This window comes from Schistocerca piceifrons, chromosome 2, assembly GCF_021461385.2.
Source record: "Schistocerca piceifrons isolate TAMUIC-IGC-003096 chromosome 2, iqSchPice1.1, whole genome shotgun sequence".
NCBI classification, from domain to species: domain Eukaryota; kingdom Metazoa; phylum Arthropoda; class Insecta; order Orthoptera; family Acrididae; genus Schistocerca; species Schistocerca piceifrons.
Window position 1 is genome coordinate 94,361,716 of NC_060139.1, and position 72,089 is coordinate 94,433,804.

Genomic DNA, 72,089 nt, shown 5'->3' on the forward strand with positions numbered 1-72,089 from the left:
TGGGAAGCAATGCCCGATGTGTTTGTATGTTGGCAACTCTATATAGCGCTCTGCATTAATAACTCTGATAGCGCTATGCGCACTCTGTGAGAGACTCTGTGACTGGTCGGACTAGCAGTTGGGAGTTAACAGTCAGCGGTGGTGGCTTTTGGAGGTGAACAGCCGGCAGTGATGGAAGTTGGGAGTGAGTAGTCAGCAGTGATGGAGGTTGGAGGTTAATAATTAGCAGTGTTGGACGTTTGCAGTATTAGCCCGAGCGGACCATCTGGACGTGTCGGACTTTGAATATTATTTATTATTACATAATTTTTGGAACTGGATGTCACGGACAATTATATATTTTTTGAACTGGATGTCACATTATTAAGGTAAAAATACACTGCTTGCTTTGCAACAAAATCTTTCCTTGGCTAACCAATGCCTATCAGTAGTTAGAGTCTTCAGTAGTTTGATTCATTTATTTAGCTGCCAGTATTGGTGCTTGCGGCATTGCTGTAGTTCGTATAATGAAGATTTTTGTGAGGTAAGTGCCGTATGAAATGTATAGGTTCTTGTTAGAATCTCTACTAATTCAGGGCCATTCTTTTGTACTAATTATCTGAAGACAGGTTATCAATTTTAAGGCAGTCAGACTGAGTTGCGCTAGGAGATTGTGGGTAGTGTTGAAACGATAAAGAATAAGAAAAGAGAAAGTAGGCTTAGTTGCGTTCAATTTCACTCAGAAATATAAGCATAAAAGTTAAATAAAGAAGTTTCACCTTCCCAGTTATTTCAGTCTAAGTTTGTAAGCAAAAATTTTACTAAGAAGTTTCACCTAGAGTAGCCAAAATGTTTGTCTATACTTAGGCTCAGTGACGTCACAATCCACACCCCAAATGGTATCACCATCATGATGTAACAAGCTCTCCCTCCTTTGTTTGACATCGTCGTGCCCCTCCTCTCCCCTCTACAACCCCTCTTCGTCCATCCCATCTCCACCAAATAGAGCCTAGTATTTTACCTGAAAATTGGGGTACTAACTACCTTCCTCAGCACCTTTAAAGCTTCCCCAGCAATTTCGGCATCCGAACATATTCACCTTTTTTATGCTGAGAGAGAAGGAAAGATTGACAGCGTTGAAGACAGGGAAAAGTAATAAATACTGGAAGATAGCAGGCAGTAGTTGAGGTACAGAAACAGCGAAGGTGGCAATGACAGTGTGAGAGAAAGAGAGGGACACAGTAGCTGTGGAACATAGCGCACAGTGACAGAACAGATCCAGGGAAGGAGTGAATGAGGCAGTGCCAGTGGGAGAGGAATAAAGAAATGGAAAAAGTGGAAAAGGATGCGAATTCAGAATGAAGGAAACTCTGGTTGCAACATAGGAGACACTGACTGTTAGGGATACGATGAGTTGGGTTGAATCAGTGAGTGAGAATGTACAAGTGGTAGTGGATGGGGATGAGAGAGTCTAGATAGAATGAGGCAGCTGGTACCTCACTTTTAAATCTGTCATTTAAACAGGAGCACATCCTCTTTTTTTCTTTATTCTCTGATGAGAGCATTTTTCAGCTGTATCAAGAATGACCAAAGGATGACATGGAGAAAAAGAAAATCTCAATGTCAAAGTTAACATCAGTTATAATAAAACTCTCGAACGACCCGAGGTGTACGGTAATTACACGCCGCTTTTGAAATGGATGATAACAGAGGCTCACATTTTGCTTTTGAAGGAGCTGTGAATAAAAAAGCAAATTAGACGCAATAGATATTACAAAGTTGAAAATATATGTTTGTTCATCCACCCATCCTGAAGACAACTATTCAGTTGGTATCATCTTAAAAGAATACTGTGTAAAAGTTTGAATTATACTACAATATTCAATCACTGTATTACGGAGAGAGGGGTCTAAGGTGTGTTACTAGAGACAGAGCAGACTGGTGTATACCCATTTACTCCACTTGAGCATTGTGTATTGTTGAAAGGTTTGGAGAATTCGAAGTGAATTACGGGTTTGTTACAAGAAATGGATAAATCCCAAATCCGGGAATTAGGATGGCGAATATTCCCATGGCCTTCCTGCAGGAGACGATGCCCCAAGAAAGCGTGGCGTGTCGGAAAAGTACAGAAGTTGCTTCTTACGACCCTTTGAGAGTCTATAATAATTTACAGTCTGACATTAATGCAAATATGAATGCAGCAGCGATTCCAGAAAAATGAAGTGACCCAATGACACAACAATAACTTGAATATCCTTAAGACAACGGAAGGTAACAGCTTAAATTGAAAATATTTTCACGATGGGCCTCTGAATTAACAACATTTAAATACTCCCTGCCTTTTCAACATACGATATCTCAGATGACATGTAGCACTATAGTTGTCATCTATAGCTATCATCATTGAAAGTTATCTATCAGTATCTATATCATTTCTTGATTTTTCAAGGTTTTTTATCTTTTCGTTATGGAAATGTTTCTCAGAAATGCATATCCTCCAGAATTATACAGCAAATGATCAATGCACAAAATTAGTTCAAGTGGCTCTGAGCACTATGGGACTTAACATCGGAGGTCATCAGTGCCCTACAATGTAGAACTACTTAAACCTAACTAACCCCAAGGTCATCACACACATCCATGCCCGAGGCAGGATTCAAACCTGCGACCGTAGCAGTCGCGCGGTTCTGGACTGAAGCGCCTAGAACCGCTCGGCTACCGTGGCCGGCTCAATGCACAAATACATTTTGGCATACGTATTACCTTATTTAAATGTCGTGCGCAAGTGCGATTAAAAAACTCTGCTACTTTAAAAGTGGTCATTTGTGTTCGCGCATACCATAATGAAAAAGAGAACCAATAGACGCTTCTGCCAAGAAGGCGTAAATAACTTTTTAAACAACATCTAACGCCATTCTGCTGTCATTTATCATGAGCACACTTGTACAAGTATGCTGGCTTATTTATTTATGAACCAGCTATTACTTATATTTAATGTAATTGATCAGAGTGTAACCAAATGTGTATGACATTTTTGTTTTGTTGCAATGTAGTTGTAATACATTAATTTTGTCCGGAAAGTGGTCATGTTGATGCAAATCATCTCCGTATAACTTAAGAACGATGCATTTTAAGTGGAAACAGCCTTCAGCCAATTTAACAGCAGACAATAGTGGAATACTACGGGAATCAATAGGAGACTGGGTCTCTTCAAGTGAAGAGCTTGAGGTAGTGATTCTGGACACTTGGCACTGAGTGCTGGAAGATAGCAGAGCTGCTTATAGTAACGTGCAGTCGTATACGTGATTGATTCTTGATGGTGAAAAGCCACCACAATACTTCAAGTTTTGAAGGGGCTAACTCATGAAAGATCTGAATGTGCTCCAGATTACGACTCTACCTTTTGCCTCTTGTATTGTGGAACGTATGAGTTACTATGCTTGGTATCAATGTGTTAATTAGTGACTCATCATGTTGAGCTCTGAACTTTTTTGAGCTGTGCATTGTGATTTAGTTTTCACATAACTTTGACGACTATTTAGTTTTGGAATTTTGCTACCATTCTCGTAACTTCAGTGCATTTGATAAGAGTCTTTTCTGTCTGCATTTTAACTGAATATCGTAGGATCGCTACCCGTTTATTTGAGACGTCCTTTCTCGAATAAACATATTTCAGCATAATCCTCTGATATCTACATCAATCACAGGCGTTAGAATAGAGGCTTTAGTATTAAACTCTCCTTCTAATGTTTTATGGCCCCACTGGCCCACTTCAGTCAATCATTTGCTGGTCATTTTCTTCAATTGACTTTGTTTCCGGATTTGGCAGTATCTTTTCATTTTTTCTGATCTTTTTTGGCGTTCCTCATCCGTAAATACACTTTTTATCGTTTGTCATTTGTCTATTTTGTTTTAAATGTTCCTTTTAAGTTTTTCAGTTTTTTTTAAACTCTCTGTTTTGTTTTGCAAATCGCCTTGAGTTAATTCTAGCTCTTTCAGATCCTCCCCGTTTTGCTTTATCCATACCAATTTTTACTCCATGTTCCAAAATTTTTCTACAGTTTGTCTTGGCAATCTGATTTTTGGAGTCTTCATTATGTGACCAAAATAATGAGGTCCTTTTTCCGTATAGTTTCTGTGACGGGCTCCAGTCCATTGTACATCACTTCATTTGGCAGTATTCACCACTGCCCATGTTTTCATATTTCTTATTTATGCATGTTCCAACTACTTCTCCCTCTATTGTTAGCATTTTGTCAGTGCTGTTATTGTGGGTGACTCTCCATAGGGATTCACTTCCTTTTGGCACCTGTGGCTGAACCACTGTCTTGTAAATTTTTGATTTATTTTTTATTGAAAGGCATTGTATTGTACGTAGCCCATTAAATTTTTTAGCTTTTATCATTACTTTCGACAGCAGCCATACAACAGAAGTAGACAGAACGTTAAGTATTTGCGCCAACAGCGTTAACGTATGTGAGCTCGCTTGAGGAAGTGACCACAACATATGTTAACATTTTGTCGGATAGAGTGGTAGAGGGTGAGAAAGAGGTGCTTAAGAATAGAGTACATTTTGAATGTGTACTAATTAAAGAAGCTATACAGCATGAACATAAGTTTAAAAACTTGAGGGCAGAATTAACTTCTTTAGCAGCAAGTCAGGCTATTACTGTACTATGTGGTCCATGGGTTAATTCAAGAACGACGAAGTGTTCTGGAAATGATGGAAATTACCATCCAGCTGATTTTCTTGCTGCAAGCACAGATAGTTTTGTGAGAGGAATTTCACAAGAGACAAAAATTAAATTTGCGAAGAGACATCTTGATGGTAATGCATACTCATGGACTTACGTAATGTGTGCTTCAGTTACCACCTGTGAAATGTTTGGGATTTGTTTCCAGAACAAACTTTGGAGTGAAGTGAACCAAACACAACTTCAGAATGAGTTCCTAAATGCGTCAAATTTTAGACACTGAACTGGGTCGACGCGGGACTATGGCGTGCGTGAACTGCGTCAATTAACGCATGTAAATTGTCCGCTGGGAGAGTAGACGAAGACTCTCAAGAGACGACTACCGGAATTTTTTCAACGGGATCTTGCCCAAAGTAACAAATTCCGTTGACAGGTTTTTAGAGTTTATTAAGAAACTGCCACTGAAATTCAAGCCACATAAATGGAACAGTAGATAGGGAAATGGGAACCAGAATGGGAACTTTAATAATCATCAAAATGCTTAATTTTCAATGGGGAAATGGAAATGAGAAATCTCACCACGGAAGTTGAAACCGGGGTCGCATATTTGAGAGGCAGGAGTCTCATAAATTGCGACGCCAGATTACGATGTTGGGACATTAGATACCGCCGTCTCTCAGGGCCGGCAGTGGAGAAATAAACCGGCGTTGAAAAGGACACATTATATCAAAAATTTTGTCGTTGTCGAAAAAGGTTATAAGAACTAAGAATGAAATGGGGGATATTTTTAAGCAGCGTAACCATAAATAGGGCGCAAGAAATGTAGCAAAATATGTTGAGAGATTCGATAATGAAGATATGAGGCTGAAAAATTTATTTTATGAGAGGGAAGTGATTGATGGAATGAATGTTTCTTTGGTGGAATATTCTCTGATCGGAAGAGAGATGGAACGTGTCGGGTATGGATGGAATGTATGACGAAACGTTAATAAGGCACTAGGCTGTAGCAACAATTACAGCCATGTACGTGAAAGTAATGTAGATGATTTTCTATTGGAGGAATTAAATGAAACTATCTTTGAAGGCGGCGAAGCTGCAGTCTTATCATTTGGAGATGAAGTTGGTAGGTTATCGACGGAAGTGTGTGAAGGCATTTGTGAAGGCGGCGTAGCAATAGTCTCGTCAGCTAGTAATGAATTTTATTATGTATCGGCGAATGTTGTTGATTTAATGTTAAAGGCAGATAAGTATGATATTTTAGGTGCTGATGTTGCGAAGATAGAAGCTACTGATTTAAATACCTCGGTGGAAGGAGTCTGTGCACTTATTTCTGTTCGTGCAAGTGAACCGATGACTCTTAACGAAAACCTGACTTTTTCGTGGATGTTGGAGGATTAATGTGGAAATGGATTACACGGTATGTTAAAGCATAAGGTAGTGGAGGCGTCTGATTTGGGAGAAAGTGTGAAGGAGAAAGGGTTTAATCCGAGGTTGGCGGAATTCGGGTGTACAGTGAGTTCTACTATGCAGCGATGCAATACCGACAGTTTATTTGGTGTATCGGCTGAGGTTAACGCAGTTATTGGTAGTTAATTCTACAATGTATCGACAAATGTAACATATGTTTTAAGTAATGAATCTTATGAGTCATCGGCGGATGTTAATGGAGCTGATTCTGATAAAGTTTGTAGCAAATAGTTGGAAATATGTATTTGTTTACTAGAGAGGAAGTTTTCAGTTGTGTGCTTCGTTGGGAGAATGTTGCATCCACTGATATCTTCACTTCGGAGACAGCGAACAGTACATTTGATGCCTAATCGGATGATGAAATGACCGATTTTGAGGGTGATTTAAATCCTACAGGTGAGATGGAGGTAGCTCAGGAGAATCTATGAATTGATAATTAGTTTCAGGGTTGGTCTGATGTAATGTGTAACACCAATAAGGAGGAAAAATAAGAGTCGCTGAAAGTGATCTTGTGAGGGAACAGTGTTTAGAGAGGGGTGAAATTAAAAACGTGCAGCCTAAAAGTGAACTGATCGATGTTAACGTTAAAAGAAATTATGCATCTCTTGAAACTAAAAATGATGTACCAGGGGTTGTCACAATTTTTACCACTAAACAGTCGTTGATGAATGAGAAAAGGAGCCTGCATTTGAGCAGGAGAAAAAGTGGAAGAAAGTGAGGTTCAAAAGACACTCTCCCTCGCGAGATAAATGTATAAGGTAGTAGCGGCCTAGTTGCACCATGTAAAAGAGGAACCGCTTGCGTATAAACACAAAGGGTATTCGGAAAGTAACATCCGATCTGCCGCGATGAAGCTTTGCACAGACGTGTCGGGCAGTGTTCTAGCACGCACATCCGTAGCATCGCGTCGCTCCTTTCAGTTCTGAGCGCTCAGTGAGCACGTAAAGATGACTACAAAATAATGTCTCCCGCCAAGTACGAGGACCTGGTGAGAAACTTCACCTGAAGCAATGCTGCCCACGTAACACTGCTGTCACGCATATTTCGGCGCAGTGCTTAGCCTCTGGCGTCATGAATTTCCGTAGAGGTGGCTGGACAGCGAACCATCTATGATTCGAAGCCAGCACAACGATCTTGTGTTGTGTTGGTGATGGTGAACTACTATGACCTGGTGAAAGTAAAAAAGTGATATCAAATGAAGGCAAAAGCGCTAAAAACTTTTGATAAGATCGAGTTGACTTGGAAGTTACACAAATATTATGTGTTTAAGTGCACATTCAATTAAATCGCCGTATATTTTAAAATTTGCGTTAGATTTGGTAAATTAATGCTGATAATGGATGTCATTCTATATATTAGGAGGCTGATGCAGTTTTACACAGCACGCCAAACATTCTTACACTATTTTTATAACACCCAAGTAGAGCACTCTGTTTATCTATGTTTTATATTTATTTAACACCAAAGTATGTGGAATTTGGTGCGACGTAATGTACCAAGATAGCGACCTTAAGTGGAGGTATGTACACGAATTTAGGTGTGCAAATCGACCAAAAAATATTGGTACGATGAGATCAATTTCAGCCTTCGTACTGAAGACAATGCTTCAAGAAAGGGTAGAGTGTCAGACAAGATGAATGATCGTTTCTTACAGCTATTAGGGAGTCTATAATAATTTACAGTCAAATATTCTATAAAACATTCTAGGAATACTTGCAGCATCATTTCAGAGTAAAAACTCGAGCTTTCGACGATTACCTCCATCGTCTTTGTCATGAGCAACTGAATGTCAGAACTGCTGCTGTGGTTGCCTTCTTGTTGCCTGATTGTTCGGTAATCACGTAATGCTTTCACAGGTGATGTCAACGCCTGTTCTGGTTGTGCTATGGCTCTCATTTTAGCGCAGACTTTGAGACCAATATTTCTGGCTCTTCTCTGCATCGATAGCTGGATTCTATACACCACTAAGATTATATCCGCTGGCACTGTTGAAGATTTTCTCACACAGTCTTATTTCAGCAGGCTCTTATATTGCCACTGGAGTCGCATTCGGGAGGACGACGGTTCAATACCGCGTCTGGCACATCCTGATTTAGGTTTTCCCTGATTTCCCTAAATCGCTCCAGGCATATGCCGGGATGGTTCCTTTGAAAGGGCACGGCCGACTTCCTTCCCCGTCCTTCGCTAATCCGGTGAGACCGATGACCTCGCTGTCTGGTCTCCTCCCCCAAAACAACAAACCAATCTTATATGGCAAATTCCCAGTTTTTGGAGCCTGGGACCGAAATTTTGTTTCATCAAACAGTATTTTATGTTTGTGTGTGAGGCTGTGTTCCAGAACTCCAGATTTCTCCAGTTCTCGGTTTTTCCTATACCGCTGATGTTCTTCACTTCGGTCGGAAATGGTGCAGATGTACTTACCGCTGTAACTGCTTCCGCATTCACAAGGAATATTGTAAATCACAGAAAGCCTTAGACCGGGACTGTCCTTCACAGAGCGTAGCATATCCTTTACATTCCTAGGAGGTTGGAAAATAAATCTGATGACACGTCTTCCCGGGTCACTGCCAACATTGCTGGATGAAGCACCACAGAAAGGAAGGAATGCAATCGGTGGTTCATTACGTGAATGTTCAATTCACGTTTCCCTTTCTTGGGGAAAACTGACTACAATATCATTTGACCCATGATAGTTCTTTTGGATCACATATTTCAGATATTAATTTTGGAATCCAAATGGTCATCATCAGAAACGGATTTTCCTCTGTGTACCATGAACTATGAACCATGAACCTAGCCGTTGGTGGGGAGACTTGCGTGGGTCATCAATGCAGATAGCAGTACCATAGGTGCACCCACGACGGAGGGGTATCTGTTGAGGGTCCAGACGAACGTGTGGTTCCTGAAGAGGGGCAGCAGGTTTTCCAGTAGATGCAGGAGCTACAGTCTGGATGACTGACTAATGTGGCCTTAATGTTTTGAACATGGCTGTGATCAGCAACCGTAATCAATTACAATGTCACAAATTTCCAGCCAACCGGTTGCAAATAGAACGTAAAATTCATTAACTATTTTTCATCGCCAACTAGGGGCGCCTTCTTCAGAAGAAACTGTTACCTTACCTAACAACATCACTGGAAGGTACATTAATAGCAGGTAGGCATTAGAATAAACAATTAATTTTTACAAATTAAATTGCATAAATGAACTCACATGTGGTTAAAAGGAAATTTGAGCGACATCGCTCTGGTCAAAAGATTAAAATCACAATTAAAACATTTTCCATCAGAATACATAACAGGTATAGTGAAAATTTTAAAATTATATATAAATATGCCACTAAGGGCACTACAGTGTTATACAACACGAGTGAGTAACAGCGAGTGTGCGAGTGGGCCGTAGCAAATGACGACATGAACATGATACAGCTCGTTCCATCTAGTAGTAGAATTTACAAAGGTTTAACAACATCTGTACAAAATTAATATAATAGTGATTGACAAAATAACAGGATGTAAATAATGAAAGCGAGGGAGAGGAAAACCATATTTAAGGGCGTAACAGGGTAGCGGATAATCAACATTAGCTATCAGACATATTTAAGTAACGGCTTCGAGCCAATGAAAAAATTTTTATTCCACAACTGCAGATGTTCATTAAATATGAAGCCATCATTCAGAGAAAGATGTTTGAAGATGTGTAACTCATCCAAATGTTTAGTCTAAAACCCTTTCTTTCACAGTCCAAAATTCCGATGTCATGAATTTCCATAGGTTTTAGGCCTCTGATCAACAGGTGGTCGGCAGAGGTTGAATTATGATTGTTAGAACCATTTTTCCCTAAAATATACTCGTTGTATATATCAGAGAGAGCTCGACCTGTTTAGCCTATGTAATGGGCTTTAAATGTATTATAAACAAAAGTTTGGACCCTGGCTCCTATATACTTAGACTATGTAATGAAAGAGACAGTATTAATAAGAATGTGTGAGAAATTTCTCAACCGTACTAGTAGATATGATCATAGTATTGCCAGGAAGCGAGCTATCAATGCAGAGAAGAGCGAGAGATATTTGTCTGCATGTTGATGCTACAGCTGGAGCGTTGGCACCACCAACACAGACGTTGACACTATCCGCTACAGTATGATGTAATTACCGACCAATCAGAACTCGTCTTTGGTCTTAAGAACGCAACCACATGAACAGTTTTGACAATCAGTTGTTCCTGACGAGAGTGACGAAGGTACTCAATAGATTGATGTTTTACTCTGAAATGACGCGGTATTAAGTCGGAGAATGTTTTATACAAGAGTGTCATCGCGAAAGACTTCGTTCTCATACAAACAAATGTTAATGCAAATCTGGATACATCGACTATCCCAGAAAATATCTTTAAAACAAAAATATTGATAATTTGTTTAAGTTCCCCACTGTATGTTTCTGTATGAAATTTAGCCCACATTTACCTCCCACTCTACAATAGTCTACGTATTACCAAAACTATGCAACCACAAACTGTTTTCTAACATAAACTCGTATGTAATCTGTGACTAAACAGGACCTAATTTGAACTGAACAGTAAGTGATCTGAATGTAACACGTCTTTATATTAACTGCGCACCTGAAGTAAAATAATTATCTAGCCCTAATCAAGAGTTCCACTTACCTCACGTCTTGACAATGTTGTTGTAGATTTCTCGAAAGCACAACAGCAAACGGTGATCAGGCAGCAGTTAAGCTAGATAAAATATCCAGACTATATTCAGACTGTAACATACCACATGGTGCAATGTGGTAATGTGTAATGATAAACGTTGGTATGGGGAGAGTAACTGCTCCTATGAAATTATATCCCAAGACAACGATTTTAGAATGACGTATGCATTCAGAAAGACAGAGTAAAACTTCATGTGATCTTTACACATAACATTGTTCTGAACAATACTGTGATTAACAAAGTGAACAGTGATTTCAAAAGTGTGTAATATTAACATAAAATTTCTATAAAATTCAAACAACTTAATCACTAATCCGTTGAAATCTTAATGTATGATTCAAGGTAGTGGGCTGGTCTTTCTCTCAGCTCTGAGCAAGTGAGGTGAACAACGTTAACTAGCAACACAGTCAATCTACAAATTAGGTGTGCAGTGCGCAGTGATGAAATCTGTCTTCATCTAAGATATACCATCACAAGTTAACACAGCACTACTGAATATTTGCATTACCTGACACACTTCAACTAAGAATGTATCGGACTGCGCAGAGGCAAAGATTTGTCCACGACAAGACGAAAGATTGTTTAACAGACAACGTAACTTGCTCTCTGTCTGACACGCTAATCGATAAATGTGAAAACCAAAATGACATGACCACCTTACATTTGCAGTGAAAAAATAATTTCATAATCAACCTCTGAACTAACAGTTTTTAACAGCTTCATGTGATTTCAACATACGATATCTCAGATAATAGCGTGGCACTCAGCCAGTCATTGCTGAGAGCTCTGTATTTTTTGATTTATTACATTTTTCGTATCTTTTCAGTTTGGAAGAGGCTGTCAGAAAATCGTATCCTCCACAATTACACAGCAAATGAATACTGGATGAATACCTCACATTTTATCATACATTTGCCGTAACTTACTTAAATCTTGATTGCATCTGATGTTAAATAACTATGTTAATTTAAAAGTGGTCAGTTGTTAGCAAACGCCACAACTGAGAAGATGACCAAAACATGCTTCTGCCAAGAAGGCATAAAAATTGATCAAACAATATATAACGACAATCTGTTGGCACTGATTGTGAGCGCACCTGCACAGAAATGCTGGCTTTTATATTTATGAACAAATTAATGCTTATATTTATTGAAAATAATGTGACTGTAACTGAATGTGCATGACATTTAATTGTTTAATTATTGTTATAATATATTAGAAAAGCAGTCATGTTGATTCAAATCATGTATGTATATCTCAATAACAAACTATCTATGTTTGGTTGAGACGGCCTTCAGCCAATGTAAAAGCAGACAGTAGCAGAACGCTACTGGAGTCAAGTGGAGATTGAGACTTTTCGAGTGAAGAACTCAAGCGATCGATTCTCGACACTTAATTCCAAGTGCTGGAAGAAGGCAGACCTGCCTGTAGTAATCTGTGTGATTCAGTCATACATGTGATTCCTTCTGGGTGGTGAACGGATGCTACAGTATTTTAACTTTTGAAGTGACTGTAACTCACGAGAGGTCTCAATGTGCTCCAGTGTAGATCTAGAACTTTTTCCAGTTGTACTGTGGAATTGGGGATAGACAGACTATGAATTATTACGCTTTCTATTGTATGAGTCAGTTCGTGAATTATCATGTTGTTGTGTACATAGTTCCGCGTATTCAGCGCGTACACAAGTTTCCCAATAGAGCGCGCCCCGCTAAGCACAACAGCGCAGGCGCAGCGCTCGTCCGTCTCGGCACTACGAGATGGCACTGTCTTAGAGACGGACTAAATTCTGCTTCCGCCGATCCGCGTATTAATATGTAATGCAGCCAATGAGATTGCTGCTAACGTAGAACTTTTTCTCCTCGCGGATCACGCTCGCGCAGTGATACCTGATCGCTCGAGGTACACTCCTGGAAATGGAAAAAAGAACACATTGACACCGGTGTGTCAGACCCACCATACTTGCTCCGGACACTGCGAGAGGGCTGTACAAGCAATGATCACACGCACGGCACAGCGGACACACCAGGAACCGCGGCGTTGGCCGTCGAATGGCGCTAGCTGCGCAGCATTTGTGCACCGCCGCCGTCAGTGTCAGCCAGTTTGCATACGGAGCTCCATCGCAGTCTTTAACGCTGGTAGCATGCCGCGACAGCGTGGACGTGAACCGTATGTGCAGTTGACGGACTTTGAGCGAGGGCGTATAGTGGGCATGCTGGAGGCCGGGTGGACGTACCGCCGAATTGCTGAACACGTGGGGCGTGAGGTCTCCACAGAACATCGATGTTGTCGCCAGTGGTCGGCGGAAGGTACACGTGCCCGTCGACCTGGGACCGGACCGCAGCGACGCACGGATGCACGCCAAGACCGTAGGATCCTACGCAGTGCCGTAGGGGACCGCACCGCCACTTCCCAGCAAATTAGGGACGCTGTTGCTCCTGGGGTATCGGCGAGGACGATTCGCAACCGTCTCCATGAAGCTGGGCTACGGTCCCGCACACCATTAGGCCGTCTTCCGCTCACGCCCCAACATCGTGCAGCCCGCCTCCAGTGGTGTCGCGACAGGCGTGAATGGAGGGACGAATGGAGACGTGTCGTCTTCAGCGATGAGAGTCGCTTCTGCCTTGGTGCCAATGATGGCCGTATGCGTGTTTGGCGCCGTGCAGGTGAGCGCCACAATCAGGACTGCATACGACCGAGGCACACAGGGCCAACACCCCGCATCATGGTGTGGGGAGCGATCTCCTACTCTGGCCGTACACCACTGGTGATCGTCGAGGGGACACTGAATAGTGCACGGTACATCCAAACCGTCATCGAACCCATCGTTCTACCATTCCTAGACCGGCAAGGGAACTTGCTGTTCCAACAGGACAATGCACGTCCGCATGTATCCCGTGCCACCCAACGTGCTCTAGAAGGTGTATGTCAACTACCCTGGCCAGCAAGATCTCCGGATCTGTCCCCCATTGAGCATGTTTGGGACTGGATGAAGCGTCGTCTCACGCGGTCTGCACGTCCAGCACGAACGCTGGTCCAACTGAGGCACCAGGTGGAAATGGCATGGCAAGCCGTTCCACAGGACTACATCCAGCATCTCTACGATTGTCTCCATGGGAGAATAGCAGCCTGCATTGCTGCGAAAGGTGGATATACACTGTACTAGTGCCGACATTGTGCATGCTCTGTTGCCTGTGTCTATGTGCCTGTGGTTCTGTCAGTGTGATCATGTGATGCATCTGACCCCAGCAATGTGTCAATAAAGTTTCCCCTTCCTGGTGTTCTTATTTCAATTTCCAGGAGTGTATTATAACGAGTGTACAGACCTCCGATTAGTCAGTCTGCATTAGTCTGATTTAGTGTGCATTTGTCTGCATTAGTCTGTACCAGTCTATAGTCAAGTTTCAATCTGCGCGTAATAAGATTATCATATTCCCGTACTTAGCCATGAAGATAAATGTATAGACACTTTGTCAAGTATCAGAGATATGTGAGAATGAGATTAACGTACTAAGACCAAAGGAACTTCAGATTGTCAATTGTAAACAGCAACCAGAATCAAGTTAAGTAATTTCTATGCTTTTTATTATTTTAATAAATGTGTGTAAAAATTAATCAAGTTCTGTTAAAGTTGGTCACCGTCAATCTGCTACTCTAAGCGTTCAAGTGGCATTTCTATCGTCTGACCTAACGGCAGAAGATAAACACTCCACGATAAGACCACGAGACATATTGCTGACACTCGCCTACTTCGCTAGAGTGACAAATCATATAATCTCATGATGTGTGTACCTTTGGGCTGGTGAATACTTTGTGTATTGTGATTATGAACTTAACTTAATTTTGGGATGTTTTTGCTGACTAGTTAGTTTGGGGATTTTGCTACCATTCTCATAATGCTCGCTATGTAACCTTACTGCATTTGATAAGGATATTTTGTTTTCTGTGTAAGGTGGCTATAATTTCGCCCCTTACAAGCATTCATCTACATACTTTGCAGAGATATACAACCACAATTAGGTATCATTTGATAGGTTGTATATCGTATATATGAATATTTAAAGAAGACTGACATGGTCACGTATGCCTTGTAAATAATTGTTAACGCTTTTGGATTAAAGATGACGGAGTGTCTTTATTATAAAAACGGCGTAATGAATGATTGCCTATACTAGTAGAGGTTGGAATGCCAGTGGAGATGAAACGGCAGGCGGCACTCAAGCCCTGGGTGGAAAAAAAGCCCACACAGGTGTGCTGGTGCCAAGACGTACGGTCTGGACAATTGGGCGCGGAAACACGATACAGCGGTGGTTGGCCGGATTGTAGCTAGGCCGGATGGATTATACTTCAGAAACTATGAAATTCTTGGACGCACCTGAGAGGAACGAGGAAGCGTCACCTCGGAAATCATGGAGGCTGGGTTATTTCCGCGGATTTTGACCCATAAGCTTACGATTGTATGAGTATAGGTATTTCCTCGCAAACTTTCCGCGCTGGACGACAAAAGACTAAAATATGGTTGATCGGCGTTCGGAAGATTTTATAGAGAGGGAGACTATTCCGTGGTTTGGAGAAGATGATTCGTTTTCTGAGATACGAGGGAGGGGGAGCCGAGCTGTGCTGGAAGGTCAGCGGTGTAGAGAAGGGGTCTTCCGTTTTTGTGCGCCTGTCTGTGACGGTCACTCGGTATCAGCTTTGTTGGTATAGGCAGAATTGCTATCTTTGGCTCTCAGGAGAGTTTATAGTTAGAACGGTTATGCACTGTAGTGTTGCGAACTTATACGGTTCTGGACTTCGCCTCTGGGCTGGAAGTCGTCGTTGAGTACGCAGCGTTCAGTAATTGAGAACACTTCTTCTGCCTATACTTACGTTGAGACGTTATTTGAACTCCGTCCTTGTGGCTGAGAGTTTGCGTTTCTTGTCTGTAGAACACTAAGAGGAGAAGACAGTATTATAGTGTATTAGTCAGAGGACTGCCTTCTGCCGTTCTAATGTCTGAAAGTGTTTTATTCTGTAGCTGGAGTTCTTCCATCGTCGCAGTCGTGTACGAGAACCATCACTCCGACGCACCAGACGCAGTAGAAGCTGATTGCTTCGGCTTATTAGGGCTATAAAGCTATAAAGCTGTGATCACGCTAGTTTATTTCCATTGAGGTTTCACACCACCATAGGTTATCTTTCAAAGCAGTGTCTTCTAGTGTTTGGTACGTAGATGATGTCAGTCATTTCGCGTGGCCAAAAACAGGGGCAAAGTTGGGAAATAAATCAGCAGTTTTTGTCAGGAAATATAGACAATTGTAATATAAAGTGTTGTTATTTAATCTACAATAAATGTATAATGAGAAACATCGTTTATCATTTAGTAGTATTAGTTGCCTTAATCATTCATTTATGTTTAGGTTGTAATTTATATGTTAAAGAGTGTTAAGAGATCGTACGTTCTGCTTCAGGGGGTAGTCAGACGGTGCAAAATCATAATTTTAGCGTTCAATATTTTCCGTTGCGCACATGGATTTTACACCCACCAGGAGCTGTATTTACCTGAATATCAAGGGATCACTTCCTTTTTATTTCAGATGTCTTGCTGATTAAACAATATTCAACATAATTTCTGACGTCTGGACCAATTACAGACGCTTGAATAGAACCCTTATCATTAAATTATTCATTTAACTTTTACGTAGTATCTTTGCATATTTTATTAACTGACAATGCAAGCCAGTGTATGGACTACTTGACTATAGGATCACAACTACAGGTTATTACACGCTGTGAATTAGCCGTTGGTCATGAAAGTAAATATGTGCAGCTCATTCCTATGACTGACCGTTTATTCTTTCAGAAACAGAACTGTGCATAGCCCAACAACCGAAGCTACATGGAATAACAGACAAAGTCCCAGATGGCTTGCTTGTATGGACTGCTGTTTAGAAGGTATCGTCCCATGCCGGCAGTGTTTATTATGAGATGAATTCATGATCTTCATCAAGTCGATTCTGTTTACCTGACTGCATATTGCAAATACAATTCAGCTATAAATTTTTATCAATAATAATTGACATCGTTCCAAAGAAGCCTTGGTCTCTGCTCTAAAGGCTAAAAATGGTACTGCGATTGCAGATGTAGTCTGAAATATACATGGAAGAAGTTACACGATTCCAAAACATTTACAAATAGACTTAGATAAGGAAATTTACAATATCCATCCCAAGAAGCTAACGGAGAAACGTAAATCTATCACTACTTATTATTTCCTACCTTGAACATCAGTTCTGGAACGATTCAACACAACTCTTAAAGAAAATATGGTTAAACATTTTAGTGCCACGGTTCTTTCAAATGAACTGATATGGTGCAAAATCTAGTGTATCAACATGCACAAAACATAGAGCAAACAGTATGAGACATGTCTATGTGAAGGATAACAACCTTTGGTCTGCTGCGTATGATAAGGTCAATATGATAGATACACAAAACGGCCAGTTCAAATTTGGCGATTTTGTTGGACTTAGTAAATAGAAGCCAAATTTCGAGAGACTTCACACTCAACTAGACTATCGAGATATTCAAAACTTTCGTTATACAACCTGTGGGAGGTGGTTTCTGCATCGCAAAACTACGAAAATCCCTTTATCCATCTACATATCGAGACGAAATAAATCACACGAAGAAAGGAAAGAAAGCATTCGTAAAATGGGTGGGTGTTAATAAAACTGACAATTCCTGAATTACTTTCAGAGGGTGTATACTTGTGTTCTGGTTTCTCTCTCTGGAGGAGCAGAGATAAGGACAGTAGCTCAGGCTGGAAACTGGACCAAGTTATCAGGCACCTCATGCAGATGCAAGGAGCTATCTCTCTCCCACTTATCCAGGTCTCTCTCTCTCTCTCTCAGCCAACCATTTAGTGGCTGCACTCAACCCCATAACATGATTTTCATATGTGCGTGTGCGATTTTGTGTATGTGTGAGTGTTTGTGTGGTGTGTGTGTGTGTGTGTGTGTGTGTGTGTGTGTGTGTGTGTGTGTAAGAGAGAGAGAGAGAGAGAGAGAGAGACAGAGAGAAGGAGGGAGGGAGAGAAAAACTTCCACGATTTTTTGAAAGTACTAAGTCCATAATATCTTTCTCAGATATGTCTTACTTATGTACAGATTTTGAACAGCTTTTAATTTTGATCTCCACATAACGTATTGTTACAGATAGATGTCCTGATTTCTTAATCATTTGTGATATTTTCGTGAGTCTAACCTGCTTTTTGTACACTAGCAGAGGTGACCTGTTGTCCATCAGCCAACAGGCAATGGATCGGACGGGGTATTGATTCCTTCGGAGCAGGTAAATCCTTCTGCGAATCTGTTGTGTCCGAGATTTCCCTTGTCGATAAATATCCGTGTTCACATACCGGACGCATCTCCTACGATGAATGCAGACAGGTGGAAGTATTGTTGCAAGGTTTAAGCTGCAAAACAGTACAGACTGTTGATGGTATCGAAAGATCGTGACATCAAAATAGTCGCCTATAAAGCCGGCCGCAACACTGAGTGTTACAATGGAGGTTTGTACACATTCTCGTTACGTTATTGGTCGCAGATGTGCGAAACAGCCGCGCCACTACCACTCCGTCAAAGCTCTTTTTTCGCCGAACGAACTGTAGCCAAATGTCAAAGAGGTCCCATGGTCAGGAAACTCTGAGAAAAATAGGAGTACGCTGTAGTGAAGGACGGGTGATATGCAATAATCACAGAGCCAAAAGGGAATAGTAAGACTGGAAGACCAAGAACGATGCGCTCACATTAAAAAGAGTGTAAGATACGACTGCGGTTTTTCAGCCCCCCTGTTCAGTCTCTACATCGAAGAAGCAATGGCGGAAATAAAAGAAGGGTTCAGCAGTGCGACTGAAGCATATAAATGGCAAGAATGACGGATGGCTTTGGGGTTCCTCAATGGAAGTCAAGAAGAATTACCGATTCTATTGAATGTAATGAACAGTCCAATGAGTACACAACATGCATTGAGAATAAACCGGAGAAAACAAGAGTAGTGAGATGTAGCAGAAATGAAAAGACGTTCAGGAAATCAGATACATTGGAAGCAGAATAACTTTGACGGACGAAGAGATCAGGATATAATAAGCAGACTAGCATAGACCAAGAGTTCATTACTGGCCAACAGAAGTCTACTAGTGTCAAACATATCCCTTAATGTCAGGAAGAAAGTTCTGAGGTCGTACGATTCAGTACATTTTCTCTCTGAAAACAGGATTGCTTTGTTCAGAATTTCAGTACACCATATTATACTTACTCTTTTGTCTACAAAACTTTGTCTTTCAACGTATTCTCCGTTTGATATGACGACCTTACGCCACCTTACTGGGAGGACCTGTATGTCCACATGTTACCAAGCTACTAGTAGACGACTGAACCGGCACACTGCTGCACCAATAATCCATCATCCACGTATTGCTTCCCGCTGAGTGCGTCCTTCTTTGGGCCGAATATATGTAAATCGAAAGGTGTGAGATCCGGGATGTTGAGTGGATGACGAAGTATAGTCCAATAAAGTTTTGTGTGCTACTGTCAGGTGCGCAGAGATGTCGGAGGCCTTACGTTGTCATGGTTACTGACAAGGTCGCTTGCACTTTTGTGGCGAACGTGCTATCAAGATCCGACAGTTTTGTGCAGTCTTTTGTGATGATGACAGAGGTCTCGCCCAACGATTCACTGTGCTTTTGTTCACTCCCAGGTGTCCGTAGACATTCTGCAAGCATCTACGAATATCTGCAACGCTCTGGTTTTCCGCCGAAGGAAACTCATTGACAGCTCTCTGCTTCGAAGCACCTCCGCTGCAGACACTATTTGCAAGCGTATGTATAGCGCCGTCACCTATAGGAAAGTCCTGAACTACAGGGTACAAAACGGAAATTTTCCACAATGTCCCACAACAAAATCAGCAATTTTTTCAACAAAAACTGTCCGAGATTGAAAGATTTTGCTTTCATTAATGAAAGCTCCTCATGCGTTTGGAGCACAGCGTTGTCTGGCAGGGAATCGTGTTCAGTGGGACATCCAGAACAGAACAGCATCGATGTGCTTAAGATGTGCTACAGATGAATGTTGAAATATACGTGCAAAAAGTAATTTGTGGAAAACTTTCAATTGAGAGGGTGATAGGACACTACGGAATAACATCTATGGTACTAGAAGGAGCTGCAGAGAGTAAAAACTGTAGAGAACAGAGATTGTAACACGTAACATATGACTTTAGACAGTAAATAATTCTCGGTGTAGTCTGTGAGTGCTTCTCTGAGCTGATAATGCTAGCGCAGGAGAGAAATTCTAAGAAATAGCATTAAGCCAGTAAGATGACTGATGACCCAGGTGCATGAATCCGGCAACGCCGATGGTGACAACGTCCTAGTGATGCTGGTTTTCCGTTGCCTTCTAGCTACCTGTTATGAAGTGTGTGCATCATATCGTGTGGATTTTTGTGACGAGTTTTCGCACAGTGTAGCGTTGGGTTTCTTCTTACTGATGAAATGAACGGAGAGGGTGAAATCCGGTGACGGCACATTGCCTGCACCAAAGGGGTCACATAGCTTAGTTTCCTCATCAAACGGGCGGATCACCATCTACAGTGGCACATGGCCTCACTTCATGAGACACTACAAAAGATTTGGATATGAATCCAAGGCACTGGTTCAAAGACAGGTGGTGGTTCAGGAACTTCACGAGACCACCTATCCTCCCTTTGCCAGCCAAATACTGGCACTGATAATTTTCCACCTTCATGATACGAACTGAGCTATTTTCGAGTCTAACTCTCCGCTCAGGCGTGTGTTAGAGACCTCGGCTACAAAGTCGGGTACGAAATAAAGCAAGCGTCTTAAAATAGTGGGCTCATCTTTACCGTCGACGAGAAAAGAACAAAATTGATAGCCGCGATTTTGTTAGGATATCAAGCATCCCCAACTCTCTTGTGGTTCCCTTTTTAGGTACCCCACGTCGACGTCTGCTCGTAGATACGTATCGTCGCTAGGTTTTTCCGGCTTTACTTCCCGACGTGACAGCGACGACGCTCCGATGAGGTGCGGGCCTTGTGTTTTCCTATTACTGCGAGTCTTGTAAATATCCCTTTTATATAGTAATTTGCCCTGCTAAAACTCTCCCCTTTTATGATTAAGTCAGCCTGCCCCACCTTTCGGAGGGAGTGGGGACGTCAAATAGTCACAAAAGTTCATATTAAGCAGTCCATAAAACACGTAAACGTTCACGTGTTAGTTAATGCCAACGCTTTCCGCTAGATGGTGCTCCTTACCGCTGAATAGCTTTGGTTCCGTAAAACCTTCACTGATTAGTACTAGGTAAATGAAATAAGTACAATACTCCCGTGTTTCACTTTCACTCTATATTCAAGAAATGAGATGGTTATGGATGATGGTATATTTGAAAGGTTCCTAGCCAGGAGGAATCTAAATAGTCCGCAAATGCCTCTATGCACGCGGCCTACGTCCAGATTCACAATTAACGGCACACAACACTTTCAAAAGTCCACACGTTAATATCTGAATACCGGTACCTCTGAATTCACTCGTATCAGCAGATAATCTGAGTTTCTGTCGTCTATATGTCCGTAAAGTTCCAATCCAGCACTAAAGTCTTAAAATCCCCTTAATACTCCGTTGCCACCAACAGTCAGAGATCGTAAACTACATCACTTTTAATCTCCGTAATATTCTACCGGTTTATCGTGAATATTAACACGATAAAGTCCCATCTAATTATTGTCTCGCTGACTGACACGGGTTCCCCGCCCTTTAAAGAAACAATCGAGGAAAAAAAGCGGCAATAATGACGATCAGGCCTTTGTATAGGTTTTTCATCACAAGAGTTTAATGTCACTGCCTTCTCCATGACGGAGCTTCCGTGGCTTTGCTGTTCCAAAGGGTTCAAATAGCTCTGAGCACTATGGGACTTAACATCTACGGTCATCAATCCCCTAGAACTTAGGACTACTTAAACCTAACTAACTTAAGGACATCACACAACACCCAGTCATCACGAGGCGGAGAAAATCCCTGACCCCGCAGGGAATCGAACCCGGGAACCCGGGCGTGGGAAGCGAGAACCCTACCGCACGACCACGAGCTGCGGACTGGCTTTGCTGTTCTTAGACGTTAAACTAGTTGCTCATATACTATAATTTTGATCTGCAATTACCGAACTCTGATTCTACACTATTTTCCCCTCTATAAATTCTATTCTTAATTTTAAATTATTCTTTCTATAGCTTTTATCACTGTAAACTGAACCGAGGTGTTACAGATAGTGTCTGACGTAACGCTGCTTAGCAACGGGCGCTGGATTTCCGACTGACACAGGCAGACAAGTTTCGTGGCAGTTGAGCAAACATTTATAAAAGAGTCTGAAGCGCGCACGGTGTTGGTATCTGTTAGCTGCGATCTGCGCTGCTAAACGACGCACCAGGGGCCACGCAGCGCAGCAGAGCCAGGGCCGGACCGCGCGCTTTCTTTCCCGCGGGCAATTTCCGGCGCCAGGATTTGCGAGCCCCACAGGAGCGGCACGGGCCACCGGCCGCAGCTGGGCTGCCCCCATACATCACGGCGGCTGCTCAGCCCGGACCCTCCTCAGGCGATGCGACGGGCCGCTCTATAGCAACAGCTTATGTTCCACGCTAATTTAGCGCCGTGCCGTAGCCCGCACAAGCCTTAAAAGGTCGCTCCTATTGAGACTCCAGAGCGAGACTTCTCCTATCTTCTCTGAATCTCACAGTTAAATACTGTGTTATCGAAGAAAACAAAATCCAGCTAATTCATATTTAGACATTCTAACAAGGGAACCTCCCCATCGCACCCCCCTCAGATTTAGTTATAAGTTAGCACAGTGGATAGGCCTTGTAAAAATGAACACAGACCGATCGAGAAAACAGGAAGAATACACAAACTGAGTAGTCCATGCGTAAGATAGGCAACATCAAGGAGAATGTGAGCGTATGATTGCCGTGGTCCTGTGGTTAGCGCGAGCAGCTGCGGAACAAGAGGTCCTGGGTTCAAGTCTTCACTCGAGTGAGAAGTTTACTTTCTTTATTTTCGCAGAGTTATGATCGTTCCGTTCGTTCATTGACGTCTCTGTTCACTGTAATAAGTTTAGTGTGTGTGTTTTGCGACCGCACCGCAAAACCGTGCGATTAGTAGACGAAAGGACGTGCCTCTCCAATGGGAACCGAAGATATTTGATCGCAAGATCATAGGTCAACCGATTCCTCCACAGGAAAGCACGTCTGATATATTCTATACGAAACTGGTGACGGCATGTGCGTCACATGACAGGAATATGTTGTCGACCCACCTAACTTGTACACTTGGCGAATGGGTAAAAGGCTGCTTCTACCCTTGCCCGCTTTAGGTTTTCTTGTGGATGTGATAATTACTCCCAAAACAGTGATGAAAACATAAGAGTTTGTCCCATAAACTGCAACAAATGAATGCAACAGTTTCACAGTCGCACAGTTTTCCCTGTGCTCTGTCAAAACATGTCTTTTTAACCTTTTCAAATTTTTCCGTGTGTAGAGCGTCAAATCCTGCATATGTCGAAGCAAATCTGAACATGTCCTGGAATTTTGGAGAGCGAAGTTGATTATGTGTGAGTGCCTGATCTTTGATAATTGTCTGAAAATAAAAAAATTAAACTTTGCACTCGAGGGCAGACTTGAAACAAGGACCTCTCATTCCGCAGATGCTCACGCTAACCAAGGGACCACGGCGCTCCTGAGCCCACACTTTCCTTAATGTTGCCTATCATTCGCATGGACTATTCAGTTTGTATATTTTGCTTATTTTTTCATAGTTCCACACAATGTCTTCCTTTTTTTCTCAGTTGATCTGTGTTCAGTTTTTCAAGGCCTATCCACTGTGCCAACTTATAACTAAATCAGAGGGGGGGGGGGGGGGTGCGATGGGGAGGTTCCCTTGTAAGCTATAATGAAGGCTGCTGATTAAGCACTACGTAAGACGAAAAAAACAAGACGGAGACAGGGGATGTGAACAACACACACTGAAGGCACCAGAAAGGCTGAAAGGTATACATATTAGGAGATGCCCAACTACACTCACGAATAAATAAATAACAACACCAAAACATAAATAACTTATAGTAATGAAATTTAGGGAATCTTGGTCATTCATTTAAGTGATTAACATCACAAGATCACAGGTTAAAGTAAACGCGAGAAAAGCAAGCCATTCCAAGTGTGAAATACTGGTACATTAGCAAGCGGTGTAACCGCCACAATGTTGACCGTAAGCATGCAGATGTGCATGCATTGTGCTGCACAGGTTCGGATGTCAGTTTGCGGGATGGAGTTCCATGCCTGGTCGGACAATACGTGGTCGGGTAATGTTATTTGTGAGCGACGCTGCTGTTGCCGTGCTATAATGTCCAGTATGGGCTCCGCTGGAGACAGATATGGGAATCGAGCAGGTGAAGGTATCGGAAGCAGTTGTCGGCCAGAGTGGGAAAGACAGTGTTGTGTCACTGCACAGTGAAGAATCTAGATGGCGGATGTGCTGTACAAAGAGTGAATTATCTGAGAAAATATGAATAGAGATTAAGGATAAATGACGGATCTTTTCTTTCTGTAAGCAGCCTTGTAGGTAGATTTCATTGGTCTAACATCTACTGGTTGGTATTCCGAGTGAATTATCAGTCATATGAGTCACATGTTCAGTATTGTATCTTACTTCCTCCAACGTTACTAAAAATATTTCATTAGGAAGACAAAGTACAAGTAAAAATATTGATTGTCTTTAATAAAATATATGTGCTGGTATGCAGGGAGAATTATCAGTACTGAGTTTATTATTTCAATTAGTTCCTCCCTCCACTGTTATTTGAAGCCTTTCATTAAGAATGGCGAAGAAACTCTATAGAGCACGTTGGGTTACAGCAGTGGTGTATGGGCAGGCTCTATCGTGCTGGAAAACTCCCTCTGGGATTCTATTCATAAACAGTAGTACGACAGGTCGAATCAACAGATTGACATAAAAATTTGCAGTAAGGGTGCATGGAATAGCCACTAGAGTTCTCCTGCTCCCACTTACACCAATTTTCATCAGAAAGCACAACAGATCTCCACCTTGACCTCCAGTGAGTTCTCACTTGACACCACTGAAATCGCAAATGGCGGTCACTTGGGGTCAGTGGAATGCATGCTACGGGGTGTCTGACTCGGAGCTGTCCTTGAAGTAACCGGTTTGTAACAGTTCGCTGTGTAACTGTGCTGCCAGCTGCTGCTCAAATTGCTGCTGCAGATGCGGTACGATGCACCAGAGCCATACGCCGAATACAGTGGTCTTCCCGCTCTGTTGTGCCACGCGATCGTCCGGAGCCGGCTCTTCTCGTGACCGTACATTCTCGTGATTACCGCTGCCGGCAACTATGTTGTGTGCTTTCTACATTTGTGCGAACTCTTTCTGCAATATCGCAGAAGGAACATCGTAGCCCTATTACACGACCTCGTTCAAACTATGTGAGGTGCTGGTAATGCAGTCTTTGTCGCCTTAAAGGCATTCGTGCCTAACATCAACTCTCCACGTCCACTCTCAAGGGTAACTAACATTCGCGAGCGGTACACCCCCTATTCAAAGTAAAAGTCACGTGCACGTTGTCCGCCCCCGGTAGCTGAGTGCTGCCGTCACGGTAGCTCAGCGTGTTCTCTCAGACAGGTGCTAGCCCTCTGTAATAAAAAAAAATGAGTAAAGGAAAGAACGACCAATTTGAACGGATGTCCTGTAACGTCCGCCCGGAACAAAAACAACGAACGACACCGAATAAAATGAAAAAAAAAGTAGTCAGCGCGGCAGACTGTCAATCCTAAGGGCCCGGGTTCGATTCCCGGCTGGGTCAGAGAATTTTCTTCGCTCAGGGACTGTTGTCCTAATCATCATTATTTCATCCCCATCGACTCGCAAGTCGACGAAATGGCGTCAAATCAAAAACCTTGCATCGGGCGAACGGTCTACCCGATGGGAGGCCCTAGTCACAGGACGTTTTAATTTCGTCTTCAAGGTGGCACTACTGGCACGACTCTTGTGGCGAGAAATTTTATTGGATTTCTTCTTTTGGAAGCTCACCAACTTTGGTTTCCTTGCAACTTCTTTTCCGTCAGTGTATTAGGATATATCACTTTGATTGGCATATATTACAGTTTATTTGGAATTTTTTTGCAATTTGAGAATCTTTGCATTGCGAGCACATGAGTTATGTGTACTATTTCCCTATCAGAGGTTGTACTGTATTATTCAGTAGGGCTCGGAAGAGCGAAGGTATCGGAAGCAGTTGTTGATCACGGCGGAGTGAAGAATCTAGATGGCGGATGTGCTGTACAAAGAGTGAATTATCTGAGAAAATGTGAATAGAGATTAAGGATAAAGGACGATTTTTCTTTGCTGTAAGCAGCCTTGTGGGTAGATTTCACTGCGTCTAACAATATGTACTGGTTGGTATTCCGAGTGAATTATCAGTCAAATGAGTCACGTGTTTAGTATTCTAACTATCTTACTTCCTCCAACGTTATTAAAAATGTTTCATTAGGAAGACAAAGTAAAGATTTTTATTGCGTTTAATAAAATATATGTGCTGGAAACCAGGGAAAATTATCAGTACTGAGTTTATTATTTTAATTAGTTTCCTCCCTCCACTATTATTTGAAGCCTTTCATTAAGGACGGCAAAGCGTAAATGTTGTGCGGTTTAAGGATTTTGTACAAGAAGTAATATTACGTATTTGATACAGCTAAGAAAAAGTCGTTGTTAATGATAGTTTGAGTTTCTTTTATGTCATTAAAAACGTTACATATAATTCCAGAATACTTTCGTATTCATTTATAAATATTTCATGAGGCTTATCTCATTTACCAGACGATCAGTAGGTTTGGCGCAACAAGTAGTATTGCGTGATTAGTGATAATCATCGTTAATAAAAGTATAAAAAAGTTAAATTTGCTAATACAGCCTTTTAAACTAATTGAACAGGCAAACTGCTGGCCACTGATCTATTACCGCTCTCCATTATTGAAATTCAGACAGAGCAGCGTCGAGGTATCGTTACCAAGTTAAAAATCTGTTGTAGAGATTAAATAAACCTCTTGAGAGAGAATGAAGATGAGTTTTTATCAACAAAATCTCATGTAAATTCAACAATGTGTTTTTATAACAGGGCACAGGTTTAGTTACACAACAGTAAGTCGCTGCGTGTGTTTATTTCAGTGCAGAGCTATTCTGAGTATCATTGATAATCATTCTTCATTTTCAATTTCATTTACGGACACCGAGATGCAATTCAGATGAATTAGAACCACACATCTAAAAGTTAATTTGCAGATACAAGTCCATGTTTAAAAGCAGGGTAACTAAAGTGATTGTATATCAGACACTGTCATTGGTGTTTAAAAATACTATCATTCACACTACTAGTCTGAGATTTTGATTTTGACACACAAACACGCCCACACATACACACAAACACACGATTTTCAGTTACGAAGTATCATTATATAACATCAGAGTTCAAACACAGAGCTTACCTTTATCATCTTAGTGACTCGACAGTCGAAAATTGCCTGCTTTACAAACACAAGAGGAATATTGCTAAAAAGGCCGTAAAAGATGTCTGTCAAGAATCTTGGGAAAGTCTTGTAAGCTTAAAGGTAGATGACGGCCGCACAAGACAAGCACGAGACATCTACATCTTCATCAACACGACTACACAGCAATTCACACTTGAGATCCTGGCAGAAGGTTCATCGATTGGCCTTTAGATTATTTCTGTACTCCGCCAAGAATATTGGGAACGGTTTATAAGCTTAGAAGTAGATGACGGCCACAGAAGACAAGTACAACAAATCAACATCAAGACGGGTACACTGCAATTCACTCTTAAGAGGCTGGAGGAGGGTTCATCGAACGACCTTCAGACTGTTTCTATACAGTTCTAATCTCGAGTACGCCCGGTAAAGCGAACACTTAAAACGTTTTGAGGGAGATCTAATTCCTCTTATTTTATTACGGTGATCATTTCTCCCGATGTAGTGAGCACCAAGAAAACATTTTGTCATTCGGAGGATAAAGTTTGTGACCGAAATTTCGTGTAAAGGCCATATCGTAACGAAAAACGCCTTCGTTCTAATGATTGTCATCCCAACTCGTGTCAGATATCCATGACATCCCATCCCCTTCTTCATGATAATACAAAAGGAGCTGCACTTCTTTCGACTTTTTCGATGTTGTCTGTCTGTCGTAATTGATGCGAATTCCACATCGCGCAGCAATATTCCGGAAGAGGACCGACAAGCGCAGTATAGGCGGTCTATTTAGTAGACCTCTTGCATCTTCCAAGTTTTCTGCCAATGAAACGCAGTCTCTGGTTCGTCTTTCCCACAACATAACGAGTATGACTGCTCCAGTTTAGGTTATTCGTGCTGATAATCCCTAAATTTGGCTTAAAATTTAAGTGATTTATCGTGCAATAGAAATTTAACGGCTTTCTTTTCGAACTCATGTCAGTGACCTTACATTTTTCATCATTTAGAGTCAACTGTCACTGATCCCACCGTACAGCTACATTGTTTAAATCGTTTTGCTGTAGCTTTTATTTTTCTGGTAGCTTTACTGACAGTGAGTCAGTAATCGAGAGGCACAAATGAGACGACATTTTTAGACACGTAATATGATTAGGAGTCGATAGTGAGGAACGGTGTCAAGAGCCTCTGGAAACCTAGGAATACTGAATAGATTTGAGGTCCGCTCTCTATAGTACGCGTTACTTCGTGTGAATAGAGAAAGAGTATTAGACAAAATGTTTAATAAAGCAGACACATATACAGCAAACATAAATAACATGTAATGGAGGCAGTGCGTCGAACACAACAAAACTATTTGATATGCTGCAGGGCAACAGAAAAAGCGGAAATGGAATATGTAGATGCGCGAGGTATGGATGAATAATACATGATGGAGACTATGATGGCCTTCAATAACAGAAATGCTACAGGCAAGGGCAGCAGCAATAATAAAGTAGTAAAATATCGTACAGTCTCCACCTGACACTGTTAAAGCTATTCAATAAGTTTTGCGAAGGAGCAAGGACGTGGCTACAAGAGTACGTTATATCGAAGTTTAAAAACTTATTTAGAAGTAACTGCCAGAATACAGCATATAAGGCTTACTCCAGGATCGTGTACAGCAAATTAAAAGTAATATCAGGTTGTTCATTATGGGAAGAACAAAAGGGTGTCCACAGACGTAAATCGATAACAGATGCAGTATTTATTAAGTAAGAGATCATTAGAAAACAGGCAGAATTTAATTGCGAGTCCCATTTATCATTTGTTGTTCTAGAACAGCCATTTAATACAATGGTAATAGAGAAAATTAAATGGTTATTAATGCGTGAATCGTTAACTGGAAAGTGATTGGCAAACAGAAACTGGATGTACCATAAAATTTTGCTGAATCTCCAGTCAATTCAGTTAATATTGTAACATTTGAGTAACAAAAAAGAACTGAATTATTATCAACTGGTAAGCATTACTAACGCCTTAACATTAATCAAAATGTCCAGTGAACTGATGAAATGAACGTATGGCAACAATTTAAGTACACACTTTAAACCAAATAATTCAGAGCAAGCTGGAGCTTAAACCTCAACAAAAAATCACACAACAATTTCGAAATATACGACCTGCCTTTTACACTTCAGAAACGCCAGTTTGGATGTGTTAAAAATAGTTTTACGAAGTGGAGGAATGAGTTTGAGGAACAATCGCCACAGTTTAACATAGTTTATTGAAATAAAACATGATATTAAAATTTCACAAAGTAATTTAAAATTATACTTTGTCGTTGCCTGTTACTTCTTTTATTGACTTGTACTATTATTATAGTGAGTGCTGGGATATACTGGATATATTGCAATGATAAATATAAAACAAAATTAGGTGCGCATTGGAAGAGTTCGCACAAACATACACGATTCACGCTCACAATGATAGAGATAAAAGAATTTTACCATTCACAAGAAATCAAAAGCTCTGAGATTCATCCCTATCGCTTTCATTGTATTATTTTGAATGCGAATACTATGGAACACTTTTCGACGAAGGAATTTGTCTGCATCATTTTCCACATGAAACTAAGGTATGCTGGCGTGAAACACTCTCGACGCCGTGAATATCTAGCTGCAAGGCAAGATTGCTAACATCCATGAAAACTTCAACAACACGATATATATAAACCGATTACACACTGAGAGCATTAAAATATCATATCCAAGTAAGAATAAAACTTACATAAGATGATACTAAATTTAAACACAGTGAAATTATCACCACCTGATAGGAACAAAGTTACACTATCTTAAAAGTGAAACAAAATTTAAAGCAGAAGAAATAAAACACACCCAAGAGAGATGTTTACACGTATATTCCCATTAAAAGAGAAGCTAGATGATTTTTAAACCTGGACTGGAGTAACGTTCTTCCTACACCATGTATTCCGGTTACACACTTCAAGGACCTGAAAAACTATCTAAATACAGAAAATATATTCGTCAGGAAACTCAGATAGATATAAGAATTCTACTGCCGAACTCTAAAATGAACTAGCAAATAGAAAGTGTACATCAGTTAGAATAGCTACACACCGTCATACATTAACACACTAACGAGCGCCAAGTCGGTCTTAAAACTACTATCTTCACTCACCAAAGGTTCAGTCACGAATGACATGAGCACGCTCTCCCTGTAACGAACTTACCCCTGATAGCCGGAAAAAAATCAGAGGGGTCATTTCCACTACCAACTTAAATACTGTCAAATGACTACCGAAAAGTTACAAATCACTTTCCCTTGACTGAGAAAGGTACTTTGGCGTCATTGTTACTACCACAACAGACAGACAGATGCTGCACTATTACCATATAAAAGACCAATTCTACATACACATTCACCCACTCATTCATACTGAGGATGAAGACAGAAAGGAAATTTGGAGGCACAAAATTTAGATAAGTAATCTAGGATTGTGTGCTTACTGTAAATATCACTGCATAGGAACAATCACGAAGTGCAAAACTAAATAACAAATGATTGAGTGGGACAACCCGAAGTACAAGTTAAATAATATGAAACGAATCCAATGGAGACATTTCAAAAGCTGTGAGGGATAGAGAACCAAAGAAGGACCCATTTCATTTAAGAAACACCTTAAGAAGCTTATACGAAAAAAAATAGTTACTGCGTCAATGGGAAACGAGGTTGCAAGTAGGTATTACAGTACATAAAGAGACTACTCTGAATTTTATTTGAGAACGTTATTCCTCACAAGTGACGAAATAAAAGACCTGAATATCGTGAAATTGGGAGTCAGCAGTTTCCCTTAAAGTAAGCTACACATAGACAACCTTATAAAGGAGAAATAAAATTTTGAAACTTATTTCAGGTACCAACATTAAAAGGAGAAGTTCATTTGTACTTAAACTAATGTCTACGATCTTTCAAAGCTTTACTAAGAGCAGAAGGAATTATACCTTTCATATAATTCTAGTTTCGATGAAAGTATTATCTATTATACTGAGTGAAAATAATGAAAACATAATGGTTATATTACTGTTTTGTACCTTAATGAAGAAATTTGTTTATTACAGATTTAACATGGGAGAGAGACGCGAAAAATATCTTCAAATTTTATATTGACATGTTAAACATATTATGTTGTTTAAGTGAAGGTTTGAAAGGATGCAGAAACTTCAGGATAGAAGGACACCTCATCAGTACTATCAAGTATGCAGACAACCTGGTAGTGCTTGCTACAAATCAAAGACAAGTGCAACACATGATGAGCCAGTTGGTAGAAAGGGGAAGGAAATACGGTATGGAAATAAACATCGCAAAATCAAAAGTGATGCGGACGTCAAAAATGGAGAAACCTTTGAGGACGACCATCGACAGTCGAGATTTGGCCCACGACCAGAAATCAGTGGAAGTGAGATCAGGTGATTGTGCCGGCCGAGCATATGGAAACGAGCGGCTGATAATTCGATCGTTTACAAATGTGTTTCGGAGAAGCAGGTAAACTTCACGAACGATGCATGGTGGGGCTTTTAAGGTACCATTTGCACTCGAGCACAGACGATATTTAATTTACTGAACTTAGATTATATGTATCGATTTTTTAAGACAAGAGAAAGCAAAACAAAGGAATTGACACCGCTCTCTTGTCGCAGCCACTTGGCATCAGCACTATTATGTCATTCGTTGTCCTAGAAGGATGTAATATTTTATGTGGCTCTACAGTTAGCCATATTGATACTTATTTGCAGAAAAGAGGCGCAGAATTTATGAGTCGCTCTCATTTGTGAATTATCTGCAATTATTTACCTACAATTTTACGTATGTCATTGATATCATAATGTATATGTCGAAATGAATACACATTTTATTTAATCGTATGCTTTTCTCTGTGTTAGTAGTTTTAGCAATCCCATTGTCATGATTGAAGCTGAGGTCAGATATCAGACTTTATCTACAAAAAATATATGAGCCCTGGCTACGTTCCGTACATCTTCGCACGTGCGAAGCTCGATAAATTCACGGCGTAAATTGCATTTATTTTATTGTGTGACCTCAATGAGTAATGCTACGTAAGATTTTATGAAACATTAAGAAATTCAATTCCAATGTTAAAGGCGAAACAAACTTTAATCTCTCAATTACTTATCCAAACAATTATTATTATTACAATTCATTATTATTGTTATATTATTATTTTATTTTATTTTTATTTGTTAAAGGCTCCATCTTACATGAAAACTGTTGGCTTCAATGCGTCTCTCTCCTGTAGGGCGGGTGTGACATTTCGCAGTAAGGCTGGCCAGTCACACTGCACGTCTTCGGTCCTTGAGCGCCAACCTGTTCAAAAAAGAATGGTCCAATGATTAACGTAGCCGTGAAGCAACACCATACGGTGACACATTCACCATACAGAGAAACTCCATGCTCATTGACTGGAGTTGAAGATCCCCACATTCGGCAGTTCTGAATTTTCACCACACCTGTCAGGGAAAAATGAGCATCGTCTGTCCATAGGATGGTCCAGAGCGAAACCTCATTAACTTCAATCCTTGCGAGAAAGTGGCGAGCGAAGTCAACACGTCAGTGTGGGTCCTGTGGAGCAAGCTGCTGTTCGATATGGATCTTGTACGGATACCAAATGAGAATTTTCGAAGCACCTTCCGTGCAGAGACATTCAACTGCCGTGACACAGCACTCGCGCTGCCTGACGATCGGGAATTGCGCGCAGCGTTGTCTGCCATAGCAATAGAGAACTCATCAACTACCTTTGGTGCTACCGGTCGTCGGCCTCTTCCCGGAGCTACGCCCAGTTCTCCAGTTGATTCGAACTTCTTCATCATTCTCCGCACTGGAGGTGCAGAAAGACGAGCCTTACGTAATCCTTTCAGCCGGCGATATTCTCGAAGCGCAGTTGCAGATTGCTGTTGTTTTGATAACAGACCCTCGCCAATAATACCCGACTCCTTTTGTCCGAGCTCATGTTGACACGTCGGCAAGTGCACTGTGACTGGCCAGGTGTGTGATACTGTGAATCACGATGATTGACCACAGTACCTGGTGGCCAAAGTTGAAACTAGACGATGGCGCTGTGGATATCATGCACCCCATACTCTGGACATTAGTGCTACTCGTACGGTAATTAGTTTCCATATGACGTGTTAAATATGGAAAGTTTAATTATAGCCACCCGGTACATATAGATGAACATTGGTACAGGTCATTTTTACATCGTTGTCTGCCTATAGTTTGCCGGAATGCAATAACTAGGGACGCTTATACATACCGGGTGATCAAAAAGTCAGTATAAATTTGAAAACTGAATAAATCACGGAATAATGTAGATAGAGAGGTACGAACTGTCACACATGGTTGGAATGACATGGGGTTTTATTAGAAACAAAAAAATACAAACTTTAAAAAATGTCCGACAGATGGCGCTTCATTTGATCAGAATAGCAATAATTAGTATAACAAAGTAAGACAAAGCAAAGATGATGTTCTTTACTGGAAATGCTCAATACGTCCACCATCATTCCTCAACAACTGCTGTAGTCGAGGAATAATGTTGTGAACAGCACTGTAAAGCATGACCGGAGTTACGGTGAGGCATTGGCGTAGGATGTTGTCTTTCAGCATCCCTATCTCTTTGCTGCTGCTCTTGTTCTACAAAACAGTGTTTGCGTGCCTGATACGTACGTCTGTACCTGTGCGCCTCCACACCTTTCTACGACGATTGTCACGAGTCAGGCCTAATTTGCATTCGTCCGTGATGAAAACCCGAAGTTATTCGCCTAGGTTCCATTCTATGTACGAGGTGTTTCCTGGCATAATTAGGTCCTGCACCCCTAGAGATGTCGGTTCATCACGATACACTTGCGACTTCAGGTAACCCCAAAGCCAATAATCGCACGGACTGAGGTCTGGGGACCTGGGAGGCCAAGCATGATGAAAGTGGCTGCTGAGCACGCGATCATCACCAAACGAGGCGCGCAAGAGATCTTTCACGCGTCTAGCAATACTTTGTTGTTGGTTTTTTTTTGTTCTAATAAAACCCCATGTCATTCCAAGGATGTGTGTCAATTTTTACCTCTCTATCTACATTATTCCGTAGTTTATTAAGTTTTCGATTTTATACTGACTTTTTGATCACCCGGTATATTTAGATGGACATTATGTTTACAAATGTGAGATCTCTATATATCCTGTCAGTAAGCAACTGTTTCCACACGATCACTTTCTCACGTGGGAGTCCATTACAAGCAAAAGTGCAAACCCCTGCACCGTGGTGTAGGATCTAATTACGCCAGGAAACACGTCGTACATGGAATGGAATCTAGGCGAATAACTTCGGGTTCTCATCACAGACGAATGCAAATTAGGCCTTACTCGTGACAATCGTGGTAGAAAGGTGTGGAGGCGCACAAGTACAGACGTACGTATCAGGCACGCAGACACTGTTTTGTAGAACAAGAGCAGCAGCAAAGAGATTCGTCTACCATATTTCGGGTGGTATTAATATACCCTTGTCGGACGCTTCTCGCCATTGTCGACGTACATTCAGTGACTGGACAGTACCGGATTCTCCAAAGTATTCGCCAGCATTACGTCCATATTTTAACAATTAGTTTTTCTTTGAAGATATTAATACTGGAATCAATCATTTCTACCTTGTATACAGGTTACTCAGAGAGGTAGAAATCAGCCAAATGAAACGGCCTACACTCCATGCTGATATACACCCGACTGAACAATCTAGGGATCTGTTAAAACTTGGTGCATCGTCATATGAACACACTGAATGAGTAGAGGAAGGTCGCAGCCGACGTCCGCAGGTTACAGACTGCGTCTCTTCTTCTAAAAGGCTTTCGATTAACTTCCCTCTAGAAATATTTTATTTTGAACTCCAGTCACTTTTCCAGCTTTTAGAAATTACTCGCATGGGTCTCTGCTAAAGAAAGATGCTTGTGCAACAAAGATGGTATATCATATATTTCTTTTTCGTGGGCTAACTTTTCCCTGAACATAGCGAATGATGACGGGCGTCATGAGATTTGACACCCAGGTTTGATTCGGCAAGTGTTTGACAAAACTTAAAGTGGTTATATTTTCATGAAGTTTTTGTGGACACAAACACTTCGGTATGCATTAGAATATTCACCTCAAGTGATAAAACTAGAATTTACTGCAAATTGTGGCTGTTATAAGTTAGCAAATACTACAACAGGAAATTCATGGTGTCACACTAATACGGTACAGATGAAAAAGAAAAATTAAATAGTTATTCGACTTTTTTATTTTGATAGGATGAGTTTAGAACATTACTTACATCATTACTTACATCATAGTGCTAGGAATGTGAATGTCGATTTGCAGTGGACATGGATGGTTGTCTGGCAAAATAATGACTGAAAGAGAACATACACAGTAACAGCAGGATGGGTCAGGAGAAATGCACAGAATTTATGTGGGTTTGAGCTTTGCATTAAAGCACAGAACGATAAATCGTGGTGACGCCGAGGTATTTCGCTTGAATACCAATGATGATGCAATGTTTGTCACAGGGAATTGAATGACATTCTGCTGTGCGTTGTGACCATACGATTTATGACAATCCAAACGTGGGATAATAACACAATTTTGATTGTAGCGCAGAATGAAGTGAGAGCAAAGTGTGCTGTTTAATGATGGTTCCGTCTCAACAAAGTAGGACGCCTGTGGGTACAAAACTTTATCATAAGCCTTTTACTCTCTTCCATTATTCCACAACACTAGCACAAATTTACACTCTGAAATTCTCTCTTCAATCATTTTCATTATACATGAAATAACGACTCCGGGGAATGTAATGTTTGACGGATTCACTTCAGACAGATTGTTATAGGGTGAAACTTGTTCCCAGTTCACATACTAGGAAGTGGCTTTTAGTTTTGCACACGATGCCTGTAGAATTACTTTCTTTATTCATTCCCAGGATGTGTACGATTCGTAATTCATGCCCTGTAACTATCCTAGAGAGTATTACAGTTTCTCGTTTTTCAGTGCTAATCCTGAGAGTCGGCTTACGTCACCTCACGTAAGATCGGTAGATGAACTTAAATTTCCACTTGCATGAAATTTTCTTATAATAGTAAATGAAATATCTTCTTGGAAACGTTGGTGTACAATGGATAATTACACACTCCAATCGTTTATCTTACGTTTGGTTCTGCTTCCACTTTTCGAATGTACACTGTCTCTCCGAATTAAAAAAAAAGCTTTGTAATTACACAAAGGGACACAATGTCAGACATTGAATGCTTTTGGGAATATTACACAACGCATGCAGATGAAAATATATTTTCTGGTAATTTTTGTAGCTGTTTCAGATATATCTTTACATTTCCCAGTGACTGGCAGGACTATAAATCCTGATTCCCTAAACAAGTTTACTACTATGCTGTAAATTGTCATAAAGTCAATCTGACCATAAGTTCACCGGAATTATTACATTACTTAAATATTTCTTCCATATAGCATCAATACAACATTTCGTAATGATGTGGAACACGTCAGTTTAAATTAATCAGTTTACCTTAATGTTTCTTTATACGACCTTTTTTTACACTTGCACTTCATATCTAAAATTCATCTGTTGCGTTGAAGGATTGATTTTTTTTTCATTTTTACGATTACTACTTCATACCCAAAATTAATCTATTGAGTACAAGAGTTTGTCATTCAAAAGTTCTACGAATTTGTTTTTAAATGCTGGTTGGCTATCTCTCGGACTTTTAATCGCATTTGGTAAATGACCAAAGACTTTCGTGGCAGTATAATTCATCACTTTCCGTGCCAAAGTAAGACTCAACTCAGTAAAGTGAAGATCATCCCTTCTTCTAATGTTGTAGCTATGCACTTTGCTACTGTTTTTGGACTGCGATGTTTTATTAATAAACAATTTTATAAGTGAATTAATGTATTGTGAAGGTACTGTGAATATCCCTAGTTCCTTTAATAAACTTGATCTTTGATGGGCTCCAGCTATTATTTTCATTGCATGCTTTTGTGCAATGAATAGTTTTCCTCTTGATATTAACCCCATGATAGCCCGCCAGGTTAACCGTGCGGTCTAACGCACTGCATCCTGAGCGGGAAGGCGTGTCGGTCCCAGGCACGAACCCGCCCGGCACGTTAGTGTAGAGATCCAGTGCGACGGCTAGCCTGTGGATGGTTTTTAAGGCAGTTTTCCATCTGCCTCGGCGCATGCGGGCTGATGCCCTTTATTCCGCCTCAGTTACACTATGTCCGCGATTGCTGCGCAAACGCTGTCTCCACGTACGTGTACTCCATAATTACTCTACCACGCAATTGTTGTGGGGTTGTGTACCACTGTGGGCTAGGTCCCCAATTCAGTACATACACACATACCCCAAGATATGATACCACATGAAAGCAGTGAATGATAACAGGCATAAAAGGCTTTTTTACTGATACGTTTATCACAAAATTTGAAATAACCCTAATAAATTACCCCAAAATATGATACCATATGAAAGCAGTGAATGAAAACACACATAGAAGGCCAATTTAATGATATGTTAACACCAAATAGGCAATAGCGCTAATAAATCACCCGTAAATATCATACCATATGCAAGCAGTGCATTACAATAGGCACAGAAGACTAATTTACTGTATGCGTAACACCAGAATTTGCAATAACTTTAATAGTGTAAGTAGCAGAACTCAATGTTTTAGCAGATCATCATTTAGTTTCTTCCAATTGAATTTCTCCTCAGTGCACGTACTAAAAGATTTTGAATATAGAGCCTTAGCAACAGAATTATGTTCAAAGTCTATATTTATCAATGGCATAATGCTATTTACTGTACAGAATTGTATATACTTCTCTTCTCAAAATCTAGTGAGATTTTATTTCCAGACAACCACTTAATAATTTTCTGAAACATATTATTCACGATTTCCTCAGCTAATTCTTCCTTTTTTCTGTGATTATTACACTTGTATCACCATCCAAAAGTACTTGTTTTGGGCTTTAATGAATACAGAGTGGCATGTCATTAATATATATTAAGACCAGTATGGAACCCAAGATTGAACGTTCTAGGACACCATTCTTGATACCTCCCTAATTAGGGAACTCTGTTGATTCTTGCAGAGTATTTGTACTGTTGATTTCTAACTCCTGCATTCTTCCAGTTAAATATGAATAATCCACATTCTCACTCATATCACAATATTTAAGCATATCTAGAAGAATTTCTTGAATCACACAGTCAAAAGGGTTTCACAGATCACAAAAAATCACAATGGGTGATGTTTGGTCATTCAGAGCACTTAATACTTGTTCAGTGAAACCATATATAGCAGTTTATGTTGTAAAGACTTTCTGAAAATAAAATTAACATTTTGTTAGTAATTCATTTTTGCAAATATGTGAAGCTATTTCTGTATACATTACTTTTTCTAGGATTTTGTATAAAGTTGTCAGAAGTGAGAGTGGGCACTAGTGTTAGCATGACAGACATTCCCGTTCTTGCAATCGTTTAATAATAGCACAATTCAGTCTAGATCAAAAATGTGTCCTGTTTTATAAAGCTACAAAATATCTAGGGGAGAATTCTAATTCGTTGTTGGAAACATGCTTTCAGTACTCTGTTGGAAATGCTACCAATTCCATGTGAGGTTTTACTTTTGAGTGAATTGATTATTTACTTAATTTCAGTAGGAGAGGTGTACTGAATTTAAATTGTATCAAATTAAATAGGCACTGCCTCAGCTCAATCCTGTTTTCTCTATAACACTTAAAATGATTATATTTATTTTCTGCTTCTGACTTTTTGTTAACAAACTTTTCCGTGATTTTGATAGAGATACAATCTTTCTGTGCCCTGTTTCCCTTTTAACAATACTCGAAATTCTTTTAATTTTATTATCAAAGGTACTAATCGCATACATGATGCTCACACTTCTGAACTTTTAATAACACCACAGTGGTTTTCATAATGTTAGACAGTTTATGTATCATTATTCCTTTTAGCCATAAGATACACTTCTCTTTTCTGTTTACAAGATATTTTATTTACAGTTACGTTTCACTGTTTTCTTAGGAAAATTGTTTTCAGATACACTCACAAAAGCATCATGAAATAGATTACATATTGAATTAGCATCACATTCCCTGTACACCTCATTCCAGTCTAAATGCTCAAGCTTTCCCTAAAATTTGCCATTGTTAAGATTTTTGCATTACTGTATGTAGCTGTGCCATATACTGCGCCTAGCTGTGCATCATGATCAGAAAGGCCATTCTGAACAGAGACTGTTTTTATTTGATTAAACTTATCTTGGTCAGTAAGAACTTTATCTACCAGTGTGTTACTTTCCTGTTTTACCCTAGTAGGGAAATCAATAACTGTTGTCAAACTGAAGGAACTAAGTAATACTTCAAGGTAATTCTTTCAGTCAGACGCTTTCAGAAAATCTGCATTGAAATTCCTACAAAGAATATTTTGCTTTCTTCAGTAAACCAGATGGCGCAAAATCAATCCAAGTTTTTCAGAAATTGCTGAAAATTTGCCATCGGTGTCCTAGACACAGCTATAGTTTAGTTTAAGCTCACAGGCACAGGCTTCTTTATGTTGCTTTAGACAATATTTTTTGGTTTCTAAATTTTTGTCACTGTGATAAATTTTAACGTATGTGGCAATTCCTCCATCGTAATGTCTCTAGTTACATGTGTTGAAAGCTTATTTCCACCCACATTTACCCTTCACATATCGGTGACTAAATAATGTTCAGACCGGGTCAGTACATCTGTTCCACTTTCAGTTTCTTAAACTTCTTGATAAGGAGATCATCTACTTTGTTATTTAATCCCCTGGTATTCTGATGGGTAGTATTGGTAGCGGTAAATACTAATTATATACTGATGGAGAAAATCATCACACTAGTAAGTAATTAATGTGGGGTAACGGAATTTCGGGAGTACATTTGACTTGGTAGCATATTTAAGTGATTAACATTGCAAGATCAGAGGATAATGTAAGCTAAGAAAAGCGACTACAGATTTGGAATTCTTGTACATTAATAACCAGTGTTTCCACTAGAAAGTCGAATGTAATTATGCAAACGTGCAATCGTTGTACAGGTGCTGAACGTCAATTTATGGGCTGGAGTTCCATGCCTGTCGCACGTGGTCGGTCCATACGCGACAGCTAATACTGTTTGTGCATAACGCTGCAGTTCTTGTCCAGTGATGTCTCATATGTGCTGGATTGGAGACGGATTTGGCGATCGAGCTGACCAAGGCCACATGTCGGAAACCTGCAGAGCATGTTGGGTTACAACAGCGGTATGTGAGCGAGCATTATCTTGTAGGAAACGCCCCCTCAGGTGTTCTTTGTGAAAGGCAGCTCAACAGGTCGAATTACCAGAGTGACGTACAAACTTCTAGTAGTTGGCGTGGAATAAATACGAGAGAGCACCAGCTGTCTTAAAAAAAATCTTACTCAAGACAATATCTCCGTGTAGGGGCTGTTTTTTAAGCACGCCGGCAGACCCTCAACTGGCCTACTTCTAACCAACACACGGCTATCCATGACATCAAGACAGAACCAGCTTTCATCAGAAAACACAACGGCCCTCCAACTTCGCCTCCAATGAGCTCTCGCCTGACACAACTGAAGCTACAAATGGCGGTGGTTTGGGGTCAGTGGAATGCACACTAGACGGCGTCTGGCCCTGAGCTGTCAGTGAAGTAACCGATTTGTAGCAGTTCGTTGTGTGACTGTGGGGCCAGCAGCCGTTCAGAGTGCTGTACGATATACCGGACACATATGCCGAACACAGTTGTCTTCTCTCTCGGTACTGTCACGTGACCATCGGGACCCCAATCTTGTTGAGACCGTACATTCCCATGACCACCACTGCCAGCAGTCACGTACAGTGGCTACCTTCCTGCCAAGTCTGACCTCGATCGAACTCAGTGAGGTGTTGCTAATGGCATCTTTGTCGCCTTAAAGGTATTCTTGACTAACATCAACTCAGCATGCCCAACCTGCGCATGTTAGATATTTGAGATGTAGAAACACGCCTACCAACTATTTTTTAAGTCGCGAAAGTTCATAACGTAGCGATTTTGTTATGCGTCAGTTGCTTTTTTTTATGGTGTTTGGGTGATCCTGTGGATCCGTTAATCAGAAAAATTTTAAAAATAACGTTCCTCGCGCGTACCTTGAAGGTAGAATAAATATTTTCTATGGATGACTGTTTATGGTTTGTACTTACTAGGATCACCCATAAAGCTTCTTACGTTCGAGTCAACAACACAAACTCGCTTCGTTTGGCGACAGAGTGTTACGCGATGCTCTTGAAACCAATTTTCAAATTCTCATCTCCGTCCACATACTAGCATTCTAAATCATTGTGAGATAAACGGCAGAGCAACCTAGGTTAAGAGCTCTTTCAGTCTTCATGGACGGGAGGAACAAACCCTCCAGGGAACCGTATTTTGAAATTTTATAAGGTTTCAGCGAGATGCTAGACCTTTTACGTGGAGTGCGTTCCAGTAAGGTATTACGTTCCGCCAGTGAAGGAAACCTCAGAACACTCACACTGTCCTGTGCGCACTATTACTCAGTTCCGATGTGAATATCTCTGTCTCTAGCAATCAGTACGGAACCAGTCGTGGTGTCCAAATATCCTCACTAAAGCCAACTTAAGCTTTTGAATCACTACATAGGGCTTGGTCAGAATGTCGGCTGCCCACGAAGATTGTAATATCCGAATTCGAGTTCCAGTCTTGCTCACACTTTTAACTCATAAAAAAATACTCATCGTAGCGTATACACACTAAAGAGGAAAACGATTTTATCTCAAAATATATTCCCCCAGCCCCCCCCCCCCCCAACACTTACTTATGTGACTTAAAAATTGTCTGTAAGTATTTTCATATAATAATGACTTTTTGACTTTTTTACTATCGAAAAGACTTTTTTCAGAAATGATTCTGGTACGCATACACGAAGAAGAATTTTCTTTAGTTCATTAATTGATATTATCTTTCCTGCTGCCACAGTGCCTGCTCGTAATGGATTTTTGCATACCTAAATTTGAAGACACACGCTAGTGAACTAATAGTCACACCTCGAGCTTGTGTGTTGGAATCTGTGTCTTTAATAGCAATAACTAAGTGTGCTGTGAAGAAGCGACAGATAATTTTAATCATCATTTTGTCTGCTGTGAAGGCAGAACGGATGTTTTTAGTGAAGCACAGTAATGCATTGTCGTACTTGCTGGACTTATGAATCTGGCTCCCATATACTCATTTCCGTAATTACTTTCTATATTTTAATAATCGCCAGTTTCTTTTGTTTCATGTCAGTTAAACTATCAAAAACGTTTCCCTTCAATTGGGGGTTGAGAGGCATTTTTATATACCTTGAAATTACTTCGCATACATAGCTGGCTAGTTTATTTCTGATCAAATACCAATGGCTGTGATGTATTTGGTTCTGCTGTGCCAAAGAATGCAACACATGTACGAGGCGCATCCACAAAGTAAGAACCCCTATACTTTTTTTAATGCAAAGACAACACATTTAGATGGAAAATTTTATTTTCAACAGGAACCAGCGTTTGACAATCTTCTTCATCTCTTTGTCGTTGTCAAAACGCTGGCCGGAGGACCGGAATTTCTTGCGGTGAAAGAAAAGATGGAAATCGCTGGGAGAAAGATCAGGACTATATGCTTGATAATGAAACAGCTCCCAGCCAAACGTCTGCAAAACAGTTGCTGTGTGCCGAAGCCAATGGGGACGATCACTATTGTGGAGCAGCACAACACCCGCTGTAAGCATTCCAAGCCTCTTGCTCTGAATGGCACGTCGTAATTTCCGCATTGTTTCACAGAGACGGTCGGCCTTCACTGTTTGACCTCTAGGCATGAAGTCAATGTGCAGAATGCCCCTCCTGTCTCAGAACCCAGTGCACGTCACCTTCTGCACTGACACAGTCTGAATTTATCTTTGCCAGAGACCCGCTGTGACGCCAAAGCACTGACTGCTGCTCTGTGAGAGATCCACGTCTCATCCGCTCTGATGATATTGTCGAGGAACTCGTCTCCGTCATCACGATACCGCTGCAGAAATGTCAGTGCTGCTCCAAAGCGTTTCGTTTTGTGCTTACGTGTCAGGGTGTTTGGTACCTACGTGACACACATAATCTCGAACAGCGAATCCTTTTGACAATTTCATGCAACAAGGATCACAGTATTTGCGGAAAATGACTGCCGAGGTCCTGAATAGTGAAGCGACGTTTCTCCAGGATGTGCCACCGCACCAACTCAACCAGATAATCACTGATAAGGCCCACTGCGCTCTTCATCATGGACACATTCACGACGATCGGGGAAAAACCTACAACTGCGACTCTCCATCTGTTCGCTCTTGATGTTCTGACCGTAGACCTGACACAGATGACGATGAATCTCGATGGGCGATATGTTTTGTTAGACTTTCACGGCCGGAAATATCATGTCCAATATAATTATCCGGGCTATTATGCCGTGGTCGGTTGATGAGTTCTGTGTTGATTCCCAACGTTTCGTCTCCGACTGCGGGAGACATCTTCAAGGGGGTCCGTAGCTCGATGGAAGGTCCAACACACCCACTGGCTCTCTACTAACAGTCAGTAGCGAGCCAGTGGGTGTGTTGGACCTTCCATTGAGCTACGGACCCCCTTGAAGATGTCTCCCGCAGTCGGAGACGAAACGTTGGGAACCGACACAGAATTCATCAACCGACCACGGCATAATAGCCCGGATAATTATAATGGACATGCTATGGTTTGTGCATTTAAGAAACTTATCGTATACCGAACCTCGGATGCAGCGAGAGAACTAACAAGAGGAGCCATTACGGGGCACTGCTGCAGCGGTACTAGCACCAGGTGGAACCTATATGGCCGGCACTTCTTTGTCACATCATAGATTTGCTGTGCATGCACAATTTCCCGGCTAAAAATGTCTACTTTAAACGATACGACATCGGAACTTAATTTCTGGATGCGCCTCGTAGATACGAATAGTGCACTGAGACGTCAGAGGAACGTCACATTCATTGTTCATAGAATGGGGTAAGGAATGAAAGAGCAAGCAACCTGGTAGAATTTTGCACAGAGCATAACTTGATCATAGCTAACATTTGGTTCAACAATCATGAAAGAGGGCTGTACACATGGAAGAGGCTTAGAGATACTGGAAGGTTCCAGATAGACTATATAATCGGAAGACAGATATTTAGGAACAAGGTTTTAAATTGTAAGACATTTCCACGGGCAGAACTGGACTCTGACCACAATCTATTGGTTATGAACTGTAGATTAAAACTGAAGAAACTGCAAAAAGGTGGGAATTTAAGGATATGGGACTTGGATTAACTGAGAGAACCAGATGCTGTAGAGATTTTCAGGGAGAGCATTAGGGAACGATTGACATGACTGGGGAAAAGAAATACAGTGGATGGAGAATGGGTAGCTCTGAGAGATGAAATAGTAAAGGCAGCAAAGGATCAAATAGGTAAAAGACGAGGGCTTGTAGAAATCCTTGGGCAACAGAAGAAATATTGAATTTAATTGATGAAAAGAGAAAATATAAAAATGCAGTAAATGAAGCAGGCAAAAAGGAATACAAACGTCTCAAAAATGAGATCAACAGGAAGTGCAAAATGGCTAAACAGGGATGGCTAGAGGACAAATTTAAGGATGTAGAGGCATATATCACTAGAGGTAAGATAGAAACTGCCTAAAGGATAAATAAAGACACCTTTGGAGGAAAGAGAACCACTTGTATGAATATCAAGAGCTCGGATGGAAACAGATCTAAGCAAAGAAGGGAAACCAGAAATGTGGAAAAAGTATATAGAGTGTCTATACAGAGGCGATGTTCTTGAGGACAATATTATGGAAATGGAAGACGACGTAGATGAAGATGAAATGGGATATATTATACTGCCTGAAGCGTTTGACAGAGCACTGAAAGACCTAAGTCGAAACAAGGCCCCGGGAGTAGACAACATTACGTTAGAACTACTGACAGCCTTGGGAGATCCAGTCCTGACAAAACTCTACCATCTGGTGAGCAAGATGTATGAGACAGGTGAAATTCCCTCAGACTTCAGGAAGAATATAATAATTCCAATTCCAAAGAGAGCGGGTGTTGACAGATGTGAAAATTACCGAACTATCAGTTTAATAAGTCACAGCTGCAAGATACTAACGCGAATTCCTTACACACGAATGGAAAAACTGGTAGAAGACGACCTCGGGGAAGATCAGTTTGGATTCCATAGAAATGTTGGAACTCGTGAATCAATACTGACCCAACGACCTATCTTCGAAGAGATATTAAGGAAAGGCATACCTACGTTTCTAGTATTTGTAGACGTAGAAAAGTTTTTGACAATGTTGACTTGAATACTCTCTTTCAAATTCTGAAGGTGGTAGGGGTAAAATACAGGGAGCAAAGGCTATTTACAATTTGTACAGAAACCAGATGGCAGTTATAAGAGTCGACGGGCATGAGAGGGAAGCAGTGGTTGGGAAGGGAGTGAGACAGAGTTGTAGCCTATCCTCGATGTTATTCAATCTCTATGCTGAGCAAGCAGTAAAGGAACAAAAGAAGAATTCGGAGTAGGAATTAAAATCCATGGAGGAGAAATAAAAACTTTGAGGTTGACCGATGACATTGTAATTCTTTCAGAGACAGCAAAGGACCTGGAAGACCATTTGAGCGGAATGGACAGTGTCTTGAAAGGAGGATATAGGATGAACATCAATAAAAGCAAAACGACGATAATGGAATGTAGTCTAAGTAAATCGGGTGATGATGAGGGAATTATATTAGGAAATGGGACACTTAAAGTAGTGAATGAGTTTTGCTATTTGTGGAGCAGAATCGCTGATGATGGTCGAACCAGAGAAGATATAAAATGTAGACTGGTCATGGTAATGAAAGCGTTTCTGATGAAGAGCCATTTGCTAACGTGAGTGTAGATTTAGGAGTCAGGAAGTCTTTTCTGAAAGTAAGTGAAACATGCAAGATAAATAGTTGAGGGAAAAAGAGAGTAGAAGTTTTCAAAATGTGGTGCTGCAGAAGAATGCTGAAAATTAGATGGGTAGACGACATAACTAATGAGGAGGTATTGAATAGAATTGGGGAGAAGACAAATTAGTAACACAACTTGACTAGAAGAAGGGATCGATTGGTAGGACATGATCTGAGGCATCAGGGGATCGCCATTTTAGTACTGCAGGGCAGCGTGCAAGGGAAAAATCGTAAACGGAGACCAAGAGATGAATACACTAAGCAGATTGAGAAGGATGAAGGTTTCAGTAGGTACTGGGAGATGAAGAAGCTTGCACAGGATAGGGTAGCATGGAGAGCTGCATCAAACCAGTCTCTGGACTAAATAAAACAACAACAATTTTGACATTGTTTCTTATCGATGATCTAATCTCCACTAAGATCTTGAGGGCGATTCATATCTAATGTGGTGGTGGAAAGTGTGAAAAAAAGTAGCATTGCCTTATAAAAGTTAAATTTGCAATGTTTGGAAATGTTTCAGTTTCGAATAATACTGCGTCAGTTCTAATTTTTTTAATTACCATTGTAATGTTCAAACAAAACGACACAAATTCATACTGCAAACTGAAAACGTGTAGATAAGAAATTAATGTCTAAAAATCTTCGTACTTCCTGCGTTATTGTTGATTCTTGCTGCAGCAACTTCAAATGTGATAACAACGATTAACGTCAAGGTACACGCAAACTGTACTGTTTCACGTTTCACATTAAGCACTCGATATCTGTTCATGCAGTCATGTTACACGGTTAGTCCCGCTACTACAAGGACGTCAACGAGTGACTTTGTAATAACCCGTGTTTATTGGTTAAAGGATAACAGTTACCAGATATATAAATAATTGCTGTCACTCTCTTATCCATAACATGATGGTATATATTACTAATTTGTGGAAACGGTAATGAGTCCCATTCAGGTCATTTCTTACGAGCGCCTTTACAATTTCTAGTAATTGTGGTGGGAAAATTAGGAACGACGTTTTAATGTGACACGTTCAGGAATAGAAATTACATTCTACATGTTGAAATATGTGTATATTATCGAAAAATGTATCACATTCTTTAGAGATAGCAGCCTGCAAGATGATGAAGGTGTCGCTATGTGTTAGGTACACCGAACAATTTGGTTGTCTAGTTGTTATAAGATTACTCAGCAGCTACTCTACTATAAGCTTTAAAATTTCTTTACGTGGTATGGGTTACAGTTTTTTTACCTAGCAGATGTGAATGCTCTAAAGAGTTGGAGTACTGTAGACGTCATATTTCGAATGGAATGCAAACTGCTGCGTTCTCAATAATTGTCGTTGAGGGACACGATTATTCGGCAGTTAGCAGAATGTTCAGCCCGGGATGGAGAAGCCAATAACGAAATGGGCATCACTGCGACTGAGGTAATGGGAGACTAATTGCCTGCACGTAATGGGACACAGAACTGTGCTGTGCCCGGCTCTAGAGGGTGGGCAAAACCAACTGGCCAGTCATCCCCGCTGTGAAGTTGGACGGCAAAATCCGTATGAGCTCTTCGCCGCAGTAGATTACCAGTAAAGCGGTGTAATGAAACAGGGTGGTGTAGAGTTTGCCGCTGTCATTGCCTCACTGTATTGGTGCTTCACATTTCTTTTTCGACACGCGAATATTTGAGTGTTATTTATAAGCCTACTTTGTAAGCTACGCTTTACTTATCATCACCATCAGCTGCTGAAGAATCAAGAAAATTATTTGTGGTCTATACACCTGAAAAATTATTGCTTACATCGCCTTCTCTTTATATTTCACTAAATGACCTGGAGTTAAAAACTGTTTTTTCTTTCCTTCCATCCTTGTTAAGAGTTTCAGGTATGCTTGTTAGTGACTGATCATTTCTGAATTTTCCTGCTATTTATGAATCTTCCTAGATTAGTCACTACCATTTTCTTTTTCGACTCAGATACTTGTACAAATTTCGTTTGTGAAATAAAATTTGTAATATCATTTGGAGCGAAGTCTCTCGTCAAATATTAAGTTTTCTGCAATTATAGTAGTTTCAATTCATCTGCTTATATATTACAACTGACTAAATTTTGTATAGTTCATAGTAGATCTTTTCCACAATTATTTAACAACCTTTTAAATGAGCGATCTCAGTGGCACCATCTTTCATCGTTTGTGATGACCTCGTCATCGATGAGACATTAAACAATATTCTCCCAGAATGAGATTTTCACTCTGCAGCGGACTGTGCGCTGATATGAAACTTCCTGGCAGATTAAACCTGTGTGCCGGACCGAGACTCGAACTCGGGACCTTTGCCTTTCGTGGGCAAGTGCTCTACCTACTGAGCTACCCAAGCACGACTCACGCCCCGTCCTCACAGCTTTACTTCTGCTAGTACCTCGCCTCCTACCTTCCAAACTTCACAGAAGGTCTCTCTTGCGAAACTAGCACTCCTGAAATAATGGATATTGCGGAGACATGGCTTAGCCACGGCCTGCAAGGTTCGCAGGAGAGCTTCAGTTGGTAGAGCACTTGCCCGCGAAAGGCAAAGTTCCCGAGTTCGAGTCTCGGTCCAGCACACAGCTTTAATCTGCCAGGAAGTTTCATATCAGCGCACACTCCACTGCAGAGTGAAAATCTCATTGTGGAAACATCCCCCAGGCTGCGGCTACGCCATGTCTCTGCAATATCCTTTTTTTAAGGGTGCTAGTTCTGCAAGTTTCGCAGGAGAGCTTCTGTGAAGTTTGGAACGTAGGAGGCGAGGTACTGCCACCAGTAAAGCTGTGAGGACGCGGCGTGAGTCGTGCTTGGGTAGCTCAGTTGGTATAGCACTTTCCCGCGAAAGGCAAAGGTCCCGAGTTCGAGTCTCAAACCGGCAAACAGTTTTAATCTGCCAGGAAGTTTCAATAATCTCCCAATCTTTTTTACCACTGTTAATGGTACTAATGTCCTGATTCTTGTGAATTGTTTCTCTGCATTTGTAATGCTTTAATTCAGAGTCTGATATAGGAATTGCGTAATCACTTACACATAAAATGTTCGTGTTCCGTTAGTTGCGAGTCCCTCCCTGGGCATGAGTTCGAGTGATGAAATTAATATGCTTTTCCTACTGTCAAATTTAGGATAAACTAATGCTATTAAGGTTGTCCTTATTCTTGAAGTTGGTCGTAGGTTGTGCTCCAAAAATGAACAGCATAGAGACAGAAGTGATGACACTTTCTGCAGGACCTGACCATCATTTTGCAGGACTACGCTCAAGCACGTAGAGTGCAAGCTGTTAATTATTAGTTTGACTGATTGGACTTTTAAGAGCTATACCACCTACTGCACTCCCCTGACTTCAGCCCTCGTGAGTTCAACGCCATTTCTACAGTGAAGAAAACACTTCACGGCATTTGCTTCAGAATTGCTAGAAATCCGCCGAGCAATAGACCGCCCCGCTCGAACTGTCAACACAACTGGCACTGCTAAGAGTATCCTACGACTTCCACATTGCTGGCAACAGGCTATACACAATGCTGGTGACTACTTGGAAGGTCAGTGAAACTTTGAAACACGTACCTATTTTGTACGAGATATAAATAAATAATTGCCACTATTAAGGTTCCACTCCTCGTATCTGTTGTTGCAGCATTCAGTTCTCACATGACAATGAACTAATAAGCCAAAAGCCGTTTCTTGAATAAATAAATAATAGTTGAAGAAGAGAAGGAATGTGTTGTTTTTATATTACGGTCATGTTTTGTCAAGCACCGACGGAAAACTCAGAAAGTGAAAATAAAAAAGTAATCCTGTTATGAGAAACTTATGGAAAGCTAACGTTGCTGTAACAGAAAGAGAGACACCTTTAACCGAGCTCAGCATAATTCTACGGTTTAGACATAACAGATCAGTTACTAACAAATTTTATAGAAATTTATTTGATCCCTTAGTTTGAGAATGTGTTATAAACGAAGCCTTCAGACGTTGTGCCCCCCCCCCCCCCCCCCCACCGTTGAATTAGACAGAGTTTAAGTATGTTCCTAGGAAATTCCTAGTAGCTTTTGTGTGAGTACACAGAACACCAACTTTGACAGCCGGAGAACTGTGGTCACAATTTGGAGACCAGATTTGTCACAGATTTATTCGATGGCCAGCGCGTCAGGTGATCGACCTCATTATGAACATCAAGTTTGGCATTCGTCCGCTAGGCTAAACGGCAAAGTACGCTGCCAGGCTCTAGTGTCCACGGTAGCGTTAACAAGTACTCTGCTATTACTGTAGATGTAAACAGACCTGCTTAGTATCGTAATGTACTTTTAACGACAACAATTTTCGTTTTAACAAATTTTGCTATTTATCAAATGGTCGTTACAGTGTTTATGAGTCTATTGACTCTTCAGTTTCATTTGCTATCGAAACACGAAGACAAGCCCGTTGAAGACGATGTAAAAAATTTAATCACTCTCTCCGTGACTAGCGGTCGCACGCCTTTCTAAGAATATATATCACGCTTACCACACAAATGCTGAAAATGCAAAGAAAACTGCGAGACAACGAAATATTTTCATATTCATACACTTAAGTGTTTGAAAATATTTAATACTTCACTCGTTATTCACTATGTCCAAACCCGTAATGCAGCAACACGGTTTACTACGTCTGCCCCAAGAATCTAAAAAGAGCCACAAGGAAAGGTAAAATGTGTGTACAGTAATAACAGACACCGTAATCGAAGGAGACAATTTACTGCCTCTGTTGATGTGGTCTTATGGTTTACTTACTGGAAAAATTTTGAATTTAAGTTCGTTTACTTTCATGCTAGATTAATTAGTATAAATGTTTACTTTATGAATAAATACCTTGACAGAGTGTAACAAAACTAAGAAACCGGAATCCGAAAATAACATGGGAAGCGAAGTCCTGCAGGAAAGAAACAAGCTCACTGAAATAAACACACAAGCCACACTTTCAGACTATAACAAAATCAACATCAGGTTAGTCACAGTTTTAGCAGTGGTGGTGTAAATGTTATATTAGTTGATGACTTTGCAGGCTTACTTAGGCAACACACTTTAGGTATTGGTGCAAGCTGTGCTACCGGACACGTTGCGACCCATCGCGCTATGCTGTAGTACGCTATTTTACTATGCAGCTTAGTGAATAACTCGTTTGACTGATGTGAATCATTCAATGTTGAGGACGTTCATATTTTGTTATAACATTAAATGACATTGTGCAAATATGAATACGGCTTGGCAGGTAGGTTCTCTAAACGAAAAAATAGGTATTCAGACCCTGCATATGATAACTTTGATAGGATCGCAAGAAGCATCGGTAGCGAAAGTAGTTAGCGTAAGTGAAGGCGCAAAAAGAAAGTAATTAAATTAGTAATTATGTGTGAGTTACCGTAATTTCTTCACGAATGAAGACGAAGTAAATATTCCAGAATTCGAAACCAGAACAGCTGTTGGCATGAGTGACATAAAAGGAGATATCTTATGTGTGGCGAATCAACTCAAATCACTTAAGAAAGGCAAGTCTTAAGCTCCAGATTGTATACCAATCAGGTTCCTTTCAGAGTATGCAGACACAATAGCGTCTTTCTTAGCAATCAAATACAACTGCTCACTTCACGAAAGGTCTGTTCCTTAAAGACTGGAAAGTAGCACAGGTCACACCAATTTTCAAGAAAGGAAGTAGGAGTAATCCATTGTATTCAATATCACTGACCTAAATTTTCAGTAGGATTTTGGAGCGTATACTGTACTCGAACATTATGAATCACCTTGAAGAAAATGACTTATTGATACATAACCATCACGAATCCAGAAAATATCGTTCTTGCCCATCACAGCTAGCCTTTTATTCCCATGAAGTAATGAGTCGTGTCGACAATGGATCTCAGATCGATTCCATATTCCTAGATTCCCAGAAGGCTTTTGATACCGTTCCTCACAAGCGACTGTTAATCAAATTGCGTGCATATGCAGTATCGTCTCAGTTGTGTGGCTGGATTCGTGATTTCTTCTCAGAGAGGTCACAGTTCGTAGTGATACACGATAAGTCATCGAGCAGAACAGAAGTGATATCTGGCCATCCGCTAGGTAGTGTCATTGTCCCTCTACTGATCCTCATTTACATAAATGATGTAGGCGATAATCTGAGAGGCCCCCTTAGATTTTTTGCAGATGACGCTGTAATTTACCGTCTAGTAAAACCGTCGGACTGATCAATTGCAATTACAAAATGATCTAGAGAGAATTTCTGTATGGTGCAAAAAGTGGCAACTGGCACTAAACAAAGGAAAGTGCGAGGTCATCCACATGGGTAAAAAAAGAAATCAGATAAATTTTTGGTATACGATAAATCGCACAAATCTAAGGGCTGTCAATTCGACTAAATACCTAGGAATTACAATTACGAGGAATTTAAATTGGAAAGACCACATAGATAATATTGTGGAGAAGGCGAAACAAAGAGTGCGCTTTGTTGGCAGAACACTTAGAAGATGCGACAAACCCACTAAAGAGACAGCCTATATTACACTTGTCCGTCCTCTGCTGGAATATTGGTGCGTGGTGTGGAATCCTTACCAGGTAGGACTGACGGAGGACGTCGAAAGTGCAAAGAAGGGCAGCTCGGTTCGTGTAATCGCGCAATAGGGGTGAGAGTGCCACAGATATGATACACGAGTTGGAGTGGCAGTCATTGAAACAAAGACAGTTTTCCCTGAGGCGAGAACTATTTACGAAATTTCAATCACCAACTTTCTCTTCCGAATGAGAAAATATTTTGGGAGATATGATCATCATAATGAAATAGGAGAAATAAGAGCAGGAACGAAAAGACTTAGGTGTTCCTTTATCCCACGCGCCATTCGAGAGTGGAATGGTACAGAAGTAGTATGAAAATGATTCGATGAACCCTCTGCCAAGCACTTAAGTGTGATTTTGCAGAGTAACTATGTAGATGTAGATGTAGGTTGATGATTAACATGTAACTACAGTCACTTAAAACCTTTTTGAATAAAGTCCCAGACCGTGGAAAATCTTCTGATTATTTTCTGGCAAGCTCTCTCCGATGTTATTTAATGGAACAGTCTTCAGTTTTAAAAGCATTGAATTTTTGAAAATGGCTTACACTGATTTAGATTTCAGTTCACCAAATTTCTCCTAATGTTACAGAACATAAATGTGACAATACAGTAATACATCGCCAATTAAGTTCAAAACACTCTTGCATGAAATTTTGTTGCAAGCTTTCATAAGACACTTGTAATACTACATTGATGGATAAACCCCTTTCGCAGGCCCCATATTTTAAACAGTTCAAATAAACAGACTCATTGCCAGCGATGAGACGCTACTTTACACGTAAAGAACCTGTTAGACCGCGGTCTGGCACAACAGCTTAGGAGCCACGGCCCTGCATGGCAAAGACTCCATTCCTTAGTACTGAAATGCACTGACGGGAAAAAATCTCATTACTAAGAAAGAGTTGTGCTACATTTACATCTACATCAACGTGTACGTGATTACTCTGCTATTCACAATAAAGTTCCTGGGAGAGGGTTCAATGAAACACCTTTAAGCTGTCTCTCTACCGTTCCACTCTCGAACGGCACGCGGGAAAAACGTGCACTTAAATTTTTCTGTGCGAGCCCTGATTTCTCTTATTTTATTGTGATGATCATTTCTCCCAGTGTAGGTGGGTGCCAACAGAATGTTTTCGCCATCGGGGGAGAAAACTGGTGATTGAAATTTCATGACAAGATCCCGTCGCAACGAAATACGCCTTTGTTTTAATGATTGCCACTCCAATTCACGAATCTTGTCTCTGACACTATCTCCCCTATTTCACGATAATACAAAACGAGCTGACCTTCTTTGTACTTTTTCAATGTCGTCCGTCAGTCCCACCTGATGCGGATCCCACACCGCACTGCAATACTCTAGAATAGGGCGGACAAGCGTGGCGCAAGCAGTCTCTTTAGTAGACGTGTAGCACCTTCTAAGTGTTCTGCCAATGAATCGCAGTCTTTGGTTTGCTCTAACCACCATATTATCTATGTGATCGTTCCAATTTAAGTTATTTGTAATTGTAATCCCGAAGTATTTAGTTTAATTTACAGTCTTCAGATTTGTGTGAGTTATCACGTAATCGAAATTTAGCTGATTTCTTTTAGTACTCATGTGAATAACTTCACACTTCTCCTTATTCCGGGTCAACTGCCACTTTTCGCACCATGCAGATATCTTACCTAAATCATTTTGCAGTTCGTTTTGGTCATTTGATGACTTTACAAGACGGTAAATGACAGCATCGTCTGCAAACAGTCTTAGACGGCTACTCAGATTGTCTCCTACGTCGTTAATATAGATCAGGAACAATAGGGGGCCTATAATATTTCCTTGGGGAACGCCGGATATTACTTTTGTTTCATTCGATGATTTTCCGTCTATTACGACGAACTGTGACCTTTCTGACAGGAAATCACACCTGAGGCTATATTCCGTAACCACGCAATTTGGTTAGAAGACGCTTGTGAAGAACGGTGTCGAAAGCCTTCTGGAAATCTAAAAATATGGAATCAATTTGACAGCATATGTCGATAGCACTTATTATTTCATGAGTATAAAAAGCTTGTTGTGTTTCACAAGAACGATATTTTCAGAAACCGTGCTGACTAAGTGTCAATAAATCGTTTTCTTCGAGGTACTTCATAATGTTCGAATACAGTATATGTTCCAAAAGCCCACCGCAAATCGACGTTGGTGATATAGGCCTGTAATTCCACGGATTACTCCTACTTCCGTTTTTGGTTATTGGTGTGACTTGAGCAATTTTCCAGTCTTTAGGTACGGATCTTTCAGTGAGCGAGTGGTTGTATGTAATTGCTAAGTATGGAGCTATTTTATCAGCATACTCTGAGAGGAACCTGACTGTTATACAATCTGGACCGGTGGCCTTGCCTTTATTAAGTGATTTAAGGTGCTTGGTTACTCCGAGGATATCTACTTCTATGTTTCTCATCTTGGCTGTTGTTCTTGATTTGAATTCAGGAATTTACTTCGTCTTCTTTTGAGAAGGAATTTCGGAAAACCGTGTTTAATAACTCTGCTTTAGTGGTACTGTCATCAGTGACTTCACCGTTGTCATCGCGCAGTGAAGGTATTGACTGCGTCTTGTCACTGGTGTGCTTTATGTATGACCAGGATCTCTTTGGGTTTTCTGCCAGATTTCGAGACAGAATTTCGTTGTGGAAATTACTGAAAGCATCTCGCATTGAAGTACGCTAAATATTTCGATCTTCCGTAAAACTTTGCCAATCCTGGGGATTTTGCGTTCTTTCAAATTTGGCATGCTTTTTCCGCTGCTTCTGCAACAACGAGCTGACCCGTTTTGTACCATGGGGGATCAGTACCATCACTTATTAATTTATGTGGTATACATCTCTCAGTTGCTGTCGATACTATCGCTTTGAAAACATTCCACAACTTTTCCACCCTTACATGATCTGATCGGAAGGAGTGAAGACTGTCTCTTAAAAAGACGTTAAGAGCATTTTTATCAGCTTTTTAAAATAGTTATACTTTGCGTTCATTTTTGATGGTTGTAGGCGTTACGGTATTCAGTCTAGCAGCAACTGCCTTGTGGTCGCTAATCCCTGTATTCATCACAATACTCACATAAGTACATGATTATTTGTTGCTAAAAGGTCAAGTATGCATTCGCTATCATTTACGCTTCGAGTGGGCTCATCGGCCAATAGTTCGAAATAATTTTCTGAGAAAGCATTCAGTACAATTTCTAATGACATTTTATGCCTACCGCCGGCTTTAAACGTATAATTTTTCCATCGTATCGAGGGTAGATTAAAGTCACCACCGACTGTAATTGTATGAGCGGCGTTACTTATTTGAAATGAGGCTCCAGTTTCCTTTGAACGGTTCAGCAACTATATCTTCTGAGTTGGGGGATCGGTAAAACGATCCAATTAATAGTTTAGTCCGATTGTCAGGTATAATCTCTGCCCACACTGTTTCACACGAACCATCTACTTCAATTTCGCTACAAGGCAAACTACCTCTAACAGCAATGAATACTCCACCACCAAATGTATTTATTCTATCCATTTTGAACACTGTTAGATCGTTTGAAAAAATTTCGGCTTATTTCCGGCTTTAGTCAGCTCTCTGTACCTACAACTGTTTTAGCTTGAGTACTTTCTATTAGGGATTGGAGCTCTGGTTCTTCCCCAACACAGCTACGACAATTTACAACTACAATACCAATCGTTTCTACAACTACCTTACTGTGTTTTACACGCCCTCTTTCTGACGGACGCCCCTTCTGTTGTTCCCTGAGACCCTCTAACCTAAAAAACCGCCCAGTCCCTTCCACACAGCCCCCGGTATTCGTGTAGCCGCCACCTGAGTGTAGTGGCCTCCTGACCTATTAAGCGGAACGCGGAAACCCACCACCCAATGGCGCAAGTCATAGATGAAAGTTGGTTGGCGTGTTTCTACATCTTAAAGATGATGTCTACTTCCACTTCGTGCTTGGAGGATCCACATAAGGTTTCCTTTAAATATAGTACACGCTGGAAACTGTCGTGGGTGGTATTTACCCTTGAGACTGGACGTGGTATGTTAATGTTAGGAGGATGCCTTTAAGGTGAGACGAAAATGCAATTATCAAGAGCTAACTGAACTGGAACGAGATAGTCAATTGGGTTACGAGAAGCTGGATGTTCAATTCGTGGCACTGCAGAACGACTAGGCAGAAATGTAACCACTGTACATGATAGCTGGCAGTGGTGGTCACGAAAATGTAAGGTTGCAAAAAGACCGAGTTCTGGATGGCCACGTGGCACTACCGAGAGAGAAGACCATCGTGTTCGGTGTATGGCTCTGGCACAATGTACTGTATCTGCAGCTTCAATCTGAGCAGCAATTGGCACCACGGTGACACAATGTTCCAAATCGGTTTCTTTAAGGACATCTCCGAGCCAGACGCCCTGTAACGTGTATTCCACGGGTCCCAAACTACCCCTATTTTCACATTTATTGGTGGAAACGAGAGCTCATTGGAGGGCAGGTTCAATGTCTGTTGCGTTTTTTGATGTAGGATGGTTTTGCCTTGATGCCAGTGATGGCTGTGTGTAGGTTAGAAAGAGGCCAGTGAAGGCCTGCAGTCAACCTGTCTTCGTGTTAGACCCACGGGACATACAGTTGGATTAATGGTCTAGGGTGCGGTTTCCTATGAAAGCAGAAGCACTGTCGTGGCTGTCCCATGCACCCAGAGTGCTAATTTGTACGCCAGTCTAGTGATTTAATATGTTTTGCTGCCATTCATGAACAGCATTCAAGGGGGTGATTTCCAACAGAATAACACTCGCCCTCATACCGTCGTTGTAGATCTACATTCTCTATAGAGTGTCGACATGTGGCCTTAGCCTGCTCGATCAACAAATCTGTCTCTGGTCTAGTATATATGGGACATCTTCGGACGACCACTCTAGCATCATAGACAAACATCCTTGTACTGACCGACTAATTTCAACATTCTTGGAACCCCATCCCACAAACTGACGTCGGGCTCCTTTAAAAAACAATGATTCACGTTTGCATGCCTGCATTCAACATCTGGTAATTACAGCGGTTATTGATGTAAAGCATTTCACATCTACAATGGCTTACCTCACGCTTACATTAACCTGTGATCTTGCAATATTAATCACTTACATATGTCACCTAGGCAAATGTACTTACGTAATTTCATTACTCTTCTGAATTACTTTTTGGTTTTCCAAAAACAGGAAATTTAAATATAACCCGTCTTGGTTTTAAAACTAAAATTCGGAATACAGGATGAATTATAATATTAAAGAACAAGGAAGGGACACCAACATTATTACTACTAAGTGTGATTGTTACAGCAAAAGTTTCACATTCAATGGGATTCTGATTACAATTCCATTAACTCGGCTGCCAAAAGAAAATAACACGGATTTGAGTAATCATCTTTTGCCACTTCTTAACGCCAGCTTCCATAGGAATGTCCAAACTTACAAATAGCAGGTTGTAGGGGCCGTACTATAACTAGAAAATACTGCTCTCTACCAGTTAACTTCTCGAGAACCTACCACACTAATAACAATTACTCCTCCCCTCCTCACCCCCTCCCCCCAAGCCAAAAAACATGTATTTTATAAGCCAACACTTCTACAGCCTATACCCTACCTTCAGTTGCATGTGTGTGATTTTAAATTACTCCATAGCATACAGAGGTCCGTTATAAGCTCTGCAGTCAACAGGGACCAACTGGCCGTTAGAAATGAGGATGGTGGAGGGTAACCGAGTTTACATGTACAAGCCAAGTTCACCATTTCCGATACGAACAGTACAACGTAACTGCCCAACAGATCAAACGAATATACATTGCGTCTACCATATTTTCGGCCGAGTCTCATGCCTTCGCTGCCTTCTACGGTATCAGAGTGGCAATCCAACCACGATCACCTTGTCGTCTTTGGAACAGCAGCTACTCCTTCCAAGGCACCATATTCCAGTCAATACGATCTCTTATTTCTAGAAGCGAACCCCTTTCCGTGATGCCTTCATGCCTTCTTCAGTCTACTGATAAGAAGCCCCTGTAGCCAATCAGCGAGCGCCGGAAGGGCGTCGCCGCACCGGAAGTAGGCTTTAACTGCGGATCGCGCTCTGTTAGAACTAGAGCGCGATCCTCCGAGCTCTAGCGGCGGCCAGGCGAACCTCGTTGAAGGCCACCCGCATTTCCATGCGTTATGCAACGGCTGCACACAACCATGATATACCTCCCCAGGAGTCGGAACTCCTGCACCCTTTAGAAGATAAAGATGCTTCAGTAGCAGGTTTTTTTTTTTTTTTTTTTTTTTTTTTTAAGGATAAGGATCCTGAACTCCTCACTAAGGGGCAAACAACATTCTCTCTCTCTCTCCCTCTCTCTTTGTAATCACGCCGACACTCTCTTATACTGTCTCTCCACCCCTGAGCCAGTTGCCACATAGACACGTGACCATGTGACTACTGGCCGCCAGAACTCGTGTCCTAGTCTGTAGTGGCTAACAGGATATGCGCAAACTGCTTGACCATGAGAGACTATACCAATTTCGACTGTGGCGCCAACACCCGGACGCTGACGGATCAAAGATTATTTTTTAACGTCCAACCGCCCGGTCACGGCTTATAGAGTAGACTTGAAATAAAAATTATTTGTGAAAGTGGGAGCCATTTTAGATCGACATATTCATTTGGAAACAACTGATGAAAAACTGTCGAAACAATTTAGGGAATATGAAGAGGGCTTGGTCTAATGATATCAGGGAATTGGTATATGGCACTAGAGACTATATTTGACACGCAATTAGAGCGAACTATAAGAAGTTCATGAAAATGTTTGATGCAAAATTTAGGGGCTGGTATTAAGTGCAAAATGAAATAATCGGCTAGTGTAGATGGTATGGTTAGTCGACTAGTGTAAATGGTATGGTAGAGTGTACGGTAAAAAATTCACTCTTTTCTTATGAGGGTTGTCTTCTTCTTACTGGTTTCACTCAAGTATCAATCACGCAGCAGCACACTTTGTTTTTAGCCGAAATGCCCTGGTATGACAAATGCCTTTCTATAACACCAATTACAACACAGATATGAGTAAATTTTGCATCAGTTTTATTTAGTGAGACATACGACCAGTTTGTTTAGGTCTAAACTTGGTTAGATGACTGTTCTGTGGTGAATGTTATGATGATTATGATAATGAATGTCCGTCGAATCTAAGCGAAGCCCTGAGAAAGCCGCGCCCGCCAATCAGAGCCGCAGGCTGTGACATTCTGCTGGTGTGTACCCTTGGCGCGAGCGATACAAGCGTGACCTTGCTTACAGAGCGCTGGTGGGAGATTTAGAAGTTTTCTGGCGTAGTTGAAAACGACACATGGTGTGACGGGTGCGATCGGTGAGAAAGCCGTACTTCGTACACAACGGTAAAGAGAGTTGGGCCACAGAGTGGTGAAGCAGCTGTCTTCGTAGGAAAGCTGGACAGGAGTAGACATAATTAGCAAACAAGCAAATACAGCAAACAGAAGCTTTACTTAACTTCTAGCTCTTTCCAAGTGTACAATGACTCTTTACAAATGAAAATACAGCAGTAAAGTCCAGCTAATACAACAGCAACAAAAGTGTTGTTGCGTGAGGCTGTCTCAACTAATGCACGAGTGATAGTGACAGAGTCGTGACGGGCTGTATCTTGGCGGCGACTCCGCTGCGATTGGGCGCTCTTCATTGCGAATGGGTTGAGTGGTTGCCACTGACTATCTTGTACTGTGGAGCAGAGAGCGCTTGTGGTACGGAGCAGCTGGAGGTGTGGCTCAGTGAGCGTTTCTCCTTTGCATCCGCCGGATGCCGCACGATCGCTGTCTGTGTCTGACTGAAACTTGCGTTGCCATTACATACTGTAGGTTACTAATGGGATGGTATCATTACTTGATACGACATGGCCACATTCGAATAATAAGTGTTACGTCGATTCTAAAGTTTTGACTACTTCTCTTACAGAGACATTCAAGCAAAACAAATAAAATACTACCCAAGAATGACGTAGCTCTGAGCTTTCCATTGCCGCAACAGAAGTGCACTACTGGACCTACATGAAAACCATGTTTTTGCATTGCAGACAATGTATTGTTAACAACTTCTGTATATACCATTTGTAAGTAGGCTGTTTATGTTTTCTTATTGGCAATGTTACTTAGCGCTCTGTATGAAAGTCACTGGCTGTGCTGTGTGCAGTCTGTGGCTGCTTTGCATTGTTGTAATACTCGCCATTGTAGTGTTAGGCAGCTGGCTGTGAACAGCGCGTAGCGTTGCACAGTTGGAGGTGAGCCGCCAGCATGGTGGATGTGGGGAGAGAGATGGCGGAGTTTTGCAATTTGTCTTGAACTGCTATATATATTATGACTATTAAGGTAAATACATTGTTTTTTCTCTATTAATATCTTTCATTTGCTAACTATCCCTATCAGTACTTAGTGCCTTCCGTAGTTTGAATCTTTTATTTAGCTGGCAGTAGTGGCGCTCGCTGTATTGCAGTAGTTCGAGTAACCAAGATTTTTGTGAGGTAAGCGATTTGTGAAATGCATAGGTTAATGTTAGTCAGGGCCATTATTTTGTAGGGATTTCTGAAAGTCAGATTGTGTTGAGCTAAAAACATTGTGTGTCAGTTTAAGCACAGTCATGTAGAATTCTTCAAAAAAGGGGACGTTTCATATGGCGAGCCTGCCAGGATACCTCACTGGAATCTTCTGATTTTTTCTTGTAGTTTGTGTAATTAGTGTAGATTTTGTTTATTGCTGGCGCGTAATTGTAGAGAAAATCTACTTTGTAGTTGCAGTCTTTCATTGTTGTACAGTAAAACAGGTGTGGCATACATGTAGATTTGCACCAAGTATTTCGCAGCTGCGCTTGCAAATAAGTAGACATTATATCCATTGCTATGTTATTTTATTTTGCTCTTCAAATTGTGCTTTTCTGTGTTATCGTGTGAAATATTGTGACAATTATGGCGTGTGAAAAACGTAATACTAGGCTCCAAAGTAAACTGAGAAATGACAGTGAAGATGAAAGCAGTGTGTTAGCGCCACCGAGTAATGAATTAACTGATGTTCAAAGTAGTAATTTGGTAATTGTGCATAGGGAAATGGAGCGGGCTGCAAACAATGGTGAAGACAGTGAAACAGGTAGTGAACAGGGAAGCATTATCGATCGATCGGACAGCAACAGCTCGCCTCAGGAATCCGTAATGACAGGACACAATTTCGCAAATACTGTAGATTCAGGTTTTGGGTCATCACCGTTTTCTCAAATGAGTGAAGACACATTTTCTGCTTGTCAAAATGTGAATGTTTCCGGTGCAAATGCACTGCCGAAAATCGCAGAGAAACAGATTCCAGACACTAATACATTATTATTGCAATTAATGCAACAAATGGAACAAAATCTGAGGCAAATGGGACAAAATCTTACAAAGTTAGACACAGTGGAACAAAATCTTAAAAAGTTAGACACAGTGGAACAAAATCTTCAAAAGTTAGTCACAATGGAACAACACCAGAGACAAACACAGCAACAGTTAAGACGCAATGGAACAAAATCTTCACACCACGCTTGAGCAAACACGTGAAGATTTAACTACTGAGTTACATAACATTGAATCGAAATATCAAAAAGTCTGTAATGACGTAAAAACACAAATTTGTGAGCATTTTCAGCCTATTTTTCGCGGCATGAAAATGCATTACAGAATCACGAAGCAGCCATAAAAGAACTGCAAACTATTCTTCATGAAAATCATGAGACCTTGCAAGCTAAATTTGACTCAGTTGCATCTACTGATTCGGTTACGCAACTTGCAAAAACTCAGGCATACTTAAAGGACACAGTAGATACTCTGAAACTTGGTTCAGAAAAACACACTGAGGAAATAAGTACACTATCGGAGAAAGTAGCCGAACTTTCGTCTCAGTTCACTAATTTATCTACGAAGGTAGATGATAAGCTGATTGACGCAAGACCGGTAGTCTTTAATGACACAGAAGAGTACGAACAAATTAGGAAATTCAATCAAAATCAAATCAATATACAGTACAAAAGAGAATTTCGGAAAGTACAAGATCAGTTGGCACAAGTAATGCAAGAATTACTAATTTCAGAGGACACTCGCGCTCCATCACGGGAAGAGGGACTTAGAAATACGGAAAAGGCGCAAAATAATAACACAGGGCATTTCGGAAGTTATGAAAGAAATTGGCAATGTGCACCGAATTTTGAGATGGAACGGCCGACACGACCTAACAATGACCGATATGAGACTCACCGACATGATGATTTTGACTATAAGCTGTTTATTACTACACGTAAATTCAAAACATTTAAGAATTCTGGCAATGACATTCATCCACAAGCATGGCTCCATCAATTCCCTCACTGTTTTCCTCCCAACTGGTCGTTAGAACACAGATTAGAATTTATGTGTGGCTACTTGGAGAGTGAACCAGCTGTAAGAATGCGATCGGTCATTCACGATTGTCACAGTGAAGGAGAATTTAATCATGCCTTCCTCTCAGCGTATTGGTCTCTAGCTACACAAGACCGAGTAAAAGATAGCATCTTAATGATGAAACATCTCGAACAATCTGAATTTTCCAGTCTTGTGAAACATTTTGAAGACATGTTGCACAAGAATCAGTACCTGTCAAACCCATACAGCCCCTCAGAACTCATCCGCATTTGCTTAATCAAACTGCCTGAACATTTACGACATATTATTTTAGCAGGGCGTTGCAAAGAAGACATTGAAGCTTTTCAGGGACTCTTACAAGAATTAGAAATCGACACAGACAGTCGCGGGATGCGAAAACAGGAAAACAATCACTACAGGTCACATCCGTCACAATTCCGTGACGACAGAAATAATAACTTGACACGACAAGGCTATTCTCACAACACAAATTGTGACCAAAACAGACGCCACCCATATGACAACCACTGGCAAAGTAATAATAGTTACAGAGAAAGATCGCATTTCCAAAGTAATGACTATCACAGAGACAATCGGAGAAACAGACAATATGGGAACCAAAACAATTATTATCACGGGAGACAGAATAACTTCAGACGCAACGGTCCACCGTGCAGTGATAATTCAGGGAGAAATTCTCCACCACTTGACCGACAAGAAAGAAACTACAGTAACTACCGACATGATGACAGACGATATGATCGTAACGACAGACCTGAATTGCATCAGAACTGGCGGGATTCAAACAGGACTGGGCCCTTTAGGCAAGGCGAATTTGTAGAAGTTAGGTCTCCTAATCCCAGTAACGACGCGCGCCAACAAAGGAACAGACAATGACTCGCACCGCAGGCAGCCACGTGCGGCTGCTGACTCAAGAGACATAGACGCTAACCTTAAAAAAAATTCCAGTATTGTTTAACGACGTATACGGCATGATAATTGCGTTAAAGTTGAAACTCTGCGTCCTAGGAAGAGTAAAGATTTACACCACATTTCACATGTAAAACCGTTTATTGAGAGATAATCTGCTTTTTAACTTAGTCTTTGCTATAAAATTTTTCACTTCACGTTACTAGTACTCTTTTTCAATCTTGCAAACTGTTAACATGCAACACTGTTTGAAGTTAAATATCCAGTCAAGAAACAAGAGAATTTATTTAAACAGAAATTACGAAGCATTGTTATTCTGAACAGATGACACAGTGTTATTGTGTGTGTACATTCTTGCTTGGTAGTTGCACGATTACGGAACGACTATAAGGCTCACATACTTAGAACATATACTGGCACTGCTAATGAGATTTTCATGTAACATTTTGGTTTACTTGAAAAGACATTCTTTATTTGAAGTACTTTCTGTGGGATTAAAGATGACTTAGCACTTGGTTTCTCTGACAGCTACAGAATTATATGACGACGCTACTAATGTGTGACACAATTTACATTGTTGCTTTTGTGCTGTATCTGCTTTATATCTGCACAGTTTTCTTGAAATCTTCTGGAAAGTATAATATGTTTTAGTAGTAACTTTTGTGGTATAGCTACAATGAGACTGCCTTTTCCATAGCACAACAATACGTCACAGCACAGTACTTTCTTCATCACGGCAATAAGTGTAATAACTAAGATATCTATACGCAAAGCATTTCACTTTTGTTTATCATGAGGTAAGTACATTGGCTTCAGCAGAACTTAGCTTTCAGAGGACAACAACTACGACACTTCCACAGAGATTGTCTTACAGCAAGACGCACATTTAGCGCTACAGGACACGTATTTGAGTGATTAATTTCGCACTTAAAACATGCATTTTTTAAGATATTTGAAGTACAATGATACAAGGGTTTTCCGTGATATATTTCATTCCATTGCTGTAATCTGTAACACCTGAGGGTATAATTACATTAATCCTCAGGGGGTACATGCTTACTTTGTGTACCATGTGTTTGGCAAGCACAAGGAGCCCTAGCTAATGTGGTATTTGCTGATACAACTTTATACATCGGTACCATATTTCTCTAACACACAAATTACACAGCTATCTGATCATTTAACTGAGAGATAACATTTTTTTTTCTACGTCAGTGACAGATGTTTACGCAATTACAGAGTTGGATTACTTCACACTTACGAAACTGTATTTTGTCTGTACTTTTTGAACTGTTCATATTTTTTCATAACCATTGTGATACTATGAGAGCTTTGAATGATGTATTTGGTATGAGATCATGATTTTTAAAGTATGTTTGAGGTAGATGACACTATTGAAATGAACAGAGAATTTTTTTAGGTTTTGAAATTATTGGAGGAAGCTACGACGATTTTGAGAGTTGACTGAGTGTTATGATGTTATTATTACAATGACTATGTGTATTATGCTGTTGCCATATGTTTATGGTCAATAAGCTGATGCTATATGAGTTATTTGAGTATGCTACGTTTCTGTTATGATGAAATATTGAAGAAGTGTCGACGAATAAGCTAAGGAATAATGAGTAGTGGTTAGGGACTCTGGTTTGTGAAAAAGGTTGTTGGAAACCAAGAATCGTACTTTAAGAGTTATGAAATGTATGTAAATGTGTGAATGTATTACAATGCCACCGAAAATTTTTTGGACTCTGTTCTATTTACAGGATTTTGTTTCTACAGATTTGTAACGCAAATTCTTGACCTGTGAAATATTTTTATATGAGAATGTCACTGTAGCGGAAACTGGTGTCGTAAATATTTCGGTAAGAAAGTTAAGTGACCACCTGCACGTAATGCATAGTGGTCACCCAGCTGGGCGACAGTCGCCTGGAAAAAAGCCATTAGTGTGTGCCCCTTTCAGAGGTACAGGAAGAAAAAAAAGGGTGGCCATCAACCTTCCTATTGACATTCCTTTGTAGAAAGCATCGCAAATACGACGCACTCTTAACTTGGAAACATTCTTACATCTACACACCTGATTAGGACAAGTGTCTATCTATGAGAATTGAGAGAATTTCTACTAACTTATGAAATGCCTCATGACTACTGAATGATTATTTTGTGCTTTACTTTGTACATAGTTGCTTATTTCATTTGATATCTGGTTTCCAGCTGTCTTGCAGCATTGGTTTCATAAAATAAAATTAAATGCATTTGCTAATGTGAACACTTACTGTCAACAGATCTATTAAATAATAATTTTGTGATCCACATTCTTCAAAAAAGGAGCACTTGGAAAGGAAAGAACAATAAGAAGGGACTAGTAACAGTAACTGCATACATAATATTCTTTTCAAGTACATGGTAATATTTTTTTTACAATAAGTTGTTGTGGTGCACCACTTTAATTACATAGACATTAAGATGTGATTAGACATTTCCCTTATCTGCATTGTTGTCTTTAGTGTACTATTTTTTCTGCTTGAGCTTTCTCATGTTTAGGTACAAGTTATAGCATTTACTGCCGCTGTTTGCCAGGCATAGTGTTACTGAATTTGACTTTGTGTTACTCTGCTAAGCCAGTTTACAACTGATTTATTTTCTTGTCTGCTGCTCATTGCCTTATATTAGTTCTAATATTGCAATTGCTTTGCTAATTTCTATAATGCTGCTTGCTTTATAGCATTGCTGCTGCTGTTTGCCAGGCATAGTGCTACTGAATTTCACTTTACATTACTCTGTTAAGCCAGTTTTACTAATGATTTATTTTTATTGTTTGCTGCACAGTGCCTTGTATTTGTTGTAATATTGCAATTGCTTTGCTAATTTCTATAATGCTGCTTGCTTCACAAATCTGCATTTTTTCATTGCTGTTCGCATTAATTGTTTTGTGCTGCTACATTGTCTCGTCCCTTAGTTTAGCATCTGAGCTCAGTAGATTTAAGTTAGCTTTAGAGGGGGTAGACTATATAAGAAACTGATTATGGACAATAGGGAAAAAATGCATTGAGAAGTTATATGAAAAAGATTTGGGCCAACATGAGTATTGTACACTGAGAAATAATTATTTTGAAAGAAATATGAATAGAATACAGAAAGCAGGTATAGATAGCACTTTTTGAAATAATGAAGAACGAAGGGAGATCTCCAAGAAGGAAAGAAAGTTTTGTTTGCAAGATACTGCAGTAAAACAAACCCTGTCCTTTCCCTTTCTGTTATTCCGCTGTGTTAGTGTACTCTTGTATATTTATGTTCTTCCTGTCTTTATATGTTTACCTCATAAGACTTATGTTGTAGAATTTTTCTCATACTCAGCTACATGAACGATGATGAGGAATACTGTTATCCTCAAATATAATTTGCATTAATAATAAGTTATTTTCTTAGTAAAGATGTTTAGACATTATTTATTCTGTTTTGTTTTAATGCTTATGTGTAAAGTTGATGTTTCAAAAGTTATTCTGATCTTTTATGTATTTACTTATCTCATAATTCCTGTAACACTCATGTATATGTTTATTTCTATTATTTTGTAAAGCCCATATTACTACAAATGTTATCTGTACTATTATGTTCTTTAATGATGTATTTTGTACCTTTGTAATTGTATTTTCATGTTGTACATTTATAATTGTATAGACACCAGTTCTTCAAATTAAGTTACATTTCACTGCACACGTTTCTGTTGGTCATAGTATATGGACAATATGTGAGAAGTAGGGATTGATTGCGTTCGCACGTGTGTTAATAATTCAGCAAGGGACTGGATAACAGCATTGCTGGTTCTAAGGACATTTCAAACAAACATTTTGTGAATGGACAAGTGGTGGTTTATGGACTTGCTATATTCTCCGCAAGACTCTTCGATGGTGATTGTGCACCTGCACAGTCGCAACAAGTGGCTGCTGGCCATCTCTACATGGACTACAGTGGGTCTGCATCTTTGATGGCCGACCAATACTGTTATCTCTACCAGGACTACAGTGGGTGTACTCTGTGATGACCTACCTACCAATATTCTTGAAAACTTCGACTGACTCTGCTGTGGGTTTGCTCTGTTGTGGCGCATTACCTGTCTGCATGTCGAGAGTCAGCACTGTCTTTCTGTTGGAAGGACAACACAATTTCTTCAAGACTACATGGAAATCCACTACATCCGTGTGCATTTTCTTTTACTGCACAGACTTTGAGAAAAACACTGCAATGTTACTGTGATGAACGATTACGACTGGCTTTATGGACTGTGAGAAAGTTTAGCTTTTGACCAACATTGTATCAATAAGTGTGTGCATTTGATATGTTTGTTATCGTAATTATGAAAAATTTTATCAAATCATTATTGGCCACTGCCCAAAACAGTTTGTAAAATTTTTTGTGGGGAGTATGGGGGCTATGTAAGTAGGCTGTTTATGTTTTCTTATTGGCAATGTTACGTAGCGCTCTGTATGAAAATCACTGGCTGTGCTGTGTGCAGTCTGTGGCTGCTTTGCATTGTTGTAATACTCGACATTGTAGTGTTAGGCAGCTGGCTGTGAACAGCGCGTAGCGTTGCGCAGTTGGAGGTGAGCCGCCAGCAGTGGTGGATGTGGGGAGAGAGATGACGGAGTTTTGTAAATTGTCATGAACTGCTATATATATATTATGACTATTAAGGTAAATACATTGTTTTTCCTCTATTAATATCTTTCATTTGCTAACTATCCCTATCAGTAGTTAGTGCCTTCCGTTGTTTGAATCTTTTATTTAGCTGGCAGTAGTGGCGCTCGCTGTATTGCAGTAGTTCGAGTAACCAAGATTTTTGTGAGGTAAGCGATTTGTGAAATGCATAGGTTAATTTTAGTCGGGGCCATTCTTTTGTAGGGCTTTCTGAAAGTCAGATTGCGTTGAGCTAATAATATTGTGTGTCAGTTTATGCACAGTCATGTAGAATTCTTCAAAAAAGGGAACTAACGTTCAAAGTAGTTATTTGGTAATTGTGCATACGGAAATGGAGCGGGCGGCAAACAATGGCGTAGGCAGTAAAACAATTAGTGAACAGGGAAGCATATTCGATCGATCGCTCGGCAACAGCTCGCCTCAGGAATCCGAAATGACAGGACACAATTTTGCAAATACTGTAGATTCAGGTTTTGCGTCCTCACCGTTTTCTCAAATGAGTCAAGACACATTTTCCGCTTGTTAAAATGTGAATGTTGCCTGTGCAAATTCACTGCCGAAAAGCACTGAGGAACATGTTTCAGACACCAGTGCATTGTTATTACAATTAATGCAACAAATGGGACAAAAGCTTGAAAAGTTAGACACAATGGAACAAAATCAGAGACAAACACAGCAACAGTTAGACACAATGGAACAAAATCAGAGACAAACACAGCAAAAGCTTCAAAAGTTAGACACAGTGGAACAAAATCTTAGAAAGTTAGACACAATGGAACACAATCTTCAGAAGTTAGACACAACGCTTGAACAAACACGTGAAGATTTAACTACTGAGTTACATAACATCGAATCGAAATGTCAAAAGGTCTGTAATGACGTAAAAACACAAATTTGTGAGCATTTCCAACCTATTATTTCGCGTCATGAAAATGCATTACAGAATCACGAAGCAGCCATAAAAGAACTGCAAACTATTGTTCATGAAAATCACGACACCTTGCACGCTAAAATTGACTCAGTTGCATCTACCGATTCGGTTATGCAACTTGCAAAAACTCAAGAAAACTTAAAGGACACAGTAGATACGATTTCAACACAAATCGACACTCTGACACTTGGTTGAGAAAAACACACTGAGGAAATAAGTACACTATCGGAGAAAGTAGCCGATCTTTCGAATCAGTTCACTAACTTATCTGCAAAGGTAGATGATGATCTGAATGACAGAAGACCTGTAGCCATCACTGACACAGAAGAGTATGAACAAATTAAGAAATTCAAACAAAATCAGAATCAAATTAATACTCAATACAAAAGAGAAATCCGGGAAGTACAAGATCAGTTGGCACAAGTAATACAAAAATTTCATATTTCAGAGGACACTCGCGCTCCAACACGGGAAGAGAGACTTAGAAATACGGAACACCCACAAGATAATAAGACAGGACACTTCGGAAATTATGAAAGAAATTGGCAAGGTGCGCCGAATTTTGAGATGGAACCGCCGACACGACGCAACAATGACAGTTATGCTACTAGCCGACATGGTGATTTTGACTATAAGCTGTTTATTACTACACGTAAATTCAAAACATTTAAGAATTCTGCCAACGACATTCATCCACAAGCGCGGCTCCATCAATTCTCTCATTGATTTCCTCCCAACTGGTCATTGGAGCACAGGTTAGAATTTACGTGTGGCTACTTGGAGAATGAACCAGCTGTAAGAATGCGATCGGTCATTCACGATAGTCACAGTGAAGGAGATTTTTATCATGCCTTCCTCTCAGCATATTGCTCCCAAGCTACACAAGACCGGGTAAAACATAGCATCATAATGATGAAACATTTCGAACAATCTGAATTTTCCAGTCTTGTCAAATATTTTGAAGACATGTTGCACAAGAATCAGTACCTGTCAAACCCATACAGCCCCTCAAAACTCATTCGCATTTGCTTAATCAAATTACCTGAACATTTACGACATATTATTTTGGCAGGACGTTGCAAAGACGACATTTAAGCTTTTCATGGACTCTTACAAGAATTAGAAATTGACACTGACAATCGCGGAAAGCGGAAACAGGAACACAACAATTACAGGTCATATCCGTCACAATTCCATGACGACAGAAACAATAACTGGACACGACAAGTCTATTCTTCCAATACAAATCGTGAACAAAACAGACACCACCCATACGACAACCACTGGCAGAGTAATAGTTACACAGAAAGATCGCACTTCCGTAACTATGAATGTCACAGAGACAATCAGAGAAACAGGCAATATGGGAACCAAAATAATTATTATCAAGGGAGACAGAATAACTTCAGATGCAACGGTCCAGCGCGCAGTTACGATTCAGGGAGAAATTCTCCACCACGTGACCGACAAGAAAGAAACTATGGAATCTACCGACATTACGACAGACGATATAATCATAACGACAGACCTGAATCTCATCAGAACTGGTGGGATTCAAACAGAGCAGGGTACTTTCGACAACGTGAATTTGTAGAAGCTAGGTCTCCTAATCCCAATAACGACCCGCGCCAACAAGGGAACAGACAATGACTCGCACCGCAGGGAGCCGCGTGCGCCGGCTGGCTCAGAGAAAAATATCACAGACGCTAACGTTGAGAAAAGATTTAGCATTCCTTACCGACGTATAAAACATGACAATTGCTTTTCAGTTGAAAGTCTGCGTACTAGGAAGAGTAAAGGTTTACACCACATTTCACATGTAAAACTGTTTATTGTAAGTGAATCTGCTTTTTAACTTTGTCTTTGCCATAAAAGTTTTCGCTTCA